General features: G+C 42.2%; 1 protein-coding gene across 1 annotated transcript; it reads right to left on the reverse strand.

Moving 5' to 3' along the window:
* Positions 1-27,991: 27,991 nt before the first annotated feature.
* On the reverse strand, positions 27,992-45,136 carry rybpb (RING1 and YY1 binding protein b; the record flags this gene model as incomplete). Its single annotated transcript, XM_083892460.1, has 5 exons — positions 45,073-45,136; positions 44,313-44,438; positions 29,140-29,472; positions 28,596-28,694; positions 27,992-28,241 (listed from the first exon to the last, which is right to left on the reverse strand). The coding sequence occupies exons 1-5, from the start codon at positions 45,096-45,098 to the stop codon at positions 27,992-27,994; spliced, it is 834 nt and encodes a 277-aa protein (XP_083748586.1). The 5' UTR covers positions 45,099-45,136.
* Between the last annotated feature and the right edge of the window lie 15,812 nt (positions 45,137-60,948).

Raw genomic sequence — 60,948 nt, forward strand, 5'->3', positions numbered from 1 at the left:
ATCATCCTCCTCTTCCTCACATATACTTCACACACTGGTATAGTAAAATTAGATAAAGGTGGAGCGAGAGATAAGGTGACAACAGTCAAACTTCTCCTCAGATCCACTCTGATCACATATCTTGGTATATAGAGTAGAACAGTTTTTTCAGATTTTCTTCCAAGTACCATGAGTTTAAAAGATATTATAATTATGTTTGCCATGTGTTCAAATTCATCCTGGACACTGAAACTACACTGAGGTGTCAGTTTTGTGTTATCGTGTTGGTAGAGTGTCAATGTCATTATCACCAGATCTATTTTTTGCCGGGAAGCCCACACATCAATATAGGTGAGATGCAAAAAAAAATCCTCAAAAGTAGTGCAGTGTACACACTCTAATCTGTTGACGTGGCGCTAAAAAATTAAAAAGATGACGGAATGCAACAGTTCACGTGACAGGTGTGGTGTGAACCAAGCAGAGGTAGGAACTAACCTGAGACTAAGTGAGAAACATGGCTTTTGAACTGCTTTATAAAGGCTAAACTAGTAAAGATCTTTTCCAGGTCTGTCACTTTATAAACTGCACATTACCTGGACCTAAGTGATTTTACATGGCAGCACACAAGTTCAAACAAGTTATTTTGTGATTTTCAGTGTTTAAAATCCTTAACTTGAACTTATTTAAGTGGCCCAAACTTACCAATGGATGCAGCAGTAGACCAGCAGCTCATGTGTCCATGTGAGCAAGAAAAAGAGTAAGAGGAAATGTCACTTCAGTTGATTAGCAGATGAATCACAGGTGAGCAGGGATGGCATACACACACACACACACACACACACTGGTTTACATGACTTCAGAGGACATTGCATTGACGTATATTCATTTCCTGGACTCTAACCTTAACCATAATTACTACTGGCCTAATCCTAACCCTGACCCTAATCTTACCCTAACCTTAAAACGTCTTCACCTTAAAATGTAGTAACTTACGTTATGGGGACTTGCTTTTTGTTCCCTTAAGGAAGACAAGTCCCCATAATGTGACTGTGTAAACAGATTTAGGTCCCCACAACATTAGTAAAACCTAACCTTAACAATCACCACTAACACTAAAACCAGGTCTTAATCCTCAAAAAGCCTGTTAACGTTGTGTGAACAAGTAAAAATGTCCTGACAAGGTCAAAATGAAATAAAATATAGAAATACACAGACATATTTAGTTCTTATAGAACATCGTCAAAACAAAATATTCTTTGGTGCATTGAAGCTCAACAATAATTTCTATAGCGAGATGTATTAAAGTTGTTCAATAGCTAGTAAAAAAAAAAAAAAAAAGCAGAATAACACGGATGCATTTCTGAAACCTTGAGGTAAAATAAGAGATATGTTTCTGTTTTTTTTGTCTTCCTTTTATTCCACTTGTGAACATCTTGGTCCTGTGTGGTCAGCTGTGATAATTCCAGCAGCAGGAGAAATGTCACTTCCTCCATGGGTGAGCAAAGGTGACACAAGTCGCTCAAAACACTGTCCGGAGGCAAACCGCTGCTCGTTCCTGTGCGGCACAAAGACGACATTTGAGAAATCACCTTTATAACCTGCAGCTCTCCAACTGTGTTGTTTCTCTGTTTCTGGAGAAACCCAAGTAATCACAGCCTGCCTCATATTATGGTTTGATGATGAGGCATGGGTCTAATCATTGAGTTTGGGGAGCCTCAAGACAGGAGCTGGTAAAGAAACCAAAAAAACAACCTCCTCACCATCTGACAGCAGCTCCAGCTCAGAGCCAGAGTGCTGTCAACAGACTCATAAGTGGCACATAATGATAATCAACGCACAAATTAGACATCTGCTCTGTTTTCAGGGCCGTCTTGAGAATAATGTGTTTACAATTAAAAGGAGGGCTGAAATGAGCAGAGAGGTGCACATCATCTGACTTAATGGCCGGTGTTGAACAGGACTCGCCGGGGCTCGGGTGCAGCTCAGCCAGTCGTCTGTGATTGTTTTGTGAGTGGAAGCCCAGGGAGCTTGTCATACCTGATTAAGCAGAGGCAGAGGCAGGGGGGGGGGAGACGAGTGAGCTGGATGCAGCGCTGAGCACCAGGAGCAGCACATTACCACTGGGTGTCAGCACTGATCACATCATATCATTGCTCTCCTCCACCTATGGCAACTCCATCAATGGCCTAATTGCCTGGGACCAGAGCTGCTGTCACAACAGGTTCCAGCGCTGAGGGAGCAGCCGTGATTTATGCTGAGATCATAAATTATGAATGGTTTATAGCTCAGAATCTGCAGCTCAAGGGATTCTCTTCCTTTTTTTTTTTCTAACCACAAGATGGCATAGTTGGATTATGAAAAGTAAGAGGCTCCTCGTACTTTCCCCAGTGGGTGTTTTTTTTCTCCTCCCTTTGTTTTGTTCTTTTTACTGTTCTTTATTAATCTGTGTATGCTGGGGCATTCCATTTTTAATCTAATTTCAGCAGAATGTTTTGTTTGTTTGTTTTTATATTTATGAATTACACACGTCAAATCTGTGGCCTTTTAATTCATAACTAGATCATGACTTCATCATTTGCTTTTACACAGAACCGTACACTCTATTAGGTACACTGGACGTGGTCTGCTGTACCAGATCAGAATAGAATTTAGATTCAATTTAATTCAGAATATAAAGTGACTGCAGTTGGTTTAATGTATTTGGGACAAAACCTTTGTAAATCAATTCAAAGTGCTGTGTGTTCTGCATACCTTGGTCATAAGTGGTTATTTGAGTTTTGCTCATCTCATCTGACCTCAAAAAGGCATTTTCACCTTGATCATTTGACCTAATAATACCTAATTTTTAGTGTATAATTCAGTTAAAATGATGTTACTTAAGTAATCTAAATGCATTTTGACCCAAAGTGTTTCGGGTGTGTATTAACTCCATATTTGAGTGTCATGTTCACACTCAGTCATGTCACGATGATACTCTTAATGTGCCGGCAGAGAATGGAAAATTCAACACCCACATTTCCATGACAACAGGGCATATTGACTGCCTCAAAAAACACAGACTGGCCACTGAGTGGACTCTGTGTGATTACATCTCTAATTGTGCCATTGTTGCCACTCGAAGCTCGGACGAAGTTTAACATTTTGCACGGCTAAGTCATCTTAATACAGAGATACAGAGTCCCTGCTGCTGGAGAGTATGAGTGAAAACACACAAACAACACACAAACACACAACACACACAACACAGCTGGTTTATTTATTAGTGGATGTGTTTTTGTGCAAAGTTGGACTGACCCAGTTGGAGTCCTGCGGCTTCATCACACTGTGACAGTTAATTATGTTTGTAGAATATGTTTCCAAGATGTTCAACAGTAATATTTCCGAAGTCCTGCTCTTAAATCCTTCTGTTTGTTTCCGCTTTTCCTTGTTGCCGGCACATTTGCAAAGACAGTCTGGCTCCTCTTGTGGATCGAGCCCATGTGGACGTGTTTTGTCGTGCTCTCCCACTGTGCAGGTGAGAGACAAGAGTCTGGATTTCTGCTGGCAGGCAGAGAAACTGATACACTGAAAGCTACAGATCTGCCAACAAAGTCGCGCTGAGTGATAGCTGCCAGGTGTTCTGTCCTGTTACGCATACTTCTGTTAATTACAGTCAAAAGTAAAAACACAGAACCGATTTAATCTATTTAAAAAACGATTAATGTTTATATTCGCCGTGGGAAAACACTTTCCTCCTCCAGCAGCAGTGGACAGACATGTACAGTACAGTCAGCGACTTCCTCTCTGACAGAGTTGACACCAAAGTACTGGAACAGAGACCAACATTTAATCCCTGCAGAGTCAGGGAAACTACAGCGTAAAGCTGGACCAGCTTTTCATCCACTCAAATAACAGAAATCACAGCAGCTGCTCAATATACACTTTGATTGTTTACCTCTATAGCGTGAGTCCAGTCAGGAAGTCTACGTCCTGTCTGCATCTCCTCCCATGCTTGTACACTCTCAGGTTCTTCGCTGTCGTTTCCCGGTGTGACGGCGCAGCAACCACCTGTTCATCAGCTGGTGTTGTGCGTCCCAATGGTGCTGCCACACACCTGCCTCATTAGCCAATAAACTCGTTGCCATCTTGTCTTTTTTCTTTCCCCTGCCTCCTGCCTAACTTCTCTTGCTCCTCTGAAATGCTTCCCCGTTGCTGCCAAGTCTTTGGAGCCTTCATCAGTCATCAGGTTACCAGCCACCGTCACCTACAGCGTTTGGACTATGGGGGATTTACTTTAGTTGCTGCTCAAAAGCAGATGCTCTCAGCTTGGATCCACCCCTCCCCCATCGTGTCCAAGCACCAAAGTCTCTTTAAAGCTCACTTAGAGTGGTCCTGTTGCACATATATGTTAGTTATGGAGGTCTACTTACATACAACTTGTTTTTATGGTCAAAAACCTCCTAGTTGCTGTAAACGAGCCGATAGAAATCCACTTTTCTGACAGTGTGTTTCCCAGACACGAGATTTGAGACTCAACTCTCTCACCCAGAAGACAGAGTCTTGTGATTGGCCAGTACCCGGAAGTACACCCGCTCTCAGAAGCACAGCTCCCCCGTCTGGAACGGTGGATGCACTGCTACTCATTATCAAAACATTGTTTTAACAATGTTTAAAAATAGCTTCGTCACGACTCCCCGCCGCAGTCTCTTTTATGACTTTGACCCAGAGTCAGACCCAGAGTCAGAAGACACTGTCGCTCGTGAAACACCTCCACAATGGACGTTATTCTTCTTCTGTGGTTCAATGTACGCAACCGGATGTGCCCGACTAGTGCCTGGAGCAGGACGATCTGCTGTTCCGGAGAACCGTTGTTTACGTAACCGGACCAGGTTTTTTCAGAGATCTCGCTGAGCCCGAGATTACAATAAAACACAGCGTTCTCAGCAATGGTTGAACTGTTTGTTTAGAACCTTCAGGGCTTCTTTACCAAGGTAAGGACGCAGATACACACTAGAAAACAGCGTTAATTGGAACTTCCAGTCTAGGTCTGCTTTGACAGTTTATAAATGGTTAACCAAAGTCCTTAGAGAAAATCAAAGGTTTTTACATCATGGTGCACAGGAGTTGTTGATCAACTGCTGCCTCCATCAGTGATTTAAGTGACACAAACTTGCCAAATGACTTTGGTGCAGGAGAGTGAGTGGTTTACAAGCTTCAGTTTCCAGTCACAAGAGACTGTCTAATGGTGAGATAAATGTGGAATTAGATAGTTTGTGTCAAACAGTGCAAGAAAAAAAATAGAATAAGAAAAAAAAAACCATAAAGCTCATGATTTACATCCTGAATGTTCATAAAGTGAGAACACTGAATGTCTGACAGAATACGACTGAAGACGTCCATGCATGGGGTCTGATACTGAGACACATGAGCACTTCTGTGTCCAGCTGACGCCGCTCCTTACTCAGCGGTGCCTCTGGAGCCCGGGGGAGAAATCCCAGAGGCTTCCTTTGAAGGTGTTTCAGATGAAACCCCCCAGGAAGGAGAAGGCGAATGAGACCCCGACACAGAGCCAAGAATTACTGCAGGCACTATATCTCCCAGCAGGTCTCAGAGCGAGTTGCCCTCTTAAACATGACCCTGGTAATCACTTAAATATTTCATAGAGTTTGGATAATTTTCAAGGGTAAAATTGCATGTAGGGTCAAATCAGGAGGATATTTGGTGGAGGAGTTGGTAGAGTTGACTCCTCATGAGGCGAGGGCCTCCTGCAGCGTCCTGGGTCTGATTCCACCCGTAGTCTTTTGAGTTTGTGTCTCCAAAAGCAGGCCAATAACTGGAAACTATGTCCAGCCGTTTTTCCCACTCTCTCCTCTCGAGTGACAAAGACACTGATTCGCCCGCTTCCTGCAATGATGCAAGTGAAATTGCTGCAGTAACTTTGATTTTTAACTTCTCAGCTTTCAGAAACCGCTGGAATTTTTCCGATAGCACAAACCGTCACGTGATTGCAGTAATGCAAAGTGCGCTTTCGCAAACGGTTCGGTGTTAACAGGAATAACATTTTTATGAGAATTTCAATTAAGAGATTAATCAAGGATAATTGTATTTTATATCTCTGATATAAACGTAAAGCAGACTCCTTCATTGAGCTTTGCTGACTAAAAGGACTTGAAACAGCCAGAATGACTATCTGTGAAAAGCTCAAACGTCCACAGATACCAGCATTTCTAGTCCTCATTATACAGCAACTTATCATATCTCTTTTGCTTAATCTGCCCTAAGGTGTAAAGTTGTGGTTACATGCTGCTGCTGTGTCTCGGTTGCCATAGCAGCCTTTGCAAATAATTTAATAACAACTTCATCATCAATTTCACAATTTTACCATTGCACTTGGTATAAAGGATTTGTTGTTGTCATTTTTTTGTGGGTGTCTTAAATGTCTTCCTGAAGGATGCAGTTCACACTGGCAGTGCAATGGATGTCACTTGTAACATCAAGAGCTTCCATTTCGATATTCAGCCTTTACTTGTCAAAGACAAAAAAGGTTCATCTGAATATTATAGCGATATTTCATTCAAGTAAAGTGGCTTTAAAGACAAAAACATGAAGCCTGATACAGTGAAGTGACTGAACTGGTGGAGGCAGTGGCTGTGTGGTTAAGATTGCTGCTTAAAGCCCTGTTGCTGTTGCTGGCTGCTGCTTTCTCTCTGTTTCCACGGCAGCACGGAGCAGCAGAGGCGCATCGCAGCACAGCACAGCAGCCTGCTTTCACATTCATAGAAAATTCTGGCCATCCATTCCCAAGAATGGAGGTGAATTCCAGTGCTGATGAAAATACAGTATATACTGTACGAGAAGAGCAGAGGCAATTTCTGTATCTTTAAGTCAACAGATGCCCACCCCCTCCTTCACTTCATGCTGTTTCGCCTTGTTGTGGTGTGGTGCAGCCGGGTAGAGAGAGTAGGCTGATCTCTGTTTTTGTTTGTCTGCCCTCTGCATCTCAGGCCTATAGTCTCCATGTAGGTGGATGCAGATCAAGCTCCGAAAAACATCTTTGTCCTCATGAAAACACGAACACCCACAGTTAAATTCTGTCCACGAAATGACAAATTCAGCAGGTGGCAATAAAGCTGTGAAAGTAAAGCCATGTTGATAAACAGTGTTGTAATATAACGTAGTACAAATACTTTGTTACTGTATTGACATTGTACAACATTCTGCACTTTACTTTGTTATTTGTATTTCTCTCAACATTTACATTTATACTCTACTACATTTCCTCTCATTATCTTTGTAAGTTGTTACTACCAAATAAAATCAGAAGAAGAAGAGTTGTTAATGGTCTGTATTTATAGCTTTAGCTGCTTTAAGGCCCTGGTAAGCGTTGAGTGTGCACATAGGGAATGCTGTCCATGCTGCAAACTGAACTTCCACCCCAGTGGTAGGTGGAGTATTAAGCCCCGCTCACCAAGTAAATTCATTTAGACAACAGAAGTAGTCGCAATGGATAGTCACCCCAGTCAGCCCTGCCGATGGGCCTTTCAGCTGTGAGCCGCTCGAACCAGACGTGTCCAAGGGAGCTGTTGCATCATTCTCTTCAGGGTCCGTGATATGCAACACGCAATGCAACACGCATTTCGGCAAGCGGTATTTGTGCGGAAGTATACCAGGACCTTTAGACTACAGTTTTGCCATTCACCCATTCACATGTTTCATACCCATTCACACGTGTGGTTAAACATGTGGTTAAATGTCTTGTATAGACTCGCCGAGCCAGAAATTGAATCCACAACCTTTCAGTTCAAAGACAAGTCACCACCACTGCGCTACCATGGCTCACTTATTTAATACTTTTACTTTTACTTCAAATCTGAAGTACATTTTATATCAGAAAATTCCTTTTAATACTTAAAGGTGCCATATGTAAGAATGTAGCCAAAAATGTAGCCTCTGCAGCTGAGACTCTACTGTCTGCAATGATTGGTAGATGGCGGTAGGTGGCGCCACATGCCAAAACATGATTTCAAAACATAAACATGATTTGCATGCAGCAAAAGATTTTTTTGAATGCAAATATTTTGGCTGTACTGTTGTTGTTGGTGAGTTCAGTTTGTTATATGAATATTATTCCTGACTCTCTGTGACATATTAAGAGGATTTTATGGCCAGTTGCTTTAGATGTATTACATAATGCACCTTTAAGTACATATGTCATATACCTTAAGACTTTTACTGAAGTAATATTATACAAATTGACTTCTAGCAAAGACATATAGTAACATATTTTACTTTATACAAGACAAGTTGATAACTCAGATGAGAGACAAAGTGTCATTACCAATTTCAGAAGGTAAACCAATCAAACCAAAGCAGTCTATGCATGTGTAAGCATGTCAAACTCTGATGTAGAACAGGTGGAGCCTGGCACCAGCAGCACTGTGAGGCAGCATTGTCGTAGCAAGTAATTAGTGAAGAATAAGGTTCTTGCAAGGCATATTTAGCCATGTTACCACGAACACAAGTGTGACGATGTCTGACGCCCTTACGCAACATGTAAACAAACATGATGGCGTTTCACTCTGACACTGACAGAGCAGACAGCAGAGCAGACTGTGACGTTACAAGCCAAAACCTCAATACATAAACACTGGAAATGGAGATTAAATATTCACCCTGGCAGGAGTTCCCCAAAATGCAAAGCCACAGTTTCCATGTGTAAAACCAAAGCACACAGGAAAAAAAGGCTTTAAAAATAAGCACCTACGTGTGGACTGGACCTCAGACTGTGAAAACATCAGTGTGAGGCAAGAAGAGAGGGGGGAACATGTCTGTTTGGTTGATGCATCGTGACAAAAAAAAAAATACATACAGTATATTTGTATTACCCTCTAAATCTTCTTACAGTACAGACCAAAAACAAACGTGTCACACAAGCGTTGGCAAGTTAGAGCGAGAACATAAATGAGGCCCCAGCTCGCTGACTCTGAGCAGTACGTGATGCTTTGCGGGTGCTGCAGGAGACGCGTCGTTGTGCCAGTTGGCAGCAGGGCACTGTCATTTGGCACCGCTCACAGCCCTTGTAGGTACTGACATCTTCAACAGCATTGTAGCAGCCTCCCTGTCTCCCACCCCCACCCCTGAATCCACGCAGACATCCATCCTCAGCAGAGCCTGAAATCAGACTGGGGCTCTTACATACTGTGCTTAGCCTCCTCTCCATATCTCATTACGCTCCCTGCTGCAGAGAAGAGGTTTCACTGCTGCGCACACACACACACACACACACACACACCAGCCGAGCACAATAATCAGGCGGCAGCTAGAGTGTACTTTTCAATCACACCAGTGCATAACAGCCACTCACATGTGAATTAAATGTCCCAGCAGAAGCACCTTTGTTTTGCCTCCCCTCACATAGCTAATCCCCTTCCTCCGCCTCATGCATCGTCTTCATTATCAGCCGCTGTTAGGAGAGCGCTGCAGCGACAGCAGAAGCAGCAGCTGCTGCTGTGTTTCTCATCTCCTCTGTGAAGTTCAGAGGCCTCCAAATCACCATGCAGGAGTTGTGCGCAGGTAAACCGGTTGAAATAGATCACAAGATCAGTTTGTTTTGTATAACGTCCAACTGCATCCTACATAAACATCAAAGATCTTTCATGTAAATGTATATTCTATTCAGACATTCTTTAAATGATCTATCCATCCACCTTCTACCACTTCGTCCTCCACATGAGGCATACATAGGGCGATCGGCGGCGGTCACAGCCTGGGCAGATCGCCAGTCCATCACAGGGACACAAGAACAAGCTGTAAATGTACAATGCACAACACACGATCATTTATTGATTCATGAACTTAAATCTGGAATGATATCCCAGGCCATATTAGAGCAATAACTTCTATTTCTCACCTTTTGTTGGAAAACTGTATCAATAATCATTGATTCGATGTGCCAGATTGCTTATTTTTGACCTGAGTCCTCTTCTCTGTAATACTGTATGATTTAATTCTTGTATTCTGTGGAACAGGGACCTGCTGTAAATCGGTTTTAACCGAGCCAGGCCAGTTTCACTTTTTTTTTTTTGTTAAATCATTTTCTTGTAAAGTAAATTACCACTCATGATATCCTGACTCCAGGTACTGTATGACATGCTCTGTAAACAGTCTATAGCTGGTGTTCATTACTGCATAATTGATGTAAATTACATAATTAAAGAAGTCAACATATACTGTATCTGCCAGCAAAGACAGAATTAATGATCTATCAAGACTGGAAAACATGAAGTGTAATGTTTAGTCAACACTTTGCAAGAGATGATGGTTTTTTTTTACAGCCATAACAGCAGCAGCAGCAGCAGCAGCAGCGATGCTGCAAATGCACATTGACAGCAGAGATTCCACGTGCTGAGGAGGACGAAAGAGGGAAAAACAAATCAAGCTTTCACCACTTCATTATCTCATCTTTACCTCAAACAGTGAACCCCGAAGCTGTCAAACTGTGTCCTTTAGGGCTAAGTAATCTTGACGTGACGAAGTACATCTCAGCTTAACATTTTGACCCCGGAGTCGACTTCTTTATCCTTCACTGTAATATTTGAATTCCTCTGGAGGTGAAAAAAAAAAAAAAAGCCCAGTGTCGAATCCCAGCATTGACCAAGTGAATGAGTTCACGTCAGCCTAGCTCCAGTTCCCTGGATCACTCATTAGGAGCTTGGCCGAGCACTCAAAGTTTTCTTTGGATGGCTCCCAAATGGAAGCACACATTTGAAACGGTGCCAAGCTGTCAGCGCCGTGCATGATTTGCGGCATGAGCGATGGTGGGCCGCTTGGATCGAGCAGTCCTCTGGAGCTGCCAGTGAAACAAAGTTTGTGTCTGGCTGAGTAAAGCGCTGATCACTCAGAGCAGCTTGTTCTGAATCAAGGAAGTCGCTCAGATTTGACACAATAACAACAGGCGAACATGAGGTTTTCAAATGCATTGACTCTAATTGCTACAATTACAAATGCTAATTTTTAATATGTATGAATTAATCACTGCTAAAAACATTTTAACAATATTTCATCAATATAATATTATTTGTCCCTCTCTTACAGATTATCAGAATATGATTTAACTACAGGTTTTTTTTCACAGGGTTTGACAGGATGTTTAAAAAGTAAAGAGCTCATTTGTGCTGGCAGAGAACTGGAAATATCCTCTATAAGACAACACTAATTATCTAACAAATGCCAGTGACCATATCATGCTCTTTCTGAATCTGAATTCTCTTACGTCTGCAGTTGTGGAGAAATCACTTCACGAGCCCTGGAGCAGCTACAAGCAGGGGTGTTTTAAGAGATTTCATAGCCCCCATGCAAAGGGACCCATGAGGCCCCACATCAAAAGGAACTGAGGCTTCATCCATACATTGTCATATATTGTCATTAGAAATCTGTCAAAGGTGACGTCCACACAGAAACGGGTTTAGGTGAATACTTCTTTTGCCGGAAAGGCATTTCAGGGGACCGGGAATGATTTATTTATTTTATTTTTTTAACACTGGCCTCACGTTTCTGTGTAGACAGTGAATACAGCGAAAATGTTTGGAGATTGTTTGACATTTTTTACAAACTACAGTCAATGAAAAGTAGCTAAAGTCAGCCCAAAAAGACACGAGATATCACTTAGAACAAGTCCTGTCTTTACAGATTTCACACACAGGGGTGAAAGAAGTGTTGAATCGTAAAATAAAGATAGGAAAAAAAAACATTTTAACTTGAATAAACAAAACCAACAATGTTGTTGTTATAGTATAGTTTCGTCTATATAGCCGATAATACATTTTCCCATTAAGTTTCTGTGATGGTCTAATAATGAGCTGTTTTCAGAAACTTCCTCCATCGTTAGCGAACAGGTATAAAGTACGCCCCCTACAGGTTGCCGTACCCCTGACTACCACCTTTACAGGTTCTTTACAGACAGCAATGGAAATAAATGAAGAACAAAACATTCTGGTTTTGCTTAAGAACTACCTATTTTGTGATATTCTATATGTTAATGATCTCCCTCGACTATTCATCTATCTAAAGCAACCACCTTTATTAGGTATCAGCAAGTCCCAGTCTGGTCATATTGTTCACTATAAAGCACGGTAACATATTCACAACATTCATTAAAAAGACAGGCAATTTTGCAACAGCATCACAAGGCTCAATGCAAAACAACGCTCCACCTCATTGAAATTCAGGGTTTCTCGGTGCTAATAGCTGTTTCTGCACTCTGGGTTGGGGGAAGGGGTGAGCCGCAGCATGTCATTAGACTGCAGAACATTTCCCAGCTTACCTTTCAAACTGCTCAAGTTTATGGTGAGATAACAACTCGGCAGTTTGATCTCTCTGTAGGTGCTCTCCCACTTCGCTTATGTGAATACGTCTCGCATATTAAAGAGGCGATCTGAGACGTATGCTGGGATGCACAGAACTCAGACGTGGAATGATGCTCAAGGGTCACAGCCAAGTAGGAATGCCAATCTCTTGGACGAAGCAAAAATACAAACTGGACAAATGACTAACAGGTGAACACGAGAGTGAAGAAAAAAAAAGCAAGAGAGCAAAGTAGCTGATAATCAGGCCAAGATTTCAGGCAAATGCTGGACTAGAGGCCTTTCAAGGACAAACCAGCAGGGACAGAAAGCCTGCGTGGCAAAGTAATTGGTGAGAAAAACCTTAGACATATACACATTCTCCAGCAGAAAATGTGGAATTGTCGCTGCCATCTTCTTGTGAGTGGGATTCATTGAGAGTGAGAAGAAAGCCTTGTCCTTGTGCTGCTTGGAGCTGTACACATCTCCAAGATTTCCTCTTTTTTTTTTTGCATGGAATGTTATTATATGCAATAAAATAACTATAATTTTCTAGCATGGGGTATAAATTGAGTATAAATCCATCCATTCATCCATTTTCTACTGGCTTGTCCTCCACATGAGGGTCACATAGGGAGAAAGGCAGGGAACACCCTGGACAGGTCGCCAGTCCATCACAGGGTCACAGACAAACAAACAACCATCAGGCATCCAATTTGCCTAATCCCCAAATCTACATGTTTTTGGACTGAGGGAGGAAAGCAGAGAATGACTATAATGACTATCTCAGCTGACATAGGGCTGGGTACAGGCCGGACAGTTCACGTCCATCACAGGGACACATATAGAGAGACATTCACACCTATGCTCAATTTAGAGTGTCCAATTTACCTAAACCCCATTTTGCATGTTTTTGGACTGTGGGGGGAAGCTGGAGAACCCGGAGAAAACCCACGCTATAAATCATCATGCGACGGAAGAACACAATCCGTGTGTCATCTACACATTATGTCTGCGGGGGAAACAAACACCAAAAACAGGAAGTGTGAAACAGGATCTGCATGAACACATGACTAAAACAGGGGTTCTGCACCATCTGTACATGCTCCCGCATGTACCCGCATTTATTTGTGGAAACCACAGAGAAACTATCTTCTTTTTTCCATTTAATGTAATACGTCTACAGTATACTTCACTTTATCATAGAAGTCTATACTCACTCGTCCCTTCAGCCTGGCTCTACTTCCTCTTTATCTCTCCTGATTTAAAAGGGCAGTGAAGACAGTTATTGGGCGCGCCAATTAAATGGATGCCGCATCCCACTGAGTTTGGTCCTATTAATAATTAAGCAGGGTGAATATTATACAGTTCACACATACTTAATACATGAAGTTCAGCGTGTAGGTCAAAAGTGATTACACACTGCGAGCTGACAGGCAACGAGGAACCATTTGTTCTGCAGTAATTAGCTTAAATGATAAAGTAATGCATCCCCATTAAGGGAGAGAAGACAGATCAGTCAGTGCAGGAGAGTGAAACTGCCAAGGAGCTGCAGCTCAGACCAGGAGTTTATTTGTGGACGTTATAATCTCCACATTAGTGTGTTTATTCCTGTGGTTGGAAAACCACACTCCAAAACCAAATAAAAACCCGCAGCAGTCCTGTTTTATGGATTCACGATCTAAGTATGATGTCAAATTGGTGTCAGAACACAGAGAGCAGGCCCCGAGGGCGAGCTGTGACAGATACGAGAGGCTGAGCTTCTGACCTCCAGGTGAAGCTGCTTTACAAGGCTCTCAAAGCCCTGAGGTTCATCAATAATTTACTGTGCTGCCGGCCATGTTAACGCCAGCCTTAAACGTGCTTATTATCGAGGCAACCGACACTGACAAAGACGGCATTTGTGAGTTCACTCCCTTCTCTCTGCACACAGTTTGTGGCTTGTGTTTATAACGATGCTCATTATCTTGCATCTTATTGACGAACTGCAGATAAAAACAAAGAAACCAGTGGGCCCTCGCCATGCTGTTGATTCTCAGTTTATGTCAGATATTCCAAGATGCAGTGGACTGTCTGAAATTAGCTTCTTCTTTTTTTTTTTTCCTGTTTAATTCTTGGCACAAAATCGGAAGAAAATATGCAGCAGCTGTAGAAGGAAAAAGGTCCTCCCACAGACAGACAGGAAGAAAAAAAAAAAAGAGGTAAAGTTCTTCCACAGAGATTTACTGTTCCACTTTATGAGCGCTGAGGCTGCTGCTCAATAAATCCTTTATCATTGTGCTTTTATTGGGAGATTTGATCTCAGTAGACAGATGGAGGGCAACATAAAAAAATGCCATACATGCCCCTGTGTGAGTGTGTGTTGCAGGTTATATAGAACGATAATGTGCGTTACATTAATGGTAAGTTGGTCTGCGTTTAGCGCCTTTCTTGTGCAAATGATCCACTACAGTTTTGCCATTCACCCATTCACACTCACATTCTTATAGGCCATTTATTCACTCACCAGCCACCGCTGCTTGTTAGCAGCCAATCACGTGGCGCCAACTCGATGTATTTAGACATGTAGCATCAGAGTGAAAAAAAGGAAACTTGATTTAAGGGACTTTGACTGTGGCATGGTTGCTGCTGCCAGATGGGCTGGTCTGATTATTTCACAAACTGCTCATCTACTGGGATTTTCATGCACAATTATCTTTAGTGTTTACAGAGAATGGTTCGGAAAAAGAGAAAACAACCAGTGAGCAGAAGTTTCTCTGGGAGAAAATGATTTTGTTGATGCCAGAGGTCAGAGGAGAATGACCAGACTGGTTTAGACGAACAAAATAACCGTTTGTTACAGCCAAGGTATGCAGAAGAGGAGACCATCTTTGAATATACACCACATCAAACCTTAAAGCAGATGTACTCCAGCAGTCAAAAACCATGCTGGGATCCATTTCTGCCATGTCCTGTGTACCTAAAAATGTGGCCACGAGTGTGCACAACACTTTTTCTATCACATATTTATCAGCAGTTTGAGGTAAAGTGTCAATCTCTTTGTCCAACACGCGCTACCACAGATTCACAGTCACTCCAGTGTTGATTGAGCAGTGAGTTACCACGGTCACTTCTAAATTAATATAGACGACTCTTGTCCCGTCTTCACTGTTGCTTGATTCTTTATTAATTTGTACCATCTAAGGGTGTACGGTTTTTGGGGACTGTTGTAATTGCATTGTCCTTCGGGGCAAATAAAGTTGTCGGAACTGATCTGACACAAACACAAGGTCTGATGGAGACAACTTTATGATGATCACGTCAGTAGAAATACAACGCAGCCCTCTTCAGTTAGACATCGGGCCATAAATAGACGTCTCAGAAACAAGCAGTGTGTCCACAATGGCAGCGTTCTCTGCAGAGACAAATTCATCGCTGCAGAGTGGAGGTCGATGTCACAGTGATTGATAGGCACCAAATAAGTGCTGCTCTCCATTGTTTACAACTATAAAGGTTAAATAAGGACTGCAAGGGGAGGATTTAAAGTATGCTTCTTCTTCTTTCTTTTTTTTACAGACACTGCCTCCTGCTCTTTTGTGTGTGCCCGCTATCAATGCTCAGGACATAAAGTTCTGGAACTTTCTGAGAACAGTTGGCACAGTTTCTTTCTTTTTTTCTTTCTTTCTTTCTTCCACAAGTGAATAGACAGAAAAACAAACACCAAACACATAAGATGGGGGTACTTCAGTTCTTGTTTTTGTCATCAAACATGTGGGAAAGATTGCCTCTTGGGAGCCCAGATTAAAGGACTTTCCATTAGATATACACTGCTCAGCCAACGCAATCCCCATTTGCATTAGGGTTTTATTTGTACTGATGATGGGAGAGTTGGACAGTCTTTTATGGTGTGTTTCCACTGAGCGGACCAGTTTGGTACGGTATTGTTTTTGTCATTTCCATTAGGAATTGTACCAAAATAACCAGCCCCAGCTGTTTCATTTTTTTGGCACCCTTCCCTTGGGGTACCATAGTAATGATATTGGACGTACAGGTGATGCTAGACCCACGTCAGTCAGCCGATTGGCCGTTCAATGTCGTTGTTGCACTGGTACAACATCACGCTAAATATCTTGCAAGGCCATCAGGCACAGCACACACCCCAATTACCCAGTAAGGGTACTGGGTACTGTACCATGGACTGTGGAAACACGGCTACCCTCTCAGAAATAAGGGTTCCAAAAGGGTCCTTCTACCAGGGCTGAGGTTCTACCTGGAACTATATCTGAAAAACCCTTTCCCGAAGAAATTAATTTTCCCAAGGTTCTACTTAGCACTTTTATTTCTAAGAGTGCAAATTATTTATTTGCATCTAGTTTTCTCCCACATCATCCCAATAATTCTTGGTAGGATTAAGGTCTGGACTCTAGTGGGGAACCTCCAATAAACCAGCAGCAGACAATCGCAGTGTTCTTTACAGTACATAGCTAACAAGGGGGTTGGCAATGTAGCTTGGTCCTAGCCCATGAGGTGCTTTGTATACAAGGAGGAGGAGCTTAAAGTCAACTCTAAATGTTAAAGGAAGCCAGTGTAGGTCAACTAAGACTGGACTAATAAATGAGCAGCTGTCAGGATTTGTTTAAGGAGTTGGACTCGGAAGCAGATGGAGACGGTAAGTATATTTCAAAATAAAACAATATTTATTTAAGGAACGATAAACACAAAACGACTTCAAAAACAAGTGGAAGTGATAGTATGTAAATGTGGATAGAATAGAGGGAAGAGAGATTGCAGCTGCTACAGGGACGGCTCGGCAGAATGGCGGCGTTCCAGCACGGAACAAACTCACTGGTTGGAGTTAACAGATGAGATTCCCAGGAGCGTAGGGAAACAGGAAAACGACCAGTAAGTTCACGGGAGTGCAGGAGACGTGGCGACCTGGAGCGAGGAAAGACGAGTGAGTATCCACAGCGGGTAAGTTCAAGAAGCAAACGATTGACATGTCTTTACCCACGGAGCATGTAAAACGATCTGACGCCGGTGAAGAGAAGCAGCTCTGCTTATAAGTCCTGCTGATTGCTCATCAGGAGCAGGTGAGGCGGAGCCGCGCAGGTGTAGAGAATCACCGGCGTCTGAGAGAATTTAGGTCAGCCACGCCCACTGCAGAGTCAGAGGAAAGAAGGAGCAGCAGCAGCAATACACACAATAATAATAAAAAGAATGTGAGGAAGGTGCAGGTGGAATCGTGACAGCAGCAGAGTTTTGGATGAGCTGAAATCTATCAATGGTTTTCTTTGGGAGGCTGCAGTAAAAAAAAGCACATTACAATAATCAAGTCTGCTTGAGATAAAATCATTACGACTCAAGCTTGGGCATTAATGATGCTCAGCGTCACCCTCATCCCTCATGTAATGTTGCATGACTTATTAAGTTTTGTTGAGTGACAGTTATCAAAAGTGTCCAGTCCAATGAAGGACTGTCAGTCACAGCTGCTCCACAGTGACTGAGTGTTCAGACATGCACACTCAGACTAAAGGTCTGATTTTTCAAGGTGCAAACACAGAGGACACAAACCTGCACAACACTTGTCAAAGCTTGTCTATCATTTTTGATATAATCCAATGCCTACCTTGTCTGCCGAGGCCACAGCTACTGTCCCTGCATTCTGAGCGGAAAAACCAGCAAAGACTTTGAGCTGCTTCATAAAATAAATAGCACATCTTCTCCAGGCAGAGGCAGGTCAAACTGTAGAGGAGGAGTGACAAGTTTAGTCAGAAAACCTTGAGAGAACAAGAATTAGCTAACATGCTGTGAACGCATATGGAATTTATATCAGCACACACACACACACACACACACACACAAAAGCCTCTTCCGTTTTAAGCAAATATTGACACCTTGGAACAGCTTGACGCTGACGGCTTCCTGAGACAACAGACGAAACCTGCAGCAGTTTGCTGTTTTATGGTGCACGGAGTAAATAAACACGGAATACTGACTTTACAGTAAATAAGATTATTTTTAAACTGAAAATGCATTAAAAGCCTTAGACTACGTGACAATAAACAGTTATACCAGTGCACAAAGCTAGAGCTAAAAACTCAACAATGTTTATTCTTAATTAAATAAGTTGATTTAAAGGTCCATTTGATATTGATCCTGCAGATTGTAACGAATTAATTCCTCCCCTTCAGGCCCATCGGGTGATCACAGAAGTGAGCCAAAAAGATGTTGCTCTTCTTTGTTGTCAAAATTGGCTCGTGCTTCAAAGCACAAAACAAGTGAAACTCTCAGCCCTACTTTCACATTCTGCTGGTGTTATTGAGCTCCAAACATTGAAGTGAAGTGTGAAAATGCTGCGTCTCAGATTTTGTTTGATAACTGCAGAGCTTGTCCTGATTGGGTTAGGGTTAAAAAAAAAAATAAAAAAAAGCTCCATTAACGGTTACTTTCAGTTTCACTTTCACCTCATCTGCAGAGCTAAAACACTTATCTGGCCATTTTTTTTAAATGAAAATGAACGTATGGTATGCAACAGATGTAGTCAAACGATCAAGTATTAACTCATAAAGTTCCTTAGAAGTTGTGAGGAGTGGTTAAAATGTTCTCACAATGCTACTTTTGTTCTAAAAAGTTGTGGAAAGTCATGCACTAACACACACACACACTGGCAATATCAAGCTCAGCAGCAACACCCACTCAGGAGCTGGCCTCACTAACCGTCATGTCCACTTAACTATGTCATTAGTCAAATTCAACTAGTTTTGTTACTAGCTTGAAACTTGGGGGGGGGGCGAGGCTATGCACGGTCCCTTTAAGTCCAACTTTATTTGATCCACAGAGAAATTGTCATCTGCTGCATGAAAGCTCCGAGCTTTAGACACGAGCGGCTGTGAGCGGAGGGTCAGCAGACGCCAATAAAACCTGAGCTGCTTCACAAGCAGACTTTACCTTAATGGGGCTTTTCCTGCTGATGAGAAAGGAGAGTGGACTGAAGACCTTCTGCTTTCAGCATTGGAGCGAACACAAAAGCCATCCAGGCAGTCTGTGTGACTGTGTGTGTTGTTGTTTTTTGAAGCTGGCAGCAGTAATCAGGGCAGCAGGGTGAAGACCAGTGGAAAAACTTGGGGACAACAGCAAGTTGAGGTGCTTTGAAACAGAGGTTACGGGATATGGGTCAATGCTGTCCTTTCACAACGGCACCTCCTGTGGATGGGATGACTCTGGGTGACTGAGCATGAATACAGATCAGAGCTCTGTTCAAGAGTCTGAGAGACAAAACCTTTCTTTTTTTCTCCTTAGTTCAGATTTTTTGACATGTGGTAGTTGGAGGTACAGACACACACTGTGTGCACTGCCAGTGTGCTATCAGCAGTGGGAACCAGCCTGAACACATAGCCATTTAACAAAAGGCTCACCTCATAAAACCCAGTCCTGTTGAATCTCAGTAAAAATAATAAATGGCACACATCTTTAAAATATCATGTCTGCAATTTTATCCCATTGTTAAAACAAAAAGCTGAGTTTGTAAACTGCTCCCACACCAAACATCCATACAGATAATCAGCATTTTTAGCTCACAGGGACAAAGGAGTTGCTGGTCTATTGCTGCCTGGATTTAGTGAGTATGTGTCACTGAGGTAAATCTGGGCGAAGGATTTCAAACATCAAAGTCACAACAACAACAAAAAATTGTAACATACTGATGGAGGCAACAGTGGATCAACAACTGCTGAGTGCCTTGATGTAAAAATCACATTTTTCCTCAATGGACTTTGGTGTGGGGAAGAGAGCGATAAACAAACTTCAGTTTCAAAACACAAAAATGTTGTGTAATTGTGTAGTGAGATCAGGTGTCTGAGTTGCTGACAGTGACTCAGTTCAACCACAATGCAACAAAACATGAACTATCCCTTTAAGGTTACTGTAACTTCGATTTATAAATGTCACCGGTAAACTCAGAGTGTAGTGAATAAAACCCGGGGTGAAATGACTCACGTGGATTTGCCTCTCTCGATGACGACAGCTCAGAGACAAAGTACCGGATGTCGTCTGCTGAATTAAAGGAAGATGGCACGGCTGTTGAAACCGTCTGTCGTCACCCGGTGCTTCCTGATTCCGGGCCGGTGATAGTAAACATCACAGGGCCTTGTGGTCGCAGAGGAAATATGGCTCACCTCAGCTCTTGTCTCACACGTTTCATCAGGCCGATTGAGTTCCTTTTCACATAAAAGTTGGTGGTTTCTTATCTGCACACACTCCGTCAGCACTTACCCAACATGTGGATCTGGTTTGAGTTTGGACTGGCAGATGGTTCGACTGCAGAGGAAGATGCTTATCTGGGAGGAGCGCGGCCTAAATGAAAAAAGGATCCAAGAGAAGTTTTTTTTCCGTCTGCAGCTCTTTCTTGAGAAATATGACAGCTACTAAAAATAAGGCGGGAATTTCACCCAACACTTTCCCAAAAAAAAAACCACACACACACTTAAGGACAACTCGTGTTCCAGGAACTCTGCCTCCACACACTCGCAGTATAATAGACCTCATGAACAAACAATATAATGGCACCTTCAAAGCAAATGCTGACATGTTCAATTTTTACTCCATCCCATCAAACAGCAATTTTATTTTCCGCCCGAAAGCCACCTTATTTGTTAGATTTTTGCCCTTGCTAGTTGGGTAGTGACCTAAAGCAATTTTCTTTTTATGACATACTTCATTTATCCCTCAAGGGGAAGATTGTCTGCGTTCCCTCTTCAACAGGCCTTGGAGCAGGTTCAGGTTAAGTATCGGGGCTCAGGGATAACTGAGGATGTGCAGCACAGCCACTGGTGGAAAGAAAAGTACCCAAATTATCCTGCTACTTTTATGACCTTTTAATTAAAGTAGAATAGCCTTCATGAAATGTTGTAAAAGTCAAGTAAAGGTAGCTTGTGAATGCACTGAAAGAAAAGAAAAAAAAGACTGGACTCAAGGTCTAATAATGAAGTGTTTGTTGTGATTTCCTGCTGCTGTGGCTCCTCAGTTCACAGTTCCACGTGTTCCTGATGTAAACCGTGGTTGTAACAAGTGGTTATTTGAGTTTCTGACGTCTTTCTATCATTTCAAACCAGTCAGGTCACTGTCTCTCTCTGACCTCTGGCATTTTCACTGAAAACTGTTGTTGCTTTTCTCTGTAAACCCCAGAAATTGTCAAACCCTTGTAACACATACTGGCCAAGGATAAAATAGTTTTTATTTTTGACTAATTGTTTTTAAAATTAGTTTGTTTTAATTAGTGGGTTTGGTAGTTTTTCATTAGTTTTTGTCAACTAACATTGAAAAAAACCCACATCCATTCTGTAGAATTAAGTTCAGTGACGCTAAAATCCTGGCGGTAGTCTAGAAAAATCTGCATATTCACACATTCATGCTGTAAACCAGCCGCACTTATATCAAATGTCACATGTGCATCAGGAGGTTGAGGTGAAAGCACCTGCTCACACTGCACAGGTCCTTGCCGCAGGTGCACCCTTGGTAATACACAAAACTCCTTGTATTATAAAAAAATAAATCCACTTCATATAATGAAACCAAAAGGCTTATGTATGAAATACATTTACAGAACTAAGCACATTTTTTGCTACACTTTCAGTTTTTAAATTTTGTAAACAATTTAGTTTCAGTTTGTTATCAGTTTTGCTGACCAAAATGAAAACAGCAGCTGAGGCTATGATGTCTGTTTTTCCCCATTCTACAATATTTTTCATTTGAAAACAGCATTTAGAGACAAAAATAATCTGCGCCTAGACTGTCCAGTTAACCCTAAAATGTCCAGAACTGGGTGCATGAGCACGCCTAGTTGAGTTGTGTTAACAAAACTATTAGACATTCTGCAAACGAGAAAGTCACAAAAGTAAGAGCAAGCATTTCTGTTACGAGCCGTGTTATGAGAAGAGGTAAACCTGAAAGTGAAAGCAATAACAGAGGTTTTCACTCACAGCTGAGCGTTTTTGATGTGGCTGTTCAGAGCCGTTCAGGAAGTGAAAGTGGGTGACTGTGTCATTGTTTTCAAAGCTCTGCCTGATTCTGCCCATCCAGACTTAAACACCGGCCCAGAGCCAGCAGTGTTTTTAAAAAAATGTCTCAGTTTTCCAGGGCTGAAATATTCAGAGGTTTAGTTTGGACAGCGAGCATAACTTAGAATTTATGTGTGGATGTAGCTTTTGTCCTAAATACGAGCCACAAACTGGATCCTTTTAAATTCCCACCATGTGCTGAATGCCCATGTCTTCCATTTGTAATGCAGGATTATGCAGTTCACGGCATCTAATGTGAACGCCAAAGTCTGTAAATATACGACAAAATGATTCATCCCCTGAACATATTTTTATTTTATATATTTTATTTATATATGTGGGGATTAAATTAAGCCAGGCAAAAAAAAAAAAAGCCTCAAAACTAAGTGTTTTCACTCTCAGAGGATCGGAGAGAGAGGAGTGAAATAAGACACGCGGCCTTGGTGGATGACCTCATGATTGAACACTATTAAGTGTGTTCTCCTCTGCACACTTTCACAACTGTATTGGTTATCAGTAACAACCGAGTTATCAGTCAGAGCATTTAGGGCAGCACATCAGTGGCTTGCTAACCAGCCCCCGGTGGGAGGAATGATTGAAAGCTGTTGACAGTGTGAGGGCTCCCTTGCGTCACATGTCGCTGCACTGTGGAAGATTGGTCTCCTCCAAACACACACACACTGTCCTCCAGACGTCTCAATCAGTCGTCTGCTCCCCCCCCCCATTCAACACACACACAAACTTGTTTTTATATCTTTAGTGAGGACACATGCCCTTACTCTAACCCTCAACCAGGTTTTAACCCTGAAAAAGCCCTTTAAAGTTGTTGGGTCCAGTCAGGGTGAGGGGGGAATCAAAACAGTGAAATATTGCAATATTTTGCATGGTGATATTATTTTGCTTTCAAGACACCAATTATTGATGTTTTTTAGCATATTATTCTTTTCATTGATGTTGTAAAAAAAAGAGGGCTGTCAAAAGATTAATCAGATTAATCAAAAAGTAGCTGTGGATTAATCACTTAACCCAGCAGTGTCAAACTCATTTTCACTGAGGGCCACATCAGCATAACGGTGACCCTTTAAAGGGCCAGATGTAACTGTAAGACAGAATAAATGTAACTAAATGTAACCAAATATAATGTAAAATAAAGGTAACTACTCCGTAACATATTGCTAAATAACTTTCTGTATTTATTACTTATACAATTTCACTCGTCGCATGATGCATATACAATGATACAGTGCGATCTAGTGGCGGTGGTCACTTTGCGGGTAACGCAATCACCATGCATTGTGGGAAATGTAGTTTATGGTCAACGCACGCCTTAAAGCACCATAGACCTATTTTAACACAGATTTTTAAGACCAATTAATCACTCGCGGGCCACATAAAATGACTTGCCGGGCCTTGAGTTTGACACGTGTGACTTAACCAGTGCCTCAGAAATTAGCCTTCGTAGGACCAGGATTTGGTATCCATGAGGACTACTGGTCCTGACAAGGTCAATGTTAAAGTAAGACAAAAATACACACACACACACATACTTCCTGTTGTGTGTGGATGTGGATCAGGATGATACTGCAACCACATTCAAATCCATTTCCAGATTTTACAAATCAAAGTTAACTTAATTACAGACTGATATCCCATTTTCCTCCCTCTGCAGCTTTTCTTTGCCAAGCTATTTTTTTTTTTACTTCAATCCCAGTTGAAAACATTGTGTAGTATGTGTGTGTGTGTGTCTGTTTTATTTATATAAACATTGAAGCTATTTGGGCAGCAACAGCAGAGAAGATTGAACGCGAAAGTACAACAGTAGTGAATTATCGCACGATGAGAGACAATAATAATGGACCGCAAAGACACATCAACCAAAACAATGAGACAGAGACAGACTCACACACACACAGAGAGACAGATCATTGGCTGAAGTTGCCTGTTTTGCTTCCCTGTCCTGAAGAAAGGACTTTTTCCACACTGTCTGTCCTCAACTTTCTCTCCACTTTCAGCCAATCATGTTAATTCACTGGTTCCCAACCTTTTCTCCTTGAAGAAACTAACTATTTTGGCAGCTTGGATGTCAAAGTGCTACAAGCTGACAGATGAGAGCAAATGTTTTATTCCACGTTCTTTGTTCTTTGAGCACGTAACATCACTCAAACACTTGGATTAACTCGCTCTTTAAGTGAAAACACACCATGACTGAGGCGTTTCATTAAGTTCAGGAGGTGAACGTGTGACTCCCTCTTTAAAGTAACCATAACAACACCCCTAATGACAATCATCATGTGGATGAAGATCATCAATGACGGACCCAGAGCAGCCACAGCGTAGGTAACTTTAACAATTTTATTTGTGAAAAACTACAAGCAAAATTCATAAATAGACATTTCTATTTGAAGCAGAGGAAAATGATCAGGTAAGCCTATAAGCGCAAAGTCGTGCACATGCCAGAAACATGTATTATTTTTAACATTATAAGCTAAGACAAGGAGCTGTGAGCTGCTGAAAATGCTGCGTACATTTTCCACACCAGGAACAAAATGTGACCATTTCACAAGGGGAAACAATGACACATCAGTTATAACTTAACAAAAAAAAACAAAGAAAATAAAATTAAAACTGGGTAAAACAAAGAATGGATTATTGTACTGTCCCTACAATTTTTTTTCTCCATTTTCTTTTAAACCGAGCATTAACTTTTAAAAGCATTGTACAAGACATCGTTATAGGAAGAAATGAGTTTGTATAATACACTTAATTGGAAATTCACGGTTAAGGTTATACAGTCATTAAAACAAGCATTCTATATTTGGGTCTCTGACAAACAAAGCTAAAAAATGTAACCATCTTTACACAGTAAATTAAGGTTACTGGTCGCACACAAGAACAGAACTGCTTGCGCGGAAAGGAAACAGAAAAGAGAAAAGAAAAAAGAAGACGTCGGCTCCGATGCCATTATTCATAGTGTTTGCTTTTGCACCTTTTTAAAATCCTATTTACAAGCAATAATTCATATAGTCAGCAAATGGCCATTTCTCAATAATTTAACAATGAATCCTTTCTGTCGGAGTTCTCAGTCAAGTGAATGGTTGCAGATAAGGCAGGTGAAAAAAGATGGCTTCTCAGGCCCATTAATAACAGATTGCATTACAAAGCAAGGGTTTATTTATTCTCAGTCAAAAATTGGACCAAACATTTCCCTCTTCTGACCCAGCAGTCCCACCTGTGCACAATGCTTTCCCCCGCACTTTGAACATCGATTCCATATTTGTATTCAATAATGTACATAGTTACATAACCATCACTTAAGAGCAGAACAAAAGTTATAAACACGAATCTCCTGGACAAGAAACATTTGCTTTTACAACACCGGTGAAAATCATCCACACTTGTGAACCTGCGGGGCTTTTTCTTTTCTTTTTTTTCTTTCTTTTTTAAGTCAGCACACTGTCACTCACATGTTCGCGGGAGTTTCCTGGGACACGTTAGCCTCGACTAACTTGGTTTAAGCTGCTCTGGGAGGCTGAGATGTGCTGTTTTACAGGGGCAATGGTTCCAGAGCAGGTTTGCTGCTGAGACAAAAGAGACAACGCTCTTCTCAAGTGCCGACACTCACCAGCGAGAGCAGAGCCCTGGAGTTCTTCCGAGTTAAAGGGACAATAAGAACGCCATTTACATGGATTATATTAGTCTTTATTTAAACTGTTATTCATCTCATCACATTAGATAATTGCATTTTTTTTTCAAATTGTTATTCATCTGTCTATGTATCATGTCATGAAATTCCTTTGGTCCTTCAATAAATAAAACTAAGATATCATATACACATTTATTCTTTTTACAATTTCATACAGGTAAAGGAAATTATGTTGGTCTAGTATCAACTAAAGAGAACGTGACTTAAAACCCTTAAATAAGCTTTGCTGTTCTAAAACTTGAAAAGAGCAATTATGTTCTATTAACTACTGTAATATTTTTGCCTTCAATGACAGGAGTCTTAAATTAATAATAATAATTATTATAATAATAATTAAAAAAATAGTCAATTGAATAGTTGATCTTTGTAACGTGTTCACATCTTTGCACTTGTTTTCTTGGGGTAATTGGGTGCAGACTGGAAAACGGTCGTCAGGACCAAAACAAGAGGGGGAAAAAAGGAAAATTGATATAGAAAGAGCTCGACAGAACAGGTAAAAATTACAGTTCGATGTAGTTTCACCACATTGAACTGTCCGTAACCATCCTTCAGTTACAACAGAATAATAATAATAATAAAAAAAAAAATTTTTAAACATGACTCAGGCGATGAGGACAGCTCTACCTTCAGCCAGGAAAAGAAAAACTCAGTATTTAACTGTGGAATGCAGAAAATACCAACAGCTTTTTAGTGTTTTACACCACTGCCGACACTGTACAGTATAGGACATATGATCTAGGGCTGTAACTAACGATTACTTTCTTAATTAATCAACTGGTTGATTGCTTTATAAAACAAAATTGTTGAAAAATGTTGGATCGGTGCTTCCCAAACCATTATTCGCTTTGAATTATTTCTTAGTTATAAGGGGCAAAGAAAAAAAGATTTCACATTTACAAAGCGCAAAACTCAGAGAGCTTCTTTTAATTCTTGAAAAACACTCAAGACGATGAACCGATTATTAAAGAGTCGGTGGTTAATTTAGTAACCGATGAATGGTTGCAGCCCTAAGGAGATCTGATATAGCGTACGAAATCACAAGACAGTTGTGTTGAAAAAGGTCAGGTGTGATTATTCTTCTGATGCACATTGAACTGTACAGGAGGAGCAGACGGACCTGATGAAGGTCCAGACAGTGTTCGAAGTTCAGACAGTGTCGTTGAAAAAAGTGAATGAGAATTTGATTCATCAGCACTTTGTCACATTGAGTGAATGGGCAATCCCAGATCTGCAAATCCGCTTCACAGTGTATCTAGCACCAGTGTGTGTGTGTGTGTGTGTGTGTGTGTGTGTGTGTGTGTGTGTGTGTGTCTGAGTCCGAGTGTAGGTGTTTGTCTGTGACTTGAGTCTTGTTGTCCTACCATTTTCAAACTGTAATAAAAACACTGAAGGAACAAAACGATCGGCAGAGCTACACAGCATAAGCTTCAACATAAAAAGAAGAATATCAAAGTATACAGGTGCAACGGGTAATAAATAAGGGTAATAATAGTTTAAAGTTATTAAAATGATGGTGGTTATTGTGCCCGGCGAAGAATTCTTCTTTACAAAAACAAAAAAAGTCGACTTGGCCTCACATCCACATACAAATATAAAACAATACATACAAGTGTCTGGATGCTACCGCAGGAGGAGGATGGGACGAGAAGGGGGAAAAGGGGGGAGTTATTCTTCGTCTCTCCTCGTCTGTGCCGCCGGTGTAAGTTGTCCAAGCGGGGCGGTTGTTATCGCCCGACAGTCGCACCGCACTGATCCTCGCAGCCAGCCAGATCCTCTCAGCATCCAGGTGTGGCTCATGGAATGGAGGCGGGGCAACAATAGGAAAGATGAAATCTCTCCCTTCGTGGGATTCTTAGTGTCCAAAAACGTGGAGGGGGGAAAAAGGGGAGGAGAGAGTGGAGACAGGTGTGGACGGGATGGTGTGTGTGTGTGTGTAAGAGGGGGAGGCGGGGTATTCAGAACGACTCATCGTGCCCCACAGAGAGATCTCCTTTAGGTGTGGAGGCGCGTGACGAGCCCTTGTCCATGCTCTCGGAGCCAGAGCTCTGGTGCTGCTGTTCGGAGCCTGCGCTGGACGTGATGGTGGACGAGGACGTGGAGGACGAGCGGGTCTTCTCCTTAAAGTCTGTTATGATAACCGTCACGTTCCCGACAGTGATGGCCAGCTGTTGGGCAGTGCTCCTGTCGATGTTCTTCAGTTTGGGTCTGTGAAGCAAAAGGAAGAGGAGGAAAACAAACAAACAAACCTTAATAATCAAAAAAAAAATAAGAGCAACCACAATATGTGAGTGTGTGTTTCAGCAAACACAAAAGGGAGCCTGCCAGCACTGTGGGGGCGGTTACACTAAATTGCTCAATTCATCGGGTGACACATGAACAGTCAGAACAAGGGTATATAAAGTGAGAGTGGGAGTTTAGTGTAAAAGATCATTTGTGAATCATTTCTGGGTTCCCACTAGCCTGCTGCTGACTGACTTTCTCTAAACACAAGGTGCTGTGGTCACACAAGTGAAACCGTGTGTTCTGCCGCACGCATGGACGCAACGAGGGCCTACACACCTGGAAATATGAGAATTCTTGTTGGTCTTGGTTGCTGATTTGCCAGACTGTATGCTGTGTTTGTCGCTGGGTGGGCTCTGGTGGTTTTCTGATTTAGGTCTGGAAGAGAAGAGTGAGTGGACACACACCAGTGAGGAGGAAGTCTGACACAGTGAACACACACACACAGAAAACCCATGTGAAGCCTCACACTAGGGATTGGATGATGTATCATTTTATCAGGCATCACGTTAAAAAAGCACTCGCAAATTAAGCTGATTGGGGGGGATTCTCATGATCGGGATTATCATGAATGAGGAAAAGCTTTAATATTTCTCACAAGGGACTGGGATACAGTCCTAGTGATTTATTTTCAAGTGCCACAAATGGGAGCCTGCAACTTCACTCCAAGACCGCATGATATATGACACTTAATTCATTCATTATTCTACTTTTTTTGTAATATATTACTTTTGCTTTTTCTAATACTGTGAAAGCATAATCATCATAAATATCAATATAATATCATAATCTTTTCAGGGAATTTTTCATATTGTGCTCTGACCTGGTCTTTTTGCTGTTGGGCTTCTTTGTGATGGCTGGGCTGATTTCCTTCTCTCTGTCAGGTTTGTCTTTGATTGGCTGCTCCTTCTCACTCTTTTCCTCAGGAATTTCTACTTCTGGCCTCACTCTCTCCGGACGTTCAACCTCCGGGCGTCCCACGCTATTGGCACGCTCTCGATCTCGCTCCCGCTCCCGCTCTCGCTCCCCCTCTCCCTCCGGGCGCTCCTTCTCTGGACGCTCGCTCCTCTCCCTCCGATCCTTCTTGGGTGGAGGAGGCATCGGGTACTGCTGGGCCGCCTGCTGGGCAACCAGCTGGGAGTTGATCCTGGGTTTCCTGTGGAGAGAGGATCCAAGGCAGAAACATGGATTAGCCTCATAGATGAGTTGTAAGGCCACGCTGCCACGCTGCAACGCAGTGACATGACAGGTGACAAAGAGAGGTGACTGAACCTAGAGGCAGGCGAGAGAGAATAGAGACAAATGCAGCAGCTTCCTGGTGGTGCAGCTCTGTTTTGAGGGCTAATCTCATTAATTCACTGCTGTAATAAAACGAACGCACAGGATCACAAGGTGGGACATTTGCAGCACGTCACTTAGGTTCCTCTAATCTGATTACTACAGGGTTTGCCCCATTTGTCACAGACGGAGATTCGGTTTGACATGGTGTAGCTGCTGCACCCAGTGAGCTCACAGAGCAACCACAGAGCTACTATGTCCCTCTTTTTGATACACACACATACACCTACACAGCATAACCTCTTTGAGTTTGATCATTCTTATTCAGCAAAGACAATAAAAGCAAGACAATAAATGTCAAGTGCAAGTCTCACTGAATCCCACTGATTTTCTAGACTTGCATAAAACTGTCCACATTTGTGTGGTTCCACTGCTTCGCAGAGAGAAATATGCATAGCGAGAGCAGCGGCTTGCTCCATCAGCTGTGCAGATGAATATGGCCTGAAATTGTGAGGCAAATAATCAAACTCATAATCCAAATGCTTGAGCTCGAATACAAACACACACACCTGCAGCATAATGGACACAAGCTGGCAGCTTCTGAGCAGGGACCGCAGAGGACCTCGGGGGGAGAGAGGCTGCAGCCAAGACCAAACTATAGCCAGCGACGTGGATAATCACAGGCCAGTGCTGGGCAAGCATGGTGAGGAGTAAACCACAAGTGTGCTCACACACTCACAAACACGTACTTGAAAAGCTTAGCATGCAAACAAACAGCCTGGCATGGCTGGACGGCTGCTCGGGAGGCAGTTCAACTCGAACACAACAACTAACAAGCTATGGATACTCAACTTTCCAAAAACAATCTCTCTATTTTTTTTTCTGTTTCGCAAGAGTTATTTTAAAAACAAACAAACAGGACTGATTTAGAAGACCTGTGGTCAAGTAGGGAGATACTCTATAAAAGTTACAAACCGTGTCAGTGCATGCTTCAGTCCAGAATAACAAGTGTTTTATGGCTGAAAAATGAAGCCCTCCCAGAGAAAAACAAATGTTTCTGGCTTTGTCATGGGAATGAGTCTCTGTGAGTCAAGTTTAAGAGCAACTGCATGTGGCAAACACAGACAAAGCTCCAAGCTGTGTCAGACTGATGAAGCCGATTTCAGTGGCGTGCTACGGAGAGTGGTTTTCAGACAGCTGCTTAAGTGGTTAGCCTCACTGTTTCAGTTTGGCAACATCATATGGTCAGTTACTCTTGCTTCTACGCTTTCAACCTCTCATATCTCTCAAACGACTCTCAGCTCCCTCGGTCCCTTTATCTTTTAGTAGCCTGGTAATTTTAGCCTCTAACAATTTGTCAAACTTTCCTGTATTTTTTTCTCCTCTGCAGCTCAGTCAAACACATTTAGTGTCCTCCTGTTGCAGCCCATTACAGACTGAGAAAGGCTGTCCTTGAGAAGGGGGCTGGGTTGTGCAGCCGATCAGAGAGCAATCAATCGGAGAATAATAGAGCATCATGTCGTAATGCTTGCACTACATTCCAATCAATACACCAGCTGTGGAGAATGCAATGAGCCCTGGGCTGGTGATGCCTTATCCATTAGCTGTCATGGACCTGGGACTCCTTCTACCTGCTTCCTTGGTCTTTGGGGGCATTGAATGAGGTGGGAATTAAGAGGGTAACATGGGAGTCAATTCTTCCTCCCATCCCAACCCAGCTTCATAATTGACTGCTCCCATAAAATTGATCCCTCTGCTATTCCAATCTTCGGTAATTACTCCCCAGGCTGAGTTTTAGAACTCATCCCAGTGCTTAGATAAATCCAAGTACACTCTGAGACTCCTATTAATTAATCATGAGGTGATGATACTGGGTTTACAATTCCGTATAAATTATAATTTAATGAACAATCAAGCAATAGAAATATAGATGTAGTAGCAGTAAATGAAAATGATAATGTGCAGGCTTTGGAAATAGTGTTAGTGTCATAAATATGCTAACCAAGCTGTGGCATTTATTTATGTATGACTTTAATATAAATTCCTCCAGATATAAAGCAGTGTTTCACACAAACTGTGAGACTATTGCAAAGTTCCATAATGAACCAAATCATTTTCACAATTCCCATTAGGGCTGTCATTTTTCAGTCGGAAATTCAATATTATTTCGAGCATGCAAAGTAAAGTTCATGTTCAAACTGCAAATGCTGCTAACTAATAAGTACCTATTTATGTATGACTTCGACTCCAGCAGAGGAGCACACACTTAATGTTTCCAACACTGTCATATGACAGCGCAGCCACAGCTTCTTATTTATTTATTTTTTGTAAATATAAAGAGAGCCGCACTCGATCCCGATAAGGTTAACAGACTTGTATTTCTGGCAAATAATATCAGACATTTAACTGGGGTTTCAAACACCAACTAAAACAAACCTTTTGAAGTTAAAAAGGTACAGCCTAGAAGCACATCATGCCATCATAAGTAATTACTGCATGGCCCAGCAGAGGACACAGAACAAGATAACAGCACAATACACATATTTTTCCAAGAGCAGGGGTTTAATAATTTAAATTATTGAATGAAGGACACAAGCAAACTAAACCATCCTCCTGAGTGGACATAGGGGTGGGGAATATTTCTGAAGGAATAACGTGATATTCATTCAAAATTGATTTTTGGAAAAAGTGACACACGCTATGGTCAAAGAAAAGACGCTGACCCAGTGAGGCAGTTGAATGGTGGTGGTAACAACAACTAAATGTGTCAGTCTCTGTGCAGAACATAAACATGAAAGCTATAGTATCATATCACCTGTTCAGCAAATGTGAAGAGAAATTATATTTTCACTTGTTTGGTTGAGGTCTAACATGTTGTACACAAACACAGCGCTGCTGGCTTGCATTTCCCTGTGTTCTATCTATATTCTGATGACATTCCAAAATAGTCAACACCACGGAAAATCCAGATGGTCCCCGGAGCATAATTCCTGTTCCTGATCTACTGTTTAACATCTGGTGGGAAATTGTCAACATGCAACTGAGACAGTGTGACACAGAATTGAAGTTTTGGCTAAGCAGCATGAGAGAAAAACCCATCATGGAAAACAAAAACCTTTTCTCTCCAACTACAGCATTGCGTAAACACACTCTCAACACACACTGTACTCAAAAAGACCAGAAATGTATATTGTAGCAGTGAGATCTATTAGCCAAAAAGGTGCAGAATAACACCTCTTCTGCTTGTTGCGGAGCTGGAGGCCTGGTCAGAGGCAGAGATTTGCATCAGCAGCAACAGCAGTGGCAGCAGAAAGAGCCAAGAAGTCCCAGTAGTTCAGCAGTGATTCAGTGCCAGCACTCTACTGCACATTATTTATTTACTGACCACTCGGGCTGTCGTGGTAAAGGCACATGCTCTGGACACGCCTGGAGACACAGCATGACACCAGGTGTCATGCTGTGACACATATATTCACACAAACAATGAAATACATATCATATTTAAAATGAATGAAGAGTTATACCTATCGAAATCTGATACACCACAACTTGCTTAAAAGTGATGTTGGAAACAATATTTGACATTTCATTGCATTTCAATATAAGGTAATATTCATGATGTTATCCTGTGGAATTGCTCCATTTTGTGACAGTAAATGCTGTATAATTCTCTATACCGTAATTACAATTTAAAAAAAAATCGAATTACACATAGAGATTTTCCTGAAAACATTCAGCCATACAATTCAATTTATTTAAATAATCTGTCAACATTGTTGGCAAAAGAATGCACTGATCACTACACCCGGACCAAATTATGTTGCAAAAATCCTAATGAAGACAACAATCTAGTGCATATAACAGGTTATATGACTGGGAGCAGGACCAGGAGTGGAACGCAAGGGTCCAATTGCAGAATCTGCTCCAAGCTCCCACTACAGCCAATACATCCCTGGGAAATCAGTGTGAGTGTGTCTGTCAAGTGTATAAAGCCTGTTGTCAAATTGTTTCCCACTGTGAGGGCTTACAGCATATTACCTCCTCTGCACACAACAATAGACTGTGATTGACAGCTCCTCCTATGCTTACCCCTCAATTCCATCTTGTAGTGGGGGGAAGGAGTGGGGAGACTACCTCCACAGGATGCCCAGAAATTACTATCATCGTGCTTAAAAGCTCCTAATTCAGTCAGACTGACACCCATTGTTAGACGGCTCCACTTAAACTGAAATCATCCCAAAAACAAACGCACCTCGCCTCAGCTGGTGCTCTCGCTGAACACGAGCAGCCGATACACACGAGAACGAAAAGATGAAGCTGCTGTTTCAGCCTGGACTCTTTCTGCAGGAACATCAAACAATAAGCCTGAGCACGTCACAGGAATGCTGACGGATAAGTAGGATGAGTGAGTGAGTGAGTGAGTGAGTGAGTGAGTGAGTGAGTGAGTGAGTGAGTGAGTGAGTGAGTGAGTGAGTGAGTGAGTGAGTGAGGCAGGCACAGGAAAGCCCTCATTAACACAGCTCTTTTATTTGAAGTGCTGTGTGGAGGACAAGCAATTATTTCCTGCCAAGCTGGGGGAATGAAGTGGCAAACAGCTGAGCAGAGAAGAGGAAGAGCGAGAGAGGGAGAGAGAGAACAAACAGTTTTCTTCAACCATTGAGAGCCAACTTGAGAGCTCAGGATATTTAACGTCACCCACTCTCTCTCATTCTGACCTTGTACACAACCACATCTACACGGTACCAAGGTGGGCTCCTTGTGCTCAGTGCACACAAAAAGTTGTTGGGAAAGACGAGTCCCCGACTCGCATGCATTCACCAGTGACCCGGTTTTACCCCCCACACAATCTCAGCCTTGTGTACATCCCTCATATCCAACATGTGAGAGCGCCACAGGGTTCAAGTTTGATCAGAGCACTACTATCACACAGTGACAACCATATAACCAGTGATCTATGGGAACACTTGTTATAAAGCTTTGATTATCATGTTGAAACATGTGATACCCGTGGCTGCCCCTCCCCACCAACAGTGTGTGAAGCAGAGCATAGAGCTGCTCGTCTGTGCTACTTCAATTCCATTGGCCAATTAGAAAGTATTTATACATATTTACATTGAGGCTCTGCTGACGTACTGTTCAATGTTGGCCTGTCTTTCCAGAATGACTTGAAGTGCAGTTTGCCTGGGAGGAGCCCTGTTACATCCTCTGCTTCACCCAGTTCAGTGCACAGTAGGAGTAAAAAAAAAAAAAACTTAACTGACAGATGCATCATAATTCTAAAAAGTAAACATAATTAGCTTCTGTCAAAAATCTGGAGAAGGTGTCCCAGAAAAACAGCTGTTCTGTTTCTGCAGGACAGCGTGGTCCTAAGTCTAAGTCACATAGACCTGTCTAAGCCAGTATTTTAATATTTTTCTGTAGATTCATCAAGCTTGAATATATAATACATTACAATTGAGAGGGCTTAAACATACACACTTACTAATAGTGGACCCAATGAACTTTATAAAACACTGGTTTCCTCATAAATATGTTGCAAGATATATCAACGATTGTTTCACTATTGATTTGTTGAATCATTATCAAACTGAATCTTGGGAACCCCCTCATTGACTCCTACCACCAGTTCACATGAACAAACCTGTTAGTTTAATTATTCATAGCTACATGAAACTGACAATTGGAAAACAGACTGCATGGACCTAAACAATTTTTTATCACCAACAACTTAATTCAAGTAATGAAGTCAAAAATAAAAAAGCCCTACAATAAAGCATAGGTGTAAATTCAACAATTCAACTGTATGATAATTTTGCACTATGTTGACAAGTGGCATTTCCCATAGAATTAATTAAATCCATGGAGGCAGATGTGCCCACATGCTCACATAGTTTGCTCTTACATCCATCATTTCAAATGACAGGGAGGCTGCACAAGCTTGAGGGTGAAAGAGAAGTTCATATGAGAGAGATACAGAGAGCTTCCACTGTGTGTGTGTGTGTGGGGGGGGGGTGTGTGTGTGTGTGTGTGTGTACCAGTGAGCAGCTTACAATGCACTGTGAGATCTGACTGTACAGAGTATAAACATTATGTATAATCACATGAGCACACGTGAGAGCCTGAGGCAAACAGCACTACAATGGATGTACAACGCAGCAATTGAGCGCAACACTATGGTAGAGATCTTTAAATTAAAAGACATATAGCAGTCAAGATAATTAATACAGTGGCAGTTGACAATAATTTCTGCCTCAACGAACAAATCGACAGACTGCAATGTGTCCAGCTCAACCCTAAACTGGAATGTTATGGATTGATTATTTGTGTACCCTACTCATCATTTAAGAATCAAAATGCAACGTATAACTGTACGACGTAACAAACTGAACTGTACTGCTTGGTGGGGGCCCTTGTTCCCGGTAAAGGAATTCTAAATCAGTCTCAGCCTAAAGTGGGAGAAGCGTGGTCACCTCTAGCCATGCATGGGTTACGCGATTCGTGAATGTGGAGGTTGAATGAGGGCACTTCTTTTATTCCCACTGCCCACCAGAGGTATTTCACGTACATCCTTTCATCCATTCCTTATAGTCAGATTTGGAGGGATTAAAGTTGAACCGTTCCCCTCCTTGTGAGAATCAATAGATAACTGACAATGTTTCCATCAAATTTATCGAGGTGCTCTTCTTCTTGTGTGCAGGAGGCTCTCAGGTAAAGCAGCTACATACACACATCCATACTACTTACTTTTCATGACAAAAAGGAAGATTTAATTCTGCAACAGATATGCAGACTGTCTACCCAACCCTAGCATCTTTTTGTTTAGTTTCAACAGGTGAAACAAAAAACAGATCTTTGAAAACACTGCTGGCTTCATTTCATTCGAAAGTTTTTCAGTTTGGATGGCCAGAGACAGCGGCTGTAGAAAATGATTATGTCCGCATTCGCTTCTGGTTCATATCGACCACAACCGATCTACCAGCTGTGCACAAAAAGCTCTTTTAACACGGCCATTGTCTCATGACAGAAATCTTGTTCCTGACTTGTCACCATTGTTGTTTCTTCTTTGTAGTAGGTTCTGAAACAACTCCAAAGGAGAGAATTGGCTTCCTGTTTCCACCGGCACACAAATCCCCTGTGTATCTGAATAGTCACGTGTATGTGTGTATATATATATGTTTTCAGGCACATTAGTAAGATATGAAATCCTCATCATCTGAATGTAGACTGTTTTTCATTGAGAATGTGGTTTTCAAATAAAGACATAGTTGTAGCATGGGTGTAGCTACAGCATCTCCTACTCAGACTCATTATCAAAAAAGATTAAGGGAGGTGATTTCCTATGTTGTCCAATCATGCAGTGCGGTTTAAAGCAACCATGCACTGCACATGAGATAAGTTAATATAAGATAATATAAGATAATTAAATATGTCATATTGCATAATAAACACTGTTTTCAAATGAAATAGTAATTGTCATTTGCACCTTTTCTTCAAACCGTAAAAGAGCACGACATTTATGGCACTTATGTCTCTGTGTTCACAGAGCAAAGGAGTCCAGGGAAAGCTTTCAGAGATATCTGAACTCCACTGCAATAACTACAAACCTAATGCAGCACAATGGCTGCCAAAAGCAATTTTCTGCTTCTCTTGACAACCTTAAGGAGTCTGCCTATTTGAGTATTTTGACATTTGAGTGAGACACAGCAAGAAGAAAACTAGACAGGGAATTCAAACGGGGATAAGTCTACATGTGCGTTTTCTTGTGTGTAAGACACATCATCCCTCTTTTCTACAGCTGACATTTCAGGCTATGTACTGCCTGACAATGTGTGCAATGACAGTGAGTCATTGCAAAGGCACTGAGCTTGTACAAGTTACTTCCATCAACATCACTGTGTGACATTGCTCGGCATCGCTCATTTGTTTTTGTTCTCCCTCCATTTCCTCTCTATCATTGTCTCAGTTTTACACTTTCTCCTCATGTATTAGAGCCTCCCCAACCCGCCCCACACCCTCCATAAATCCTGCCAGCTTTAAGTAGCTCTCTTCTTCACCCCTCTTCACCTCTCCCCTTGCTCCCCTTGCCTCTGGTGTGCTCGAGTTATCTGTCACGTAGTCCACGTCTCCCTATCTCGCTGCTGTTCAGTTGTCTTATGGCCCATTTGCTTTGGTATAAACAAAGCCTGGTTTAAATTTCAACAAATTATCAAGTAGCACTGCCACATCGCCATGTGATACATACCATGATAAGGAAGATAATATATCATACTAATCATGCTCAGATCATGATGTACAGCTTTGACCATTTTTGAAAAAGTTCGCATTTTTGGCCTGCTTTTATTTTGTGCCGTGTTGTTTTATTTGTTCTTTTGTTACAAAGTTTACTGGAAAAATATCACAAATAAATAATTAAATACAGGCTCTCTTATTTTTAGTCATTTTATTTTAAATGTGATAAGATGCCATGGTAACAGCTGTAACTGACCTGCAATTGACAGGGGCGAGTCTGTTGGCACAGCCTCAATAATGCACCTGGAACCCCGATCACTAAAAGTCTTTTCCATTGGGGAAAAATACTTGCCAACACTCTGAACATCTGGCCTTTTTCTGCTAGGGGAATAGATACAATCGACATTCAATCTCAGGTCAAATGACTGCAAAAGACTTTTATCGGCTCTGGCACCGATCGGCAGTCATGTACACTGAATGTAGTACTTTTTCCATTTACTACTTTATTTTGGCACAAGTCAAAGAGTCTGCACAGCTCTGCACTGTTTCCAGCGGGGTATTATGAGTTGCACCCTTCAGGTACCGATCTTAATTTTATCAGTTGCTGCCGAGTTTGAAAGAATGGCCGAAGTCAAAGATATCTAAGTAACCAACGTGAAATCATTAGTGTTCTCTATGGAGCTTCTCTTCTGTTGTGTGCAGCAGCACATTGGTGGTTTGCCACTCACTTGTGACATTAAACATGACTCACTGGAGGAAAAACTCCACTGGCAACGGGAAAGGAGTCAACTGCCTAAAACTGTGTTTTTTTTCTGATACACTGACAATATACTCTTTACCATAGTCAAGACTTAATTCTACCAAACATTTTTTCTGGTCATTAGCTTCTCAAGATTAGTAATCATGGTTAACGAGCTCTGAAACTAGATTGTTCAACAGGGTCAGAAGAAACGAAAATTACTGAAAAAATGTCAGTTTCTCTTACAATCTCATTTGTAAAAAGTGACATGTCAAAAGCTACTGTTCTTTTCCCATGCATGGTTGGTTGTGCTGGTAGAAACAGACAAGGCTGTCCAGTCACCTCCTCCCTAGGTAATGATGTGCTTTGCTCTGCTTTCGCCCCTGGAGACTCTTGGCTGAGTGAGCACATCCCCCTCACAGCCATCCATACCCCCCTTCCTTTAACACACACACAGATATGTCCACATGCTACACTCCTCTCTGTCTCCTCACCACTTCGTTTCTCTCCTTGTCCTCTTTTGCCCTCGTCTCCTCCATAAGCTGTGGGGCTGTGCTTACCAACTCCTTCGCCCTCATATGCTTTTTCTGTAGTTTCCTGAGACGCCTCTCTGCCACACTCATTTGCTTGCCTCGTCTGTTTCCTGAAAGGGAGGAACCTCAATTCAACAACTCTCTCAACATGTCTCTGTTTTTTTTGTCAGATTGCCAAATTGGCTATTGTTTTTAATCACTCACACTCTGCCAAATCCCATGAAGTAATTAAGGACTTTTAAATCCGGCAATTAACGTCAAGATTAGGGCTAACCGCTCATGCTCTGGGTTTTAGTGCAGATGCTGGATAAGCAAAAGCAGTTTCCTCCAAGTGGGGGGCTGCTGTGGGGGGCGAGGGGTGGGCGAAGAAGTGGAGATATAAATTGAGCAGCAGCATGTCTCTCTTATGTAATTCCATTATCCAAGACAATTTGCTTTAATGTGACAGTGGGAGAATCCAGGGATTATAATGACTCTATTCCATCATTGTAAAAGACACACACGCACAAACACACAATGCAATCATTTTCCAATAATTGTGCCATCTCAACACTTACAGAGCGAGAGGGAAAAAGAGAGAATAAGAGACATGCACTTTAACTTTTTTGAGCCACCTACTGAAGCAAGGCTTTAGGGCTAATATGGTTTTTATTTGATCCGTTTGTCAATCCCGCTTCTGATAGTCAAAATCTGGGGATTTGTGGGTTTCACATATAGTCTTAGTATAAAGCTATGTGCTAGATTAAAAAAAACTTGAGCATATTATGTGTGACATTTAAGTTCACCACAGTGTTCAAAGTGTTTCCCCTGAGATGTAGGTGATGGAGCAGTACAGGTGTGTGAAAATGATTCGCGTTTGCAAGTGCATCCTTTAGGGAGATTTCTATTTACTCTCGGGCTCTGAAGGCTTGATAAAGAGAGGAAATGTCACACATGTCTAGTGTGTTTAAATATTTAACAAAACATATATTACATACCAGCCAGCTAGTTGTCAAGTGTAGCCTTGTTTCCAACACCTATACGACCCACACCTCATACAGCTGTATGAGTTGTAATGGTTTCAGTTGCAAGTGCCTGCAGCAGTCTGAGCATCAAATAAAGTTTAGAACATAGAATTTATTTATGCAAGTGAGAGCACTGTATTTCGTGAACAAGTGAGATGAGAGACACCCATTTGATCTGTTTTATATAAAGCACAGATGGAAGCTACTTGAAAAGACTGACAACAGAACAGTGCACAGATAACAGCACAGCAGTCAAAGACTGAGGTACCCCAAGACTTCCTGTGAAGCCCGTCATCAATCAACTTTAGAGGGCTGCTAATGGTTTCTCCCTGAGCCCCGGGGCTGCCAGTGGTGCATACCAAACACCACCACAAAGCAAACTGATGTACAGAAACAGTGTCACGTTCGCACAGCGATCAGGTTTAGATGCCAGAGACATTTAAATATGATAGCATGCGCCTCGCAGGCGATGCAAATTTAGGCCTTTTTCTTTAATTACAAAAGAGGTAGCTACTGAATGCAGAGGCTGAACACTCGGGCTACTTGGATTTGTAGATTAGGAGCGAGGTCAGGTGCAAAAAGGAAAGTGCTTTCTTGTTGAAGAGTCAAGAGTGGCAGAGGCTAGATTTATCCCACTTGTGTATCATGTTACATCACTGAACTGGAGTGGGTCAACAGGTTTATTAGGCTGCGCTTGGCAAAGGGAGAGCAGGGCCTCTCTCCAAATGCTGATGCCATAGCTCTCGTTAATGCACATTCTTGCCTCCAATAGTGCAAACCCGAATGGTATGACCCACAGTTATGTAGCTCACCTACAGTCAGCAGGGAACAAAGTGTGATTCAAGTCTCACTGAGAGCAAACCATTATCTGTAAATCACCACAGATGATAATCAGCGCGTTTTCCCCATCAACCCCTATGGAACAGCTAGTGTCTCGTTGGCTGTTTCTACTTGGCATTAATATGTGTAAAGTGACCACTTTGCAGCTCTGTAATGCCCATTTACAAAAACCAATGCATTAACCGGCAGGAGGCAGCTATACACACTCGTGCATTGACAAAGCAATGCAGACTGGGTTTATTCCTTAGTTTGTTGCAGGCAAACCAAACTGCCCAAGTTACTCCTGCCTCTCAAGGTTTAACATATTTCTGCATGCATAGAGGACATCATTTCAGTAAGTGGTCTTTCATTATGAGCCGAGACACATTTGAGTTCACTTTGCTGAGCGTATGTGGATATATATGTCCCAGAACGCTTCAGTACCTGTGCATAGAGCCGTCTATCTAAGATGCATTGTAATGTCAGGTACAAACGGCAACAATTACCCAGAGCAGACCGTGACTGATTAATGTATCAAACTTGAGTGGACGGAAATATTCATCAGATATTAGATTTCACAAAATGCATCTAGAAACCACAAAACTGCCTTTAAGTGTGCCGCCTGCAACCCTGAGTTTCTGCTGTAAACAATTTGCAGCAGGAGACCGACCGCCAGAGGGAGAGAGGGGAAGAGAGAAATAAGAAATGATCTACCTCCCCTTAAAACCAAGTTAGATAGGCTGTATTTTTAGTTAAATATTGATAGTCACTCCAACCACACACACACCACCCACGTTACCCGAATGGCCATCAGGCAAATAATGGTGGCTCACCACACCACTGTGCAACCTGCTGTACCTACAGCATTTCCACAAAACACAGAGGTGTGACTGACTATGATTAAATCCAAAACTTCAATTACATCAGCATTCTTCTTGCTGCAGTCAGCTGCGACAGCCAATACTGGCTGACCTTTGTCCCTGGAGGACACAGGACAAAAACAGAAGCATTAAACAAGTGAGGGAGAAGTGTGTGCTTCCACTAACTTCCACTATGCACAACAAGCTATTTCAAACATGTCTTAAAAATACTCATGCAAAACTGACTGCACAAATCTACACCTAAACTGATTTACCCTACAGAAAAGTAGAATTGTGGCTTTAATGTAGGGATGAGGATGTGTTTTGACTGCAATCGGCACTGAGGAACTCTAATTAGTGAACTCTCACGTCCACATGCATTAAAAGCACATTCAAAGCAGAGCATCAGACAAAAGCGGCAAGACAAACCAACCACACATAGCGCCATAAGTGTGAATCATTTGGCTAAGAGCATGTTGCTTTGTCCCGTGCTTTGCTGGAACACATCACACAGTGAGGAAAAGACAGCTAATTAGTACTCATTAGAATAAGAGGGAGCCCCACAACTATACAATTGCATTAATCAAAGGTTAACTATTCAGATCAAACAGCGTCATGTAGCAAACACTCCAGTGATGTCATATGCTCCCATTTAACAAACAAAGGCAACTGGGCTGTTGCCAATGCACAGTGGCAGGATGGCTGCGACATGCTTGTCTCTGCTTCCTGCTTTCGCTTAGCATGCTCACACTGCATCATCAACTATGGTCTTGAGCTGCACACTGCTGGGAAAAGCTTATAGGGGGAGGGGAGTCAGACAATTAGGATTCAGCTCAACCTTTGGGACTCTCAGTAAACCAGCGTCGAGTGTGTTCCCCACATTTTTGCGGTGCACCAGGGGTGTCAGCTGAGCCACTCATTGTAAAACCACAGCTGGAAAGGTTAGAGTGCAGGGGAGCTATCGACAAACCCACAACTGACTCATCTGTTTCCCCATGTCTTCATGCAACTGGTGACATGAGCAAACACACTCACACAACTTATCATCAAAAACATTCCCTGCAACAGGAGGAGGCGTCAGTACACAAACAGACTGAGGGAATCCCATCATGATATTCAGGTTATACAACTATGTGACCTCAGTTTCCCATAAGCTGCTGATTTCAGTTGACGTCACATAATGTATTTTGAGTTCAGACAAGGGGAAATGCCACAAGCATACAAGCCTGTTACAATAAATGGTGATATGATTAATCTTGAGATTTCTGGAAACAAACAGGAGTTAGCTTTCTCGTTAGGAAACAAAGCATGTTTGTCAGTTTTGAGAATAATTAATCATAGCCAAGTGCCACTTGTATTTGAAGAATGGAAATTTGACTTGCTGAACTGGAAAAGCATGCAAAATCTCATTTTAACACTATATGGGTTACCATCAGCCTGTTTTTATGCATAGAAAAACACCAGCAACTAAATAAATCGTCACAGCATAAAAGTTTTTGCACTTGAGGGAGGCAACATCAATAAATGATGAGTGTCAATAAGTGCAATAGAAACGGATGATGTACGGGATCACACTTAAATGTCATTCCAGCTTCCACATGTCCTTGCACCGGAAAAATTGTGGAGGCGAGGGGAAGCTTGTGTGGACTGATAAAGAAACATTCTTCTACATAATGCAAATATTACAACAGCAACAGATAGGAAACAGCAACGAAACATTTTAGTAATGTATTCATCTTGCTTGGTGCCCTTTACTCATGGCATCAAGGTGCACAGCAGTAAGGTGGAATAACACAGAGCATTTTATTTTTAATAATATTTTTGGGCAAATTCCATTAAATTCGCAATATATTTCAAAAGGTAACCAGATCACATCATGTTGGACATGAAACTCCAGCACACGGGAAACGTCTGATGGACAAAGAAATGCACATCTGGAGTTGGTGTTTCTAATCCTACTTACAACCACTTTTCTCTAACCAGAGAAATACAATCTTTCCTTTACTGTAGAGCAGTTCAGAGCACCATAAATCTTACATGTCACACCAAAAATAAAACCCCTCTGTACAATACTACAGCTCGCTGAAATGCCCATAGATGCATTCACCTTGTTTCACTCCAAGAAAAAAAGAAAAAAGAAACAGCAGCAGCCCTTTCACTCTGTGGACGCATCATGAAGTACAGTCCTCCTTCCCCACCTCACCCACCCAAACCTCTGGCGAGTGAGGTAGCCAGGCAGCCTACCTAGACGAAAGCACGAATAAAAAGCAACAGCAATGTTCAGCTTTTAAATCGCATTTAAGGAGAAAAACTGAGGATAATCCCAAACAACGGCGGGAAGACGGTTCGCGGGATTGTCCATCAACAAGTCCCTCGGCTCGCTTGCAGACAAATAAGCTGTCAATCAAAGTTGTCAGTCCCATAAATTGCGATGCAATGCTGCAGCAGCAGCAGCAGCCACAAGAGCAGCGGAGAGACGAGACGATCAGACTGGAGGGGAGAGAGAGAGAGAGGAAAAGAGCGAGCTACGTTACCTTGTGGATGTGCCCTTCCTCACATCGCAGATGCTGCATTTAAAAGCCTCGGCGGTGTTCCTGAAGGTGCACACGCTACAGTCCCAGTATCCGTCGTCTGCGCTCTGTTTGGCTTGTCTTTTTGGCCTTAATACACACAAAAAAATGACACAAACGTTGTAAGGTCAAGTTAGTTGACGGAATACCCGCACAACATTTTATTTTCACGAATTAACAAGAACGGGGGGGTTTCGGGCGAACGTAACCTGTTGTGTAATAAACGAGCTCCTCTGTGGGCAAGCACGGAGGGTGGAGGGGTTGTCATTAAAATTAGGTTCGAGTCCCGGTGAGTTAAGCCCTGTTGGTGTATGAATCCCCTCAGACTGTCCACACCGTCCGACTGTATCGCCAGCTAGGCTAGCAGGCAGGCAGGCAGGCATTGCTAAAAAAAAAATTCGGCATCGAAGCTTAGCATATCGGCTAACAAAACGAATATCAAACCGTGTCAATTTCGACATTGACCCTCCAAAAGGCTTCGCTGAGACGGAAGCGCGTTTCAGGGAATGCCAGGCGTCTCCTCTGAAAAAATTCCCTTTGTCTGTTAAGTGACTGGGGTTTGTTGGGAGCGAGAAGCCGCCATAGTGACTGCACTATTCTAGCTAGCTGTGGCATACCAAGTGAAAAAGGGGGAGAAGCGATCCCCGTGTGAGAGAAACGCATCCGAATATCGAGCCCAACACGCACAAAACGGGCCGAAATCGACAGCAGACGGTCGCTTTACCTGGTAGGGCTCTTTTTGTCGCCCATGGTGAAGAGTAGTCCTCGGGAATAAGAAGAAAAAGGGGCCTCCTTTAATTGTCAGTGAGTGTTGTAGGATCCAGATAGAGCCGCTGCTGAAGCTGTTGGCAGACAGGCTCCACTCAGCGCTGGCTCGAGGCACGGCACAGCGACTGGACCACGTGAGTCCCACCTGGCCAATCAGAGCGCGAGTGGGTTTAAAAGTCTGGATGGTTATTTAGTGGCTTTTTTTTTAATAAGTACTGGAGTTTTTCTTTTTGACAGACAGCCCCTCAACATACGTTCATATGATACCAAGCAAAACGGTTCAATCAACAAGCTCACAGGTGGAATTACAAGACTGAAAACATATCTGCAACTTGTATCTAAAAATGACAGGTGCACATCTTCTTCATGGTAAATAAGGCATCGTATTATTACATTATTCTAAACTATATATACTGCTGTTTGGGGATTTTCTTAAAGAAATTACCTCATCAACATGCAGTGAACGAATGACCTCACTATCCAAATGTTCCACACATCATGCTGAGGTGATTTCAATAGATATGATGAATCATGACAAGATTCATCAAAGTAATAATTCTCCTGAATTACATCATTGAAACAAATGAAGACAAACATCTGGGGGAAATCCAAATTAGCAATATGCAAAAAAAAAAAAATCAAGAAGTTCACATGAAATAAAGATCAACAAAAATGAATGCCAACTGGAAGGAAAGCAATAGTGAAAGTATAATTATATAAATAATATTAAATAATCACTGTGTTACAGACATGGACAGGCTGCATCATTTTCTCCTTGTGTTCATCGAGTTATTCTCAGACAATCAGGCTGGGATTTTAATGTCTCAGACTTTTATTTTTGAAGGAATGGTGCACATCATTTGCTCCCACTCCACAAAGGGAAGGTTACATTCCACAAGTTTAAATGTGTCCTGCAGGAGGCTGAAAAACACATTATTCATCAGAAATAGTAATTTCCAACAAAATCAACTCATTACAAAAAAAACAAGCCGCTTTTCCTGTTTCCTCCTCTCTGGAGTATTGGGTTCAGCAGCGACGACACAGTGTTTGTGGATTTGTGTGTCCTGCACTGTTTTCTAAAATAAACAGTGTCCCAATTAATTCAAGATTCAAATGAGAAACACAAAAGAATCAAAATTTAATTCACTCAAGCATTTGCAGAAGAAACCTTTAATCGCCCCACCCACCCCCCATTTTTCCCCCTGGGCTCTGACAGACTCCGTTGTGGTGGAATGTGTTGGAGCGAAAAAGTGCACCTCTTGTGCACCTCCGCTCTGCCCAGGACAAGGCTCTCTGTGGGGGAGACCAAGCGTGAATCATGTTGGCTCATTAGCTGCTCTCCACGGCTCCAGGTCCTATTGTCTATCCCTCGCTCTCTCTGTTCGGAGTGAATATCCGTGCCTCCACATAAGTCTGCCCTCCGCCCAATGATTACCTCTGCTTAGCTCATAGCATGCTGCTCTAATTGAGCCTCATCACGGTGGCCTACTGACAACTACAGTTCAGTCAAAACAACATTAAGTCCTGCCTCACTGGTTCTGCGATGGGTTCCTGGGAAAGCTGTGCTTTTTTTTTTTGGTTTGTTTTAATTTGCAAGTTATAGCATGGAGTGCATTGATATTCACGGGTAGGATGAGTTCTTGCATTCATTTCAGAAAAATGACAATGGTCTGGTTGATCTATTGATACAATATGGATGAAGATCACATTAAAGGAGGCATTTACTGAGGTGCACTTGTGGAGCTGATTCTTCTTCTCTCTCTCTCTCTCAGCAACGACACCCTTGAGCAAGGCGCTTACATTTACTGGCAAACGATCTCACAAGACAAACAGTTAGGCCTCATTCATTATTTATGAGAGGTGAGTAGCTGAGCTGGAACAGCACGACATGACAGTGGAGAAACATTAGGGCGGAAAAACTACTTTGAAGACGCTTTATGATGCAAAGGCGGGCGACACTAGTGCCAATCACATTGGTGCAAAAAAAAAAATTCCAATAGATTCAAGGAAAGTGAGTCGCTGTCACACTGTTGTTTACCTACAACAGTAAACTGTTTAGACTCGGTCTGACTGCTTATACTGCATTTTGTCAGACGCATGTAGCAGCCCTGAACTGCAGTAACTCCAGAGGGGCTGTTCAGTGTCTGACAGCAGAAGATTGAAGCCGCACTGCTTCCAGGCATGAAGGTGTAAAAAACTGAGTAATGTCTTAACATTTGGACTAATCACACATTTGCCCTGAGCAGCAGCCAGTATTCCCAACAAACATCATCACCACCAAGGTGTGACAGAATACACACACGAGCCAGTGTCGATGATGTCCGCGGTGACACCACAGGAAGCAGCGTGAGCTCTTCATGTGAAGAAAGAGTAAAATGTGGGATATGTGTCACGCTGGCCCTTTTAATACTGAGATCCTATTGTATTGCGATTATTAAGACTTCTTGATATTTTGTCGCGTTCCAAGAGACATGACGTGTCTGCTTCTGTCTTTTTTAAACAGCCCTCGATTCACTGGTGACACAAAGACACACAAATGATGCTCCTCCATTCTACGTTTGTACTTTTTTTTGTACAGACAGACAAGGTGCAATAAAGGAACAACATTCCTGTTTGGAAAATTGGCAAATGACTGCACACATCAATAGGCCCTTTTGTGCAGAGCTCATGTTGCATTGAAGATACCTCAATAACTTTGCTTAGTGAACTTACTCTCACCATCTACGAGTTCATAGAGGTCTGCATGACAAATGTGCATGAGCACCTCCACATTTTGTGACCACAGACTGCACGCGCTGATGGTGGTCGTGGTGCATACCCATCACTTAAAGACCACAAGGACAGACACATGTGGCCAAGAACTGGGATGCCATGTAATACCCTCTTCCCTCAAAAACACATGAATGCCGGTAAAGTAAAGCCCAAATCAACATGTTCATATCTTTGTCTGCTCTATTTTTCTTAACAAAGCCATAGGCAGTAATGTTTGCAGTGATAGTTACTTTTTAAAACTTGGGGCAGAACTCAATATCATTTATTTAATCAATCGAATCATCCAAACAATTGAGTTAAAGAGAGACTGGAGTAAAACATGCAAAAATAGTAGCTACCGTAGCATTATTACTGAGGGCTATGGTGTTCTGTTTTTCTCCCAGAGACTCGTTTTTTTTCTCCCATGTCCATGACATCATAGTTTGCACAAGGGTTATGCAGTAATGAAAAAGAAACTCTCAGGTATAGCTGCTTTTTTGTATGAAATTGGCTAGACTGACGCAGACCCTCATTTTTGTATGAATGGAACCACTGGAATGGTGCCTTTGATACAGCTACTGTACGTGACAACACTGTTCCCACCTTTTATACAGAACGACTGGCACAATGCTGCCGTCGTACATGGGCTACAGCTGCAATATAAACTGATGTGAATGTCAAAAATGTCCAGGAGGTGAGGGCCTGTGAAGCCATGCAACCATCAGACAAGCAGTTCTGACGAAGCTCGCTGGCGGCTTAAGGGCCTGAATTTACTGTATCAGAACCAGATGTTACAAAATGTTGTCCAACCACATCAAAAAAAAATCATGTGTTTATAGTTCTAATAGGCCACACAGCATACGTTTTCTGACACTCCTGGAAAGCATTCATGGTGTTGCACTTGGTAATGTCAGAAATAGTTGTGTAAAGATTGAAAAATGAGAGTTTGGGAAAGAACTATCGCTGGCTCCTTTCTCCTCTCTGCACAGCTGGTCAGCCATGGTCATTTCTTTTTTTTTTAGTTTTTCACATATAATTAACTGTAACCACAATCTTTTGTTGCCTCACATAACTACACATAAAATGTGGTGTATTTCTGATAACCATGTTGTAATTTCCCAAAGCCACATTTACGCTTTGCTCAGGACAAACTGCATCACTGTAAAACAAAAACAAAAAGAAGAAAGTATTTTAGCCGGTCTGAACAGCCTTACTCAAAGACTTAAAAACTTGCTGTCATGGCAACGGGTAAGACACCATACCACGTTTAACTGGCAATTGACTCTTGAGAACGATCTTTCCCTAAAGGCACATTTCTGCTCACATTTTCCGAGCGTTGCTTTCATTTGCACAAGTTAAATCAACAAAGGTATTTGTATTCAAACCATTCTTGCTCTCTCATTTGCATACACCTGCCCATCGACTGTGGGGAGTGAATGGACTCAAGTAGGCTTGTAGAGTTGTTGCAGAAAGCAGGAATTAAAGTCCTTATACTTGTATCAGTGTGCACTGACCTTGGCATATTCAAACTGACAGAATTAACTAGTCAGTTCCATCAAATCAAGCATCATCAAATCCCCATGATTGATGACTCTGTTGTAAACTTAATCAGCATGACAAACACAAATTACATTTCCATGGAGACTTAATTAAGCTTGAGCAATTAAAGGAAAGAGATAGAATATTACACGACCTGCTCGACATCTTAAACACAAACTTTCTTGCTTAAGGTATTTCAGTTGGCATGGACTATCCAACAAACTCCTCTGCAGTTTCACCAGAGGAACCCACTGTGTAATTTCAATATGGCACTGAATCATTCATGTGGGCACACAAAAAGATGCTGTGCCACGTACACGCCTGGTGAGCTCAACCACCAGGAAAGGAAAAGAAGTAAAGAAATCAGCTCCTCAGAATCTCTGTCTGGGCCATTTCACTCTGTTTACTTTCCCCCCCGAAAACATAGGAAAGTGAGGAGAGGAGATATGGTGGAGAGGGCAAGGTAGAAGTGGGAGAATAGGCTGCTAAAAAGGCAGTGAGACAGCAGATTGAGGACATACCCTCTCTCTGCCTTTCGCTCTTTCTGGCACTGATCCATTAGGCACGGGGGAGAAAAGTGACTTATGATTAATCATCTCTCACAGAATTTGCACATAAAATTCCCCGATCAATACGCCTCTCGCATGCCAGGGGAGAAAACACAGAGGTTATAAACAAGGTTTTAAATTATTTAAAGCCTTCTTTTGTGCTTCGTTTGCTTGCTTCAGTCCCGATCTTTGTTTGACTTTTGTTCAGAATAAGTCCCCAGAGGTTTCTTCCCTCTACTAATTACACGCTTTATTTTTTTTTCCCTCCACAGTGAAGTTGCCTTTGTCATCTCAGACTCATCTTTCAGCGGCGTCGTGACGACACCCGCGCTACTGCTGCATCTGTTCTAGTTCCACTATATTATCATGATTAGACTTACATTTGACCTTCCACATGCAGATGATGCCCGCAAGAGTCTGCCTATTCTTCTCCGCACCTCACCACGTGACCTGCCGTCTGCTTTCCAATAGTGCTCCCGCAGTGTTAAACAAATTTGCTCTTTTAACAGGCACATAACAGCCCTCCAACCGCTCTCGCACTCTTCACACTCATGTTTGCTTTTCAACTTAAGCCTTCGTAGATTTCCAGGGGAAAAAAAACACAAAGTACAAGCACCTCTCAAACAACTTAGAGATACGTGTGGTGAGGATGTACGTAATAGAGACCATATTCCCAATGTTCAAAAAAAACCATTTAGTTTTTATTGGCTTCAGCTGCAATCAGCATAGTCCTAGTCTTCTGGGATGCCAGTTGAAGCTAAATAGGAATTAACTATATTTTGAATAGCCACCAGAGTTCACTTCACTTTTACTATCAGTTAACATTTTCTCAATTGCTAGTTTTGGATCTTGATGTTGATTTTGTGAATGATGTTCCTGTTTAGAGGAGAATAGACGATGAATTGTGGCACACATTAGTGGAAACCAGTGTGATTGACAGTTGGCACCAGCTCCAATAACTGCCTTGCAGGTTGCACGTGACACCTGTGAACTACCATTTGCAAAACCTCAACAGGGAGTTGGCCAAATCTCAAAACTCAGCTTCAAAAGCCATGTGTCCGTCGTGGTACAGTAGTTTAGAATGGTTACGCCCTCAATCGGGCTTGCATTTCAACTGAGAAACAGTACCTTTACTTGGTAGGCAGGGTTCCGGCAGAGCCCGATGGCCGTGTCAGTGAGATACATAGCGTGACATTGTACCAGTGCGCCGACAATGAACACCGACACTGAACGCAACAGAACAGACAGCAAGGAGGACATCCAACACTGTGGTCGTTGGGGCCGGTTATTACAGAACTATTCCTAATTGAAACTCAAAAAAATACATACCGAACTGTTCCACTTGTTGGAAACACGCCAAAAAGAGTAGTTTAGATTCTTATAGCTGAGAGAACAAATGACCTGGGTGAACATGCACATTTCTTCATTGTCTTCTTCATTTTTGGCAGCAATTTCCATTCCGACATAATTTCAGGTGCAACAGCAAGACACACATTCATCTTCTGGCAGTTGGAGAAACTTCCTCTTTACAACTTGGGGACAGTGCTTCAGAGCTCAAATGAGGGATCAAACTAAAATCTATAAAATAGTAGCAACTGTAAAATTGTCGCTAAGCGACATCGCATTGGTGTTTTCTTCTTCTTTTGAATAGTTCACTATGCTGCGCATTCTAAGATGTCACAATTCATGTAAGGCTGACGCAAGAGCGAGCATGGGAATGGTGTTTGTCTCCTTCTTTTAGCAGGTTCACACAAGTTAAAAGAAATCACAGGTATACTTACTTATTGTAGTGTCTTGAGATTTTCACTGCAGAGCCAAAATTCTGACACGAGGACACATGATGATTATACGCTTATTAAACAAAAAAACAAAAACAAAAAAACACAATTTCAGTCCTTTTTATTCACTCAAACACCCTCCATTTCTCATGCAGTGAATACCCATGCACGCATTCCAACACACACTCACAGCCTCACAGCCTTCTTCATTTCCATGTCCATGGCGGTGCTGAATGGCTGTATAGTCTGTGCCCACTCTTGTATGTCTGTGGATGATTGTGCGTGAATGTGATTGTCCAGTGATGGAGACCCGGCGGAGCTGAGTGGGATGTGTGGAAGTGTCCAGGGGTTGGGGGTTGGGGGGGTGGATTTTGAAAAAGAGGGGAGGGCGGTTGAGGACACTGTTTCCTCCACCAGTGGAATGTCTTCATGCGTGTTCCTGTTTGGAGAGGCTGCTCACGGCTTGCAGAAATTGGCAGGAAACTGCATGCTTCTAACACTGGGGCCGATAAGATGGAGGGGGAGGAGAAGGGGGAGGGCGGGAGGAGAAGAAATAGGGTTGTGTGGTTAGAGGGGAGGAAGGGAAGGGTGCTTTAGCAAACCTTCAGGAAGGTAGATTATCCCATGAAATGCTGGCAGAGCTTCAGGCCTTTGTGCAAAAATGAGTGTGTGTATGTGTGTGTGTACGTGTGTGTGTGTGTGTGTGTGTTGAGGAGAGAGTGTGTGACAATAAAAAAAAAAAAAGCAGCTCCTTCAGCTCACTCAGCAGTGGAGAGTTTCAATGAATCCGGGGCAGACTCAACAAAGAGCTGCTGAACAAAAGGCCTGCAAGCTGAGAATGTGCAGCCTGGAGGCACGGCCCAATCACACGCTTTGTTAACTCTCAAATATAACACGGAATAAAGACTAAGACAATCACGCCTCACTTGTCAGTTGCGTGCCTGTTGATTACAAATCTGACAGCGCGACACCTCAGACTCATCAACAGGCGTCATGTGCGACTCCCGCTGCAGCGGTAACACGCCAAGTCGTCTTTGAAGGTCAACTGTTTGGGGTTGTTGTTCGTTGTGTCTTCATCCTCAGAAGACCACAAAGCTGTTTAAAGGTCCAACATAAACCAATGTACATCTCAAGATATGATCGTGGTGTGTTATCCCAGTTGACATCTGTAATGCATCATTACCTTATTCTAGATTTAATCATCCATTATTTCTTCTCAAATTTTCTTTCCATATCCTCCAAACGCCACTTCATTGGGTACACAAGTTCAACTAGTTGCAAATATTTAATTTGCCAATCACTTGGCAGCAACTCATGGAGCATGTAGCCATGGTCAAGACGACCTGCTGATGTTCAAATTCGCCTCAGAAAAGGTAATTTAAATGACTTGGCGTCGATGTCGGTCGGAGTATTTCAGAAACTGCTGATCTTGTACATGCACGATCACCTCTAGGGTTTACAGAAAATGGTCTGAAAAATGCCAGAGGTCAGAGGGATAATAGAAAGGCAGCATTAACTCAAAAAACAAGACACCAGCAGATATGAACAATCCTGTCATCACAAGCTGTTATCTATGTTTCTGAAGTCTCCAAGTTCAGGATGTCCTGTATACGATATGCACGTTCACAAGTTCCACTCAAGCACAGCCATAGTCACAGCAAGTGATGTGCCACTCTGCAGTGCCCGGAAAGAAGTTTAAAGCATCCAGCCGAAGGCAATTTTAACTTTTAACTTTTAAGATGTGCTGTTGTGCAAACGTTTTTTTTTCTTTTTTGCAAAGCAAAATATGATCAAGGAAAGACTGAATTATTTTTAACAAATTAACGTCTGTTTTGTGCTCACCTGAAACATTTCCGTGACTGTTGCTTAGCAATGACATGCTTCCATCACTTAGTAGAATTCTTTCATCATCATAATACTGAGGTAAAAGCAACAACATAAATCAAAATTGAAGTAAACTTCATCATTACATCATTGTCACGCAGTAGTTTTCCATATGGTATTTGGAAAAACCGTACAGATAGCATTTGTGTCAAAGCTTCAATGCTTTCAGCCAAACTTTCTACACGGCTCAAGCTCCCCTGCTAATTTTGGACACAGTATTACATTTGCCCGACTTCCCAAAAGACACATTTAATTACATAGTTTCAGCATTTTAGCCCATCATTGTGTTTTTCTTTACGCAAAGCTTTATTGCAATGGCTCGAATAGGATACGGAGCCTAATGTTCATAATAGTGGCGCCTAAAGAGGCGTGACAAATAAGATTGGATAAAAGAGTCGTCATGGGTCACCAGTTTCCACTGCACAATGTCGCTTTTAGGAAGGTGGACGGAGCAAGTGAAATGGCAAAGAACACGCAGTTCACTCTCATTCTCTTCTTGAATGTTTTTTGTTTTTTTTTTCCTTTCAAAAATGACGACTGCATGTGCAGAGTCCCACATGCCAAGGCCACAGTCTATAGTAATTCCCACAAGTGCACACACACATACACTCACACAGTCCAAGAGATTATAAATCACAGGCACTTGGGAGAGGGTTTCAGCTGACTATGGCTGGGGTTTATGGTTTTCTCTGACTGAATCCAGCTGTTTGGAGATGCACAATGCTCGGCGAGGTGCAGTCAATTTGGCAGATTAGTGTATTGACAGATTGTGCGCCATCCGTCCAGCAATCAATACGTTTTATTTTAATCCCTTCAAATGTTTACTCAGAGACAGAGAACCTCTCTTTTCCCAGGCTCGACCTATTGTACAGTCTGTGCTCTCCTATTACACACACACCTCCATCTTTTCTCTGCTGCATGGAATGACTTTTCGGCCATCCACACACAAGCAACACTCCCTTGCTCTCAAAGTGCAATGAGATATGCCCCTACACCTCCTCAAGTAGGGCAGCCAAATTGAGCAATCAGACAACACATCCATCACTATCCTGTGGGGTGGAGTAAATGACCTTGATGCAGTCTTCACACTCAATTTCAGATACCCTTGGGCTCCATTACGGGGCAGATTTTTAGCGGCGAGACGGTGGCCGACCTTCGCGTTTGATTCTTACGACGCGAGATGTGATAAGTGATGTGATCCAGCGCGGAGAAAGAGAGTAAACTGGGAGGTGATGATATGAAGAGCAGTGAGTCAGCAGGTGATGAAAGCAAGGCAGGAAAATTAAGATGGAGTGAGAAGGCGCTAAAGGAGATGAGAAGAGGAGATGGTTGAAAGTCGTTGGAGGAGTGAACAGGTACAAGATGGAAGAGGATGAATTGCCTTTCAAGGACTTTCTGAGGACCCTTTGATATGCTCTCCGTCTTCTCTATGAAGAAGAAGTATGTGCTTCCCCCTCCCCCTAACTCTCTCCACTCACTGGTGAGAGAGAAAACAAAGTGTATACAGAGATGAGCATTAACAAATACGTTTGAAAAACAACAGCACATACTCACTTTTGTGAAAGACAAATCTATTATGACAGAACAACAACAAAAAAAACTAAGTGAGCGCCCGTTGAGGTTTGATGTAAAGTGATTCTGACAGTTTTTTTTTTTATTTAAAGTTTCACTTTTTCCCCTTAATTGACTATATTTGTTCTTCCTTCCTCTCTTTCCACTCGGGTGGATTGAGCTACTTCAGCGCTGCAGCAGTGCTAAATAGCAGCAGCAGCGATGCTCGCCGCTCCCACGGGAGTTCATTTGAGAGACACCACCTGCAGGTTTGAGTGGCATCATTAACAAAGGTCAGATGTGCTCACTGTGAAATTATACACACATGAAATTCTCATTGACTTGTTAATACACCTGCTTTCCTTGCCCAGGGTGACAGTTTGCCCTTTGCCGTACACGAGGGGCAGAGTTAGACACGAGTTAGACACGAGCGCACCACGTGTTGGAGGCGCCATGCGTTTGATTTAATTAGAAATGCCGCTGCATTGATAACACTTTACACTAGAGTCAAACAAGCGTGCAAATTAAATCAACATCATTAACGAACCGCGTGATAAAACAAATCAATATTGCGTTATCCAGTGTGTACAGTGAGTGGATTGCAGCACCTTAATCCTCCCCTCCTGAGGCTGCACATCCCTTATCCCTTAAGGATTTCAAGACTTGAGACAATATTTTTGCTTTGGAATTTACATCATAACACAATTTTACAGTGTTTTTTTTTTTCTTTCTGTGCTGGGAACCAGCTTAAGACACGGCAAGGACGCAAGGAAAAACTGATTTTAACCACTTAATAAAAGGCTCACCAAATAAAATCTACACCTGCTGAAGTCTACGATGTCTTAAGGATATCTTTTCCACATTATCACACCATTAGACAGCCTTTTCCACTGGAAACTGAAGTAAGTTAAAGCAGAACAAAGATATTTCAAACACCTAAATCACAAAATGAACTTGCTGATGGAGGCAGCACTGAATCAACAACTCCTGTTTGCTGCAATGTAGAATTGCAGATTTTCCTCTATAAACTTTGGTGGTATGGAGTCAGCAGTTGACAACATGACAGTTTCCAACAACCACAAAAAAAAAGGTGTATAAAATGAGGAACATGTTTTTAAGATAGCATAGACTGAAGCAGACACGGATTTTATCGGGTGAAAGACTGTCTGTGTTTCAAAGTGTCCCCTCGCCCGTTCCAACAGGAATCCAGTCAGAGAAACACACCAATAAACCATCACGCAGTCATCTAGATATCACCCGCATGTCGCATATCAGCAGACAGGTGGAAGCACTTCCAGATAAATCTTATATCTCTCATCTCCCTAATGGCCCCACATAGCATGAACAATTTGTGGTCATAACATTGCGAGATGGGCTGTCATGTGAGGAGAAACACACCATTAAGAGTCAAGCAGCTGTGTCAGATCAGAGTTTTACACAGCCCGCTGCTTTGTCATGTCAGAGAAGGTTGCAGCTTGTCCTTGTCCACTGAAGCGAGTGTTTGCACAGTGGAAACAAGCCCAAGGCTGGTTATCTGCGCGGCACTCACCCATGTAACTGCAACATTTAAAAATACTACAACAGCGCTTCCACTTTGCTGCCATGTGTGTAAATGTTAGGTGTTCGGTCTCACGTGGCTGGGATGTAATCATGGAAACAAAGCAGAGCTGTGTGACAAAGCTGGTGTTGTGCACAGGAAAACATGACATCCTGCATGAGACTGAGAGAAAATTGTCGCGAGGGAGAAAAACAGCCTAATTAGAACATGTCACCACACATCATAACAAGGTAGCTGCTGTGGGAGAACATTTGTTTTACTGTTTTAGATGCAAGATCAAACTAATGCGAAAATGTGTAATGTTTTTATTTATTATTAGCAGTCTCTGCATTTGAAATTACTGTTGGAGGCAGCAGTGGTAGTAGTTTTCAAATCTGACTTGGTTTTTTAAAAACATGGGAGACCGAAGACACAACGGACTTTGTAACCGATTTTCAATGTTTTCATCCTGAGAAAGCACAGACTAGACGATCCAGTCAAGACGCAGGACCACACACTTGGTGTTCAATCAAAAAACATTTCAGGGAGGAGATTCCAGGGATTTGGGGTCTCACAGAAACTTGCATGACTTAACGTGACTTCAGAATATAAACAGACATGGAGGCGGACTGTCGGCGTTGTCAGTTAATAGCTGTGAATGAAGCCAAGGCTGAGAAGTCAACTCGCTCTCATTGGTTATTGCAGGGTTCTGCTCACGCACCAATCAGTTCTTAAATTTTCTAGGGGTAATTTGACCGGATAATCTGTTCAAATCAGCCTAAAATCGGAAGACACCCATGATTGTTGGAAGGACCAGATCGGGACCAAAATCTGGCCAGTTATTCTCTAGTGTGGGACAGGCTTAAATTGAGAATGAGTGGTTTTACAAACTTCAGTTTCCAGGCAGAAAATGTTGTCATATACCTGAAAAAGTGGCGATCATGTTCGTGTATTGCAGGCTTAAGTGGGCCTCGTTCCTATTAGTGTGAGTGTTTTGTTCAGTAGCCAGAATTTTACTTTGTGTTCCAACTGTCAGTGAGAGTGAGCGTTCCTGTCCCAGGCTGGTCCTCAGTGATGGTGGGACCATAAAACGGCACCTCAATAAACCTGAACTATCCTTTTTAATGCATCATCATGGATGATATATTGTAAAAGCAATCAGCACATTTTACTCATCAAATTTTATTTCCACTAAGTTCATATTTTGATGTGAATATCACAGTCTATATTGAATAATGGTCTTAGAAAAGTGAATATCAATAAAATGCTTCCTATTCAAATTATGAATTGACATTTTTACTGACTCAAAGCAGTGTGATGCTTTGTCAGGAGCAGAGGATGTCCAACATTGTTGTGTTATCCTCTCGAGGATCAAAGTCCTGACAGTCTATGCATGCTAATATTTCAAGTTTCAGTATTCAGCATTACTCCAATTGTAGAATTTGCAAGTATGCCCCATGTATTAAAACATAAACATTTCCACATCTGCAGTAGGTACTAAATAAACACAATAAAAGCATCAAAGTGCTCAATCTATTGATAAATAGACAAGGTTTCTGTAATTGACACTGTTTTACTGCCAATATTAAACTGAAATATGCTATATCTGATCTGTCAGCTCTTATAGGTGAGCGTGTTTGTGTGTGGAAACTCACAGTGTGGAGATAAAATGAACTGCCTGGAGTTGGAGCTCTAACAAAAAAAAAAGGATAATAAAAAAAAAAGTGACGGTTTTATCTCTGCAGCTGCTGCCCAGGCAAAAACATATTTTAGCTATAATTCCCCCACACGTTGCAGCAATGGTTGAGCCTCTCTCTCCCAGTCAATCCATTTCAAGATCCTACTCAGGATGACTGCTCCATCTCCTTCTCCTAGTAATCCACTTAATCCACCAACGATTATCCTAACTGCCCGTATCACCCGCCCACCTGATGCCCCCCAGGGAGTATCAGATTCAGTGAGTGGACCAGTTCACCCGCAGGGTCGTTCAGCCGAGGAGAATGAGCTGAAAGCTCTGAGCCTCTCGACTGAAAGTAAAGCCCCATTAGCACCCGCTATTAGCATCATCTGCAGTGAGATCCAATCACAAGTGGACACATTGGATTTGTCTGTTCACACCTGGCATTAACATGCATCCTGGATCATGTTACCACTTGTAATCGGATCCCACTCTGCTGCGCTGTATGCCAACACAAATGGATGTCCTGTCTGTTCATAAGAACAAAATGTCTGATGCCTTACTTCAACTAAAAAAACATTGGTTTGATCAGATATATGACAAGTGGGAATATATAACATCAGCAGTCACTCCCAGGTAAAATGACTCTGCTTCATAATGTGCAGTGGTGTAAATGCCTGCATCGTTTTCCTGCAAAATGTTACTGCACGCATTCCTTATGCATGAATGTTTGTGGCAAACTTACATACTTTTTAATCAACAAATTGGGACATAACTCAATAAAACATACTTCCAGTTCTCTATGAAATGTCCGAGGACAATACATGAGGAGTCTTTACAGCATCCTGAGGACGCACTGCATTTATACCAGAATCGATTGCAGGGAAACTCCCTAGAACACAACCAACTACTTGACTAGTTTGTTCAGAATCAGCTGTTTATTGCGGGTCGTCTGACGTGATTTTCCTCTTGTTCATTCCTGCAGCTGCCTGTCTCTCTGAGAGAGCAGCACAGAATAGCTTTTTGTCACTGTGGTGAGACAGATGCTGAATGGATAAATGCGACAAAAACACAACTTCCAGGGAAGCTCAGCATCTCTGGGAGTCAATGGAGCTAAATAAGAGACCGGAGCCTTTTCTGTCTCAGTCCCATGCAGAGTTTGCAAGTGAAGTCTAACAACTCATTGATGTAGAACATTTCCGTTGGGACACTGTCAATAAAAACACTATTAAAGCATTTCCTTATTTCATGTTAACATAATTATCACATTTCCTTTGAGTTGTTCATTCGTCAGTTTGGTTGTGGGCGGTAAGTAACTGGTCCTGAAATGAGCTTCCCCTGTTTCAAAGACCAGAAACCACCACTAATTTACACATGCAAAAAAACACATGTGGCCATGTGTCCCAGACCACCTCTGAATGTGATTTTGGTGGTCAGATCTGAACTTTCGCCAGTGATTAGATCAGGAAGGATGTCTGTACTGGACGGGGTCTAAAGGGGTTTTCAAGACATGTGGAAAATGGAGAAATTATTCAACTTTTCGGAGAATTCTTTGACTACAGCACATCTGGAATACACGTCTCAAGTGGGGTTTTTATGGCATGTTGCCACCCATGGCTTCTTGCCTGTTCACCGTCAGCTTTGTGCCTCGCACACAAACCAGGTGACAGTTTTGCTGAAAAATGTGGTTCGGCATGGGAACAATCAGGCAGTGAAATTAGAAAGGGAATCGCTTACAGTCTAATGAACATCGTTGTTCACAGCTTAGTGGGAATATTGTATTTTAGGACAAAAAAAAAATGGCAAAAACGGACTTCTTCTTCTTTAGCCTTCTTCGTCATCTTGTCCTCTCCCTTGTGTCCTCTTCTGTTACACCGACTGTCCTCATGTCCTCCCTCACAACATCTATCAACCTTCTTTGTGGTCGTCCTCTCTTTCTACTGCCCGGCAGCTCCATCTTTGTCCCATATAATTCATAAAAAAATCATTATCCCTCCTCTGCACATGACCAAACCATATCAACCGTGACTCTCTTGCTTTATTTCCAAACCACTGAACCTGAGCTGTCCTTGTTAAGGCCATAAAACACATTCAAAAAAATGGAGCCAACACAGAGTTCAGTGTCAAACAGACAAAACAAAATAGTTAAGAATTGGACAGCATTGTCTCTCCCTAATGGAGATCAGTTTGTAACACATAAAGATGCTTGTTTTCTCTCTTTGTGTCCAGAATCAAGGTCTGTTCCTGATTAGAGCCTATCACGACGCCTTGTGTCACACTCCAACAAGCTGGACGGTTCAGGCTGCTAAGCTGTGCATTACCAAGAATGGAACTGTTGACACTCGACTTGTATCGCACCCCGAGATAAACACTCACAATCACTCCACTTTTGGATCTTTCCACCTTTCCGGGTCGATTAATCCACTGCAGCTTCTCTTCTTCCTCCTGTGAGAGGGAAGAGTGTGAAATGCTGAGTAAACACTGAAGTCAGTAAACCTATGTTTGTGCACGGTTTACCTCACGACAAAATACTGCATTAATTATTCCTGGCTGCTTTGCTCACTTG

This window comes from Microchirus variegatus, assembly GCF_963457635.1.
Source record: "Microchirus variegatus genome assembly, chromosome: 7".
Taxonomy (NCBI): domain Eukaryota; kingdom Metazoa; phylum Chordata; class Actinopteri; order Pleuronectiformes; family Soleidae; genus Microchirus; species Microchirus variegatus.